Genomic DNA, 72089 nt, shown 5'->3' on the forward strand with positions numbered 1-72089 from the left:
AACTTCTCCCCGACTTCGATATACAAGTGGGCCAGGAAGTACGCGGCGTTTATATCTTTTCACCTTATTGAGACTCGATCAGCAAGCGGTAGCAAGTTGAATGCGTCTACTTGTTTTACAATAATTTACTGGTTGAAGGAGAGAAATAACTAACACAATCTTGCGCTTTTGACACTAAGCCAGCTCTGAATTGTTTATCTTCTGATAAGTATCACCGGCTTTGTGCTAGAAATGCAAATTATAAGGAAGTCGAGATACAAAATGTCCGAATGTGTGGAGGTGAAACCCAGTGAACGAATTGAGATGTCCGCCCGTCTATTTCTTTCACCATAATATGTACATGTATTGGCCCTCATAAAAGCCATTAACCCACTATTATAACCGACTACTGTGCGACTATTGATGACAAAAGTGGTTGGACAGGCACTCCAGAAATGATAACGAGAAGTTATCAGTACAGATCGGACTCGACCTCTAATCGGAATATTGCGTTTCCACGTGTCAGTCATGCCAAACGATACAATTAATCGAACCGTTGACTGCAATGTCGAGCCTTGAACTTGCAATAAAACATTGAATGGCCCGAACTCATGCTACATTTTACAGCATACTAAAAGTTACACCATTTGAAAACCGTCACAGCCAAAATATCTAATAAGTTATCTAGTTCTTTACTTGCTTCATTACCTTTATCAATATTCTGTTTATTGCCAATATTTGAACGAACACTGTTTTTGGTTGAAAGGGTAAAATTTTCACCGTGGCTGTAGATTTTACACTCAGGCTTATTGATTCAGATATCAATCCGCGGGACTTACTTTTATGAACAATGGTAACGCTATGACGATTATTTTTAATAAGACAGTACAGTGTCAGCACAGTACACGATACGTAAAGGTGACTTAGTAATATGAATGTTGGATTTATACCACAGAATAATGTAAGACTGACATGTTGTAGGACTCTCTCACGCCTTTGCTTAAAGAAATGACCACCTGTTGTCCAGATAATTACTTTGCCGTGCTGCAATCGTACGGAATCTTATTGTTAATTATACAGACATACGCATGTATAAAGCAATGCCATATCATTGCTCCAAAGTGGAAGGATATCTCAACATGAGAACAGGCTCAACACACAGAATGTTGAACGAAAGCTGGTGTCAGTGACAACTTTGAAATCAATCAGTCAATCAATCAAGACGTGTTCATGCAATATCTGAAACCGTATGAAAATGGTTCAGAAATGGCTGCCTGGTGGCCATATTGGATGGTGTCGGGAGACTAATTTCCGCTCGTGCGCACTAACATCGCGTATTAATCTTTAGCAAAATTTGAAAGGAAGGTGATTTGGCTATGTGTCACTGCTGTCTAAGGATGCAAATTCAGAAACACAAAACTTTAATTGTGAGTCTCCCCAATTTATCAACACCAAATGGTTTCAAATGATTAAGATGCACATCACATCTAAGAGGTAGATATAAAATTTCTGCAAAATATTACAACATTATGAGTTGATCGCCAGACGTGACTTGGTTGTTTTAAAAATATAGAAGATGAACCGATGGTGTAACATAGCTAATAAGAGTTTCGAAAAAATGTTTAAGACATCAAAGCTCGTTCTAGGAAGGATTTTTGAAGATTAGAATTGAACAAATTTAGACAAGAATAATATTTCGTAACCTGAAAATAGGTCTCGGTTGTATAGAATCTATTGGTCGGTAATAATATCCTAATTCATTTAAACCCCCTCTCTAGACTCCGATCAATCCAATGTGTAGATTGTGAGAGCTTGCTTGTTCTGAAATGGGAAATGTATCTGTACACCACAGATTTATCTTGATTTATTCCTTTGTGTGCAATTTTTCTTTGAAGTGCATTCATGCATCACACAAAAGACATTGTATTGTATGAATTTTTCTTTATGCATATTTTTAGATGTCAAAGGTCAGTGTACATGCAAATTAGTTACTATGTACATCATGATGGGAATGCTGACCAATGTCATAACGTTAAAGAAGTTGTGTGTATACATTTGATTTGATATTTAGATGTGACCAAGTTAGTATTAACTCCGTTCACTTGTTTCATAAATACTTTCCAATATATAAGGATGCTATTTGAAGGTTACAGCATTTCAACTTGTTGGTCCGTCGAGTACGCGCTGTATTCTTCTGGCTTTAAGACTTTAAATTTTGCAAAAAATTGCAATCTATAGACAGACTTCATTGCTATGTTGCACAGGACTTTTAAATTTGGACAGTGGAACAGGATTTTTCAAAAGACCTCGATTCAGTAAAATAAGAAGCCAAGCCGACATTGACGACGAGTAAAATTTGCTGCGAACAGAATAATCAATTTCAACTAGTTCTTTACGATGCGTAGTCGGAAATCTTTTGTAAAAACCGCTGGAAGATAGCAGGAAAGGATAAATATAGATAATGTACCGAATACAAAGATATAATCTTGTACTTATTTATTCCACGGAGATATTCCTGTTCAATTGCGGATGATATGACCAGAAATTGCCGAAAATAAATCACGTTGACAATGAACATGACGCACCAGAATGAATGTTAAAAGAATTTGCAGGTCGGCAAGTATTTTTGTGATTTTTTTTCTGTATTGTGCCGCGAGAATTACTGGCGAAATCGCTCTTGAAATAGGGCTAATGAGAGCCTCTAAGTAAGTGTTCCTGGTAAGTTTTCCATACTTGGAGATTTCTCGTGACTGTTTGACAATACACATTTTTTTTTAAAAATCAGAATATAAAACTTTCCCATAATGCCCCGCTGGAACTTTCCCGCCGGCGAAAGCTGCTCTTTGAAGAATTTCAAAGCGATTCTTGGAAAAAATACACACAAAACAGGCAACTTCCGCAGGAATTTTAGTGCCCGGGGATAGAGCATACAGCCAAAAAATATCCTTTGTTGTTTTTTAAAAGTCGCGAAGACTAAATAAAATGTATATTGTAAAAAATTTTAAAAAATGAAAGTGTTTCAAATTCCACATTTTCAAGCCTAGGGTGACTATCTATTCGATAGACCATACAAATATTAAGATTGAAGAACCACTTTGACTGTTTCGCAGTGAAGTTGCTAACTCTTTTTTTTAATATTTGCAGGAGCTGTGAGTGAGGCTTTGATGTGCAAGAGTTTGTACACCGGTATACAGAAGGCGGATGTTTCCGTTGGCGTGACTTGTTACAACGGGGCAGATCTGTTTATAAGATAATGTGTTCCTCCAGACCTTTAAATTTTGCAGGGATGGTCGAGAAAACACATAGTGTATAAGCTATATTCACTGACTACTTACCATTATCATTTTTGCCTCCCTCGTTTTCTGATCGCACTGTTCACCATGCGATATGTTAAAGATTTCTCTTTCTGCAGTCACGTCAATCCGTCCGTCTGTCAATCTTTTTCGGTAAGCCTGTTTGTTCTCTTTTTGTCCCGTTGTACAGGTCTATATTTCTTCCCAGGCTACCTTTCTCTGCCATCGGATTTGAGCAAAGCCCGTCGGGGAAAAGTGTCCCCGAGAGCTACTTTCTCAGCAAGCTATCCGATCTGTCAAGATACCCCTGACAAGCCTCCTTTCATGAAGTTGTCCATCCATCCTCAAATTCACAATCATCAATGCTTCCTTCACAAATCTGTTCATTTACTTATTTTTTTATCCATCAATCCATTCATCCATCCATCCATCCATCCATCCATCCATCCATCCATCCATCCATTCATTCATTCATTCATTCATTCATTCATTCATTCATTCATTCATTCATTCATTCATTCATTCATTCATTCATTCATTCATTCATTCATTCATACAAGAAATTATACCATAGATACATCTGGCCCAAAAATGGCTCAAATTTATCCCTAAAACCTGTTTCTTAAAGATGGCGATCTCTCTCAGTGCTAAACTATGGAATTCGGGACCAAGATACGATGATGACCTTACCAAGAAATCTTTTGATTGAATTCGTCGATAGGTAAAAGCAAAAAAAAGATAAAGTGCGGTCTAAAAGATAAATTGTAGGATGTATTATATACCGAACGAAAACGATAAGTTTACAGTTTGGTCCATCTACTGATTTCATAGAGTTTCTTACCTTTGTGCATATAATATTTGTTTATGAAGGTTGTCGTCAATAAAATGCCTCTTTCTTTAGACAAATTGATCGTTTTTACTTGAACCTTTTTGCATTTTTCTCGTTAAAATATGTGTGCCGCGTCATGGAAATTGTCTCTTGAAACAAACATTTACTTGAAGTTGCTGATTCGCATCGTTGACATAATTGTGATTATTGTTGAGGGTAGCACACTGTAGATCAACTTTTTTAGTATGACATAAGCTTTCGGAGACAACAGTCTCCTTCATCAGATGTACTTGCAGAATGGACAAAGAAGCAAATTTAGGCCAAATGCATCGTGGGTAATGGACAATGTCTAAAGCATTACCCACGATGCATTTGGCCTAAATTTGCTTCTTTGTCCATTCTGCAAGTACATCTGATGAAGGAGACTGTTGTCTCCGAAAGCTTATGTCATACTAAAAAAGTTGATCTACAGTGTGCTACCCTCAACAATATTCACAAGATTTAGTCAAGATCAACACGGCTCTATTGAAACTTTATCATAATTGTGATTGACTCCCAGGAAATATTGGCTTAATATAAGCGGTGATTGACAAGTAATTGATAAACTTAATTTTCTTCGCAAGAATGACTTAGTTTTACTCCTAATACTTTTAAATCCCCAAAGGTCGAATCTTTGATCTCTGAAAACGCATCTCTAACTAATGAGCATTGCAATAAGACAAACAGCAACTGTAAAAGGTTTGATGTCTTTCCGGGTGTCACGTGACTTCATATGCAAATGACATACGCCGCCAAATTTCTTTTAACTTTAAAAAAGCGGGACAAAAGGCTCAATCGGCAGAAAATCTTTACCTTTTTTATGAAAGTGTAAACCTGATTTTCGCTGACAAAATACTCATAGACGACCAACAATGCAGTGCTCATGTCAAAATCACACAAAATTTATTTTCAACGGAAAATCAAAACGTCAAGCCTCTGTAATAGAATTCAACTGAAATGCCCATTCCAAAATAGAAGCCTCTCACATAAACGGAACAAATCAAACATCAAGAAATTGTCGTAAAATCAGAAATATATACACCATGTAAAATTCTATCTGTAACCTTATTAGGCATGCGTTAAATCATAAAAATCAGCGGAAACTCCCCTCCAAGCACAAGTGCGCACGTGCAGACCTTCAGTCTCGCGTTTAGGGAGTTAACCGGTTCAGACATACAAATGTCCATTGTATTCCCCAAATAACTTTCGTGCTCAAAAAATCTAACTTTGGACCTACAATCGTCATTTGGAAAGGTGTACGTATTTCATTTCTAGGACGAAATCCGTTCTTCAAATATATTTGCAAAAACGTGATACCCTATCCACGAAAGCCATTGTGATATGAAAATAAAATTTGGGGATATTTGTGAAAGGCCTTTACGAATATTTCAATACGAAGTGCAGTACTTGGGATATGTGTTTATTTGTCATCTTCTCTTTTGCCAAGAACATCAAATCCACCAACACCGAAGTCGGGCTTGGCTTTTTTACCGAGTACGTCAAACCCTCCAACGCCGAAATCAGGCTTGGCCTTCTTACCCAGCACATCGAACCCTCCAACACCGAAATCTGGCTTGGCTTTCTTTCCCAGGACGTCAAATCCGCCGACACCAAAGTCAGGTTTTGCCTTCTTACCGAGAACGTCGAAACCTCCCACGCCAAAGTCTGGCTTGGCTTTCTTGCCTAGCACATCAAAACCGCCGACACCGAAATCTGGCTTGGCCTTTTTGCCGAGGACGTCGAAACCCCCGACGCCGAAGTCTGGCTTGGCTTTCTTTCCTAGGACGTCAAATCCGCCAACTCCGAAATCGGGCTTAGCCTTTTTGCCGAGAACGTCGAAACCACCGACTCCGAAATCTGGCTTGGCCTTTTTACCGAGGACGTCGAACCCTCCGACGCCGAAATCTGGCTTGGCTTTCTTTCCGAGCACATCGAAACCGCCGACTCCGAAATCGGGCTTAGCTTTTTTGCCGAGAACGTCGAAACCGCCGACGCCGAAATCTGGCTTGGCTTTCTTACCGAGCACATCGAAACCGCCGACTCCAAAGTCTGGCTTGGCCTTTTTACCGAGAACGTCGAACCCTCCGACGCCGAAATCTGGCTTGGCCTTCTTACCGAGCACATCGAAACCGCCAACTCCGAAATCGGGCTTAGCTTTTTTGCCTAGTACGTCGAAACCGCCGACTCCAAAGTCTGGCTTGGCCTTTTTGCCGAGAACGTCGAAACCGCCGACACCAAAGTCGGGCTTAGCCTTCTTACCGAGCACATCGAAACCGCCGACTCCAAAGTCGGGCTTCGACCTTTTGTCGTCGTCGTTGAATCCCTTTCTTTTGCCGGTTCCTCGACAGTAAAAGCCAATAGGATCAAGTTGAAAGTCAAAACATGGTTGTGATCGTCGTTTGCTTATTTGATGTGGTTCTGATTCGAGTCTGTTCACATGGGTTTTCAATGAATCTGTTAGACTTCTTTTCTGTTATGTAAAAGAAAGAGACACAAAATGTGTTATTAGAGCAATGACATTGATACTTGAAAGATGGACTTACAGAAACTATTACATAGAACAGCCAAGCGAACTGAAGAGGAAACGCCGACACCGATCATCAGCGATCGTTTATTGACGGGAGTTATCCAGGGGGTGGAATATCCATCGGTTTATTTCTCAACAGCACCTCACAGATGAACGTCACCGTTTAACATGGCGGCATTTATTTATATTCATATACACGCTTAACTGAAAAAATCAAAGTTAAGAAAAGTTCACCAGAGACATACGAGAATTAATGCAACTTGTACATACAACATTTTCAACAGAATTTGAACTGGAATTTTAATGCATAATGATAGGTTCTGTTGTTCTGGTGTTGAATCTATGTCCAAATTTATGACCTTTTAATTTTATCTCCTTGTTATGCACATTATATGGCCTGACTATGATGGTAACATTGGAATGTGTTAATAGCCCAATGAAAATATCTTTTTTCCGTCTTACTTAGGACGTGCAGGCATAGAACTCATTTACTTTTACAAAAGAACAAATTTCTTAAGTGGTAACGTGGCGTCATCCGTCGATGTAACGAGCATATATTTGAATTTTACTGAACAACAACGGCATCTCATTTGCACGAACGAATTTCTGAAGTGGCGTCATCGTGTCATCGTTCTGTTGCGACTGGAACAGCCCGCATGCGCATTGACGGAAGTATTTGTGATCTTCTTAGCGACCTAACATTCGATTAAGGAAACTGGTTTCCAGCCAATCTAATACAAGAGAGGAATCGTTGGTTTTCGACTTTGGAACACGCAAAAAACATTTACGCCGTCAACCACTGTCCGTCCACAAGCACGCTATCTGCGTGTCAGCCATGTTCAAAAAGTAAACATGGCTGACACATCTCTTTCACCACGTATTAATGTATGCAAATTAGCGATGGGTAACTTCAATCGACCAATTTTTTTACAAATTGATGTCCTGATATATCCGACTTATGTTCACTGGCATATTCTGTAAGTCTGATAGTATTTGCAGCGTGGTAAGTACGCTAGCAACCGTTTCAGACTCGGACTCCGGGTTCGCTATGGAAGGAAACATAAAGAATTGCCTTTTCGGATTAAGGTATTCTGCGGTCTTCAAGCTGTGTAAACAAAGTCGTGAACACACTTTCCCATTTATATGCTCTGAGATCACTAACGACTTGGGGACATAAATTAAGCTTGCGATCAGCGAGCGACCTATCCATTTACTGAAACCTCATACTGTTTGTGCTCGCTTTTGGATTAAGTCTGGCATGCTCTTTTATGTCGATGTAATAATAAGAGAAAATTGAAAATAGGCTTCTGACTTTTCTGAGCTTGACAACCCTTTCACACTCGAAAGTCGATGCAAAATAACGTTTGTAAGAAAATCCTCAACAAAGAGTTCATTCTTATATCGTGGGATGGCAATGTATAGATGTGCAAATTGGTCGCCTCCAGACTCTTACTCTCGGGCAATTTTTAAGCGCAACAAAATGTTATACGGTGTCGCAAAGTACTTGGTCGTTGCGGTTATAACTTCGTGTTAATAAAGTAACCAACATTCTCCCGGCGAACGGCATTTCCAGGAAAGAAAGGGTTTATTTCAACGGGAATACCATACAATAGTTTCCAATACTTCATGGTCGCCATTTGTTGATCACTGACATGTGACACGTCCGAACCAATCAGAGCAAATAACTGTAAATTGTTTTCATTTACTGCAGTTGTTAGTATACATGTACAGCGCAAAGAGGGAACTTGTCTCAAAAAGAAATTAAAGTCTTAATGTAAATTAAATCTGAAATGTGAAGCTTCTAGTCAAAGCGGCAGTCCCAGCCTTCGGTTTTCGCATTAGTGCTTGACTAACTTGACTGATATTAGTCCCTTGTCCTCATTTGAAAGTTATGTACAATTAATCAGTCAGTTTAGGAATATAGAATATAAAAAGCGTTTTCCTTTAAGTTTACAACATACAATCAAAGTTTACAGGGTATTGCCACTGCTTTTCAGATGCACTGACGAGAGGTGGACATGCACGATCGTTTAAAGTGAATTTCGCCTTCTCGAGAACTTTTAATTTGCTTATCTCTGAGTTTTTGCCATACGTCAAGGACAGAAAGACGTCGCACTTCTGTAATCGCGTCTCCGCTTTTCTCGGTATTCAGCCGGTATGTAGAAATTAGCATGGTAAAATCAAATTGGGTAGGAGTAAGGTTAGAGAAGGTAAGGTCGAGTGGTAAGAAGCTGAACTAAAGATGGCGCTAGAGGTTACCGACATTGCCTCTTTTCAGCTTTATGATCACATCACCTCCGAGTCGATTAACAGCTCGCATTCAATTAATCGAAGTCACCCAAAGTGACCGAAGCTTAACTGGGATTTGAAACACATGATGTAGATTATTCTGATATAAACGTGCAGTCAACGAGAATATTTAATAGCTGGTAGGACAAGATTGGTCATTTCGCAGAATGTGGCAAATCAAATGCACTACGCCGAGTCAGTTTACAAGTTAGACGTTTGTTACGATGCTGTTACGGTCTAATATGAAGAATGTACGTACATAGTTCTAATACCTTTCTGGGAAATCTATTTTAAAAATAACAGGTAATGCCATTTTGGCATTTGAACATAATTCGTAATCTGAAAGATACTTTGTGGAAAAATAATCAACGAAATTTTAGGATTCTTTCAGTCGTTTCTAGGTAGGACAGCGATCGCTATGATTGACATATATGAAACAATCTCTGATTTCTAATTGCCCTTTTGCGACGAAGTTAGATCGGATGAAAGCAGATGATGCGATTTCCGGTGGTTTTTGCCTTATCAGAATTTCGCAACACTCCGCGTCACGGTGACGCCCATGATATAGCAACAAAAAGGGTCGATCAAAAAAAGCGGTCACTGCCTGGGACGCAGACGTTTATATCACTCGGGATTTGTGAACGAAAATTGTCTTACTCTAAGCAGCTTTGTAACGACAGACCATCAGGATGACATAAAGCGTCTGACATGGCTAATATTTCAAGGAAGGTGTATCGCACCTGATGTCTATATTGATTCCGAGAGACAGATCAGAGAGTGTCTGGAGGCGTGGTCTTCTCAACGAAACTAAAGAAAAGGGTAAATGCGCGCCAAGTCCAGCAGCGAAAGTTTCAACATTTTCTACATTGTCGGTAACTAATTAAATTTACTGGTTGTCCGTGGGCGTATCTGCCACGTGTTCGGACGATCCAACTTTGTTTGCCAGCCCGGGGGTGACCAGAACAGTTCGCTCGTGACGATACACGCTCGCCTTTGCTGCAAGCGATATTGATGTTAACGGTTCACGTCATTGAATAAATACCATCTAGCTTTGCCAGCCACTTAATGGGAGTCCATCGAAGAACTTTCACTGAGTATGAAACATTCACCATGTCAGTTGCCAGTGGCATTTTGTCTTCTTTGAATAAAACCGAGCCAGTATTGTTCTCTTGAAATTATTTCATTGGTGCTGGTGAAAATGGCAATGTCGACTTCAAATTATCTTTTTGTCGTCGTACATTATCATAATAGGTGAAATAGTGATGTTCTCGGAGTTGGTCTGTGACGTGGCAGCCTTGTTACCCGCCCAGAGTCTTCAACACATCGAAATTGAACGAAGCGACAATTTTACAGAATCTTTGCAGGTATGACTTGACGGGAAATCAATGTTAAAATGCTAGCTTTGGGCTATGATTGTGTCGACAAACGACGTCCGTCTAAAAGCATACATCTTCGATAGAAATATTTTTACAATCATCACTATGTTGAAATAATACAGACCGTCGGTCTTTTAGGATTTCGCTCAAGGCTTGCCCTGCAAAGAGGCTTATATTAAACTTCTTCGCCATTTCGATAGACAAAGTCTTGTATAAGTAACTGGAACTCTTCGCGGTACGGACGCGTTTCAGTCAAGAAGTAGATGTTGTCCTCTTCAAAGCTTTATCTGCGTGAGATAAATGAAATACTGCACCCAAAGTGAGGGCTTCAAATAAGAAATTTTACAAACATGATTTACATCGACGTCACGGTAGTTCACTGCGCGTCGACCGAGACCATACTCCCGCGCTCTGACTGATAAATGTAGCTACAGTGACGCGCCAGGAAAGCTCGGTTCAGATTGTTTAGCAAATTCTGGCGAGTGCTTCTGGCTTAGTTTTGTAACATTATATTGTCTTGCAGCATCAAATATTATGCGGTCTTGTTTGATCACTCGCCCGAGACCGTGTTGACACTGCCAGACTTTCAAAACGCGTCCAATATTTGGCCTGGAATCTCTCAATACTGTCGTATTTGTCTTCGTGACCTGTTGGTTTCGTAAGATCACGGTCGACGATGTTGCACGGATAATTGAAATTTCCACTTCGATTACAGAGACCGTACGCATTATCGTCCACTGACTGTGAACATTATAACAATGAAGATCAAAAGCATCGAGTGTTCTCAAATTTATTTAACTTGGCTCATATTTTCTGTTCGATCCCATTTCAGAAATTTACACATTTATGTCAGGATATAGTGGTGAGAGCTTTTCACTTAAAACTTTATTCTAGTCGAGCGCGTAAATGAGTGTGTGTGTGTGTGTGTGTGTGTATGTATGTATGTATGTATGTACGTATACTGTAAGTATAAGTAATTTGTGATACATATATTATATATATATATATATATATATATATATATATTCACACAAAGTACTTATATAATTATATCTGTAACTTAATGTTTCATGCATCTAGCAATCTTCAGACTAAAATTTTCCTTGGTGCATGAAACAAAAGTAACAGATATAATTACCTTTTACTTGAAGTTATTTATGTTATGATGATTATTAATGCTGCTTTTAGCATTCTAAGCACTGTAATTTGCCATGAGGACATCTATCTATCTATCTATCTATCTATCTATCTATCTATCTATCTATCTATCTATCTATCTATCTATCTATCTATCTATCTATCTAATATATATATGTATATATATATATATATATATATATATATATATATATATATATATATATATATATATATATAATATGTGTCTTGCATGTATACAGGTGTGTTTGTGTATGTATACGAAATATCAGATAGCTACACAAATTATTGAAATAACTGTTGTCGACATTCCAGTCGTATCTTGCCATTTAGCCAGTGTCAGTAATGTACAGTAAATCCTTTTCAGATTTTAAGAGCGTTGCCACATTTCTGTAGAGATTGCCTTAAAGTTTGGTTTGCTGTAAGACAGAAAAGTATTGACGCAAGTAATGGACATATTATGTGGAATTCAATGTACAAAACTTTTGTGTCTGTAGAAATGAGTGATTTAAATATTTTTGCTTATGACTCTTTCAGTAACACCATCGGTATTTCAAAAAGTTCAACAAGAATGGTTTACAGAATATTAATTAAAGACTTTGTGATGAAGTCAAATGCGATGGAAAGTTGGAATAGAGAATGTAATTTTCAATTCAAGGAAAAGGAAGTGTGGTTACTCGAAAAAAACGTTACACAAGAGTCTAAGCTTCACAGTTTTCACTGGAAATTTACTATCCGTAGATTACGTGTTAAGCTTTTTCATTGGAAAAAAATTGATTCTCCTTTATGTAAACGTTGCCAAGTATACGACACTTACAAGCATAGATTTTGGGAATGTACTGTCGCAAAAGATATATGGAGCTTTACGGAGAAAGTAATAAGTAAGATGTTACAAATGCCAGTTGAGTTAAAATTTGTAGATGTGATCAGGGGATATTATTTCAAATCAAAGAAATTGGAAAACATTGTAAATCTTATAATTATCATAGCAAAATGGTCTATACATAAATACCATGTCTGTAATCTTGAAGAGTCATTTCCTTCTGTAATTGTTATGAGAAACGAGTTGTATCAAAGAGCTCAAGCTCAGAAAATTGAAACCTTGCTTAAAGTTATGTGATTTTTTTTGGTCACACTATTGTAGTTTTCAGACATGTATACCCTTTACGAGAAAGAAAATAAAAATCAAAATGTAAAAAAAAAGAGTAATGTACAGTAAATGTGTTTGCCGTCTCTGTGGCTGTCAAAATTATCTTAATATTTGTTCATTTTTTTCAATGCAAATCAATATCCGTATTTACTCATTTTATCAATTATGGGCCAGGGTACATTCAGATGTTGATCGATGCATTAGAATTGTGTGTTTTGCTTGTACCTGCTGACGATTTAAGCGGAACATACTCAACGCTACGAGACAACACAGAAATATAATAATTAGACAAATATGAGAACTATGAAAGAGGCGATCTTAATTTCTTTCCCAGAGAGACATCTTGGTTATTTTAGATTAGTAGATCTGACAATAAGAGGCGTCTAGCGTAGCTGTATTGTTAAGTTTTTTACATCCTTTGGTCAACCCGAACATTTTCCATAACTATAGTCTCCAAATGCGTGATTGGACTGCAGATAATAGTGTTTAGCCATCGCAATGCATGACGGTGTTCGCTGTTAGTGTTTTTCTGTCACTGAAAGAGAGACAGAGAGAGACCGAGATAGAGACAGACAGACAGACAGACAGACAGACAGACAGGCAGACAGACTGACAGAGAGGTGGAGGGAGGGGGGAGGGGAAAGCATCTATCCAAAATAATTTAAATGGAATACACTGATAATAGGTTTCGCATCGACGCTTGGATGATCGCGCTCCATCTCTGCACTGACGTATTGCGGAGCATAGATCAACGGATTATAAGTCGTGCAAGCTGCTTTACTTTTCATGCAGGAAAGGCGCGGGTCCAGGGGTCAGCGTTTTCTTGAAAGATCAAATCACTCGTGGGGCAAATTTATGTGTGTACCTCTCCGTCGCTTAGTTTGAACAAACCACGTGTGATATGATACAGCTGTTTTGTACTCTATAAATCGGTAGAAATTTGTGGACAATAGGAATTTCACTCTTCATGTAAATGTTGATGTTAATGGGGTTCGGTATGTCTATTAGCGGTGTCCTGTTAATTTATTAGTGTGTTCAACTTATTCTGTGAATGCATTTTCACAGTGCAGTATATGCCGATAGAAATGTGCAAATCAACATTTTAAAAAAATAATAGCGCATATCGTTTGATGACTTTTGTTGTTTTTGAACTTTTTGTCGTTAAGGCATTCTTGGTTTTTTCGGTCAACGAGAGTAAAGACCTTACTTACAGAATACAGAATAAATGGGAGAAATTTGTAGTGGATTTATCTGCGGTTAAAGTGATTTATGAGATGGTACTTTTAGGATAAAGTAAATAGTCACGGTTGAGGAGCTATGCAGTGGTCGGCGGCAGAATCTCAAAGGGGAAACCGAATGTATGCTTTTCCTGTTTGACATTCGAGCTGACCTCAACTGGGTTAATTTTTAAAAAAACAGAGAAAAACGGAAATTATCAACTTCCATAAACTGAAAGTAAGTAATTTACAGATTACGCAGTAAAGTCTGTGGACTTCAGTGTAACAGTCGACCACAGTTTCGCTAAATTAATATTGATAATATTTTACTATTCCACAATATGAATTTATCTTTTTTTATGTCCGGAGACTCGCTTCACTATTGCTGCACATGACATTACAAGCAACCCTTTCTTGATAACATTGAACATGCTCACAGCTCAACGTCCGCATCCACTGACGGGGTGCGCGACTATGTCCATGTGGGGATAGCGATGTGATCCGTCGGTGCAAATACAGTCAGCACTTGGATATTCGCAGCAGGGGTCCACACTCCTAACTACAAAATCTTTGAAAAACGACAGAACGGGGTACTACACTCAAGGCAAAGACGGTAAAAAAATGACAGATGGTCCGACTCTCAAACTTTTTCGATACTTTTCAGATTTACCACTCGTTCGGGCTCAATCTGAAGCTCTTGTAGTAAATAAACCTTTTTACCGTCGTTTTGTTTGTGAAAATTACGAATTTGCTATCCCGCCACAGAGTTAACACAGGGTTGGCAGCCATTTTGAAATTCAAATATTGATATATTTGAGGTAATTACTTTCCAGAGCACCGAAGGTTGTACGGTGACCCACAATTTTTATTCTTCATCATGAAAGAGAATGGTTCACAGTTTCTGTTAGGATAGTTGGAGTAAAAGTTGAAACACTATCAATTTGTGGCACATAAGCTTACCATCTTAACCATGGCGTAAAGAAAATCCAAACGAAATATTTGGCATTTGCCGGATGAAACATACCATAGATCATTTTAGCATCATTAAAGATACTACTCGTCGTCTCTGCTCAAATTTATCACTATCAAATACATGTTAATGCTTTAACGAGAGAGCAAAATAATTCAGATTACTTAATACTCCGTAGAATTGTCGGTCTTCAAATTCCACGTGTCATACCCGTGTCTCTAGCCAGGATACGCGTGTACGTTGTCAAGGAACGATGACAAACACTCCAGAAGAATGTTTCCGAGACATTACAACGGCAGCGCTAGCTAGCTGTTGCTATGATACGCACAGAATTGTTTACCCTAAACGCGTTGTTTACTTAATTTTTGCCTTTTGCGCATTGAGGTTGTTTTTGTGCAGTGTGAATATGTTAATTTCATCTTTTTTTAAACTGGGATTGTGATTGGCCTTCGCTGCTTTATTCGGTATAGCAATAACTTCCAAGTCAAGTAAAAAAATCTCAATAATAGAAACTGCCCAATGCAAGTCATTCTTGACACAGGCAAACTTCTTTCAGCATAGTATATTTTGGCTCTACAAAGAAACGTTCAATCTTAAATTTATCGTGGATAAATGAAAGTAGCTTTGTATCTAGACTCTGAAAAACTATGCCATCTGATAATCGAATTTGTTTTCATGAGATGGAAAACATTCTTTGTAGGATAGTACGTAAGGTCAGCAAAGGCTGATAAATTGTCTAACGCTACAAAGATCATTTAATTGAAACAGTCAAATATAAAGCCAATATTCGCACCTATACAATTAGCTTGCCGAGTAAAGGTACAATCAACTGTAAATGGAAAGTAAACCTTCTCCCTGTAACTTGGGGGCCCGGACAAGTTGGACAATGGAACGGAAGTGACGAGTTCCGTGGGAGGAGCGAGCGACGGGCATTGGTTTTGAAATTGGCTTGGAAATGGAGTATGAAAATTAATCCGTAATGACAAGTTTGAACATGACGGAAGATCACATGGTGAGAAAAATAGGTTGGCGCATAATTATCAGCTCATTTTCCCTAGGTTGATGTCGCACCGCACACTCCCACAAATTCTGGTCGAATACTGCTTTATATCGAAATTTACTAGCAATAGAGGGTTTTAAATCGTTGGTAAACGGGAGTTATACAGTGGATATATATTTTTTGGAACGGATATTAGTTCTTTGCATGTTTTGATGAAATTCGCGAGTTTTAGTCACGTATTGTAGGCGACAACAGTTACAAACAATCTTAATTTTGCCCGATTTGTCTTAAACTTGTCTTTAAAAACATCTCCAATTCAAAGTCTATTAGTATTCATAGATGACACTCGAGACTGAAGGTTAAGTGACGAAATATCACATAACATCACGTAATTTGAAAAACACACAGAATTTTTTTTCTCCGCAAAGATGACACTCTTCGGACACGACGTCGACGGAGGCAATATTCACCAAGGCTTTTGAGTTACACAAAGCTGATAATTGACAGCATTGTGAGCAGTACATGTCCCACCTAAGTATTCTATTCAAGCAACGGGGTTATTTATGACAAACATCTTAAAATTTTGTAGAACGGATTTGTTAAAAGGAAAGCACTATATTGTTTTTAAACACCAACGTTGACATTCTATTTGGTTTGGCACGCTCGAAATGAAAGGGGTTAAAATTTTATTAGAAGAATTAACAAACTGTTGCTGGGGGACTGAAAATTGCCCTTCCGTGATCAAGCTTTCTTCAAGGCGTAATTGCGAGTAATTGAAGGAGCAAAAAGTCTAATATTCTGCCATGACTTGCACATAAAAATCAAGAACGCGCTCTTTGCTAGCCATACACATCCACCTGACGCGTCTGTGGTTTCAATCGACGCGCAGAGTACAGAGCGCTCTCGAGGTCGTCGACACCGGCGCGCATTTCAGCCACTTATACTTTCACCCACTTGATGCTAACTGCTGTTAACTTACCGGCCCCCATCCTGCCTTCACCTGACTCAAACTACGCACCGTCACTCACCGCTCTCAAGCACATTATGCGTTGATAAATTGACGGCTATAAACGACAGTTGCCTGCACTTACCGTACTTTTCAAGTGTATTTGGTCTTCCGAGTAGAAAACATGTGTAAATCACGCGAATACAGTACGCGATATATTTTACTCAACTATTTAGCTGTCATACGCCCATCATCTTGCCTACCGCAGATTAAAATACATACCCTTTCTTATGGAACGATACAAAAGACTCTAAAAATTTCTAAGCATCTTGTCAATTTCATCCGGACTTTCGCGGCAAAAGGAAATGTGTTTTATTTATTTTTTTGAATTTGTGCTTTCACTGGGTCTTTGTCGTTTATTGAAAAGGCAGATTCAATTCCTGCTTATCCTTCAAATCTTTCATCTTTACTGCAGTACACAATATGATCTAGTTCACTTTTCAGAGCAGACGACCGCTGACGGCCCGCTCCTAAAAGCGCGGCAAGCTTGATAAAGTAACTTTTCACAGACGGGGTGGCTTTTCCTTCTACTTTAACGAGTATTTAAACGCTCTGCGTATGCTACACCCAATAAAGCATTTCACAAGGGGGACATTTTATTTATAAGATATCTCCGTCACTCGAACTTTTTGTCCCTCATGGACGAACGCCTACATTCTGCTTAAATCTGTGCAATGACATCAACCAAATCGCCACGACGAAACAGCCAATGCTATTGCTGCTCATACATCACGTGACGAGTTTTCCGTTATCTTCGGATGTCCTCGACATTGGCACCAACATCTGCGTCGGCCATCATTTTTTTTTCAAACGCATCCCGAACTCTAATACAGATGTTCCATCCGTCTGATTGCTCAGAAAAAGTAAGACGTGATGTAACATTTTTTGAGTGCCAACTTCGCAGTTATGATAAAAGGACTCGTACTCAGTACGGACCTTGGCATTTTTTACGCCAAATTTTTGCGGCAATTTACATACACCATCCGGGCCACGATCATTTGCTCTGATCTCGGAGATAAAGACAATGTATGAAAGATTTTAATCTCATCTAAAATTAATAAATCAATTAGTTCAAATATGCACAGAATGAGTTGTGAAGATCGTGATTTTTTAGAGAATTTGTAATCATGGTGTACAACCATTCTTGTCGTGCTATAAATGTATATCTTACACCGCGATTCTGTTACAGTGGATCCGTTGAATTGAAAAACGCCGTGACAAACACTGGAATGAAAAACATACTCTTTTGTACCAAAAATTTACACCACGTATAGGTAGAAGTATTTGAATCGTCTTATCCACTGAGATGAGTTACCGATGAATTGACGGACCAATAATCTGTTGTGACCAAGGATGTTTGCTTCCATAAAAGAGGGCTTTTCATCCTGCTACAGTGATGATACAGGAATTATTCACTGAATGGCGATTTCTATCGAATCTTTAATGCAAAGAAGGAAATGAACCGTGTCGATTCCCTGATAAAAATTGCATCAACGGCTTAACGATGTCTTTGTCTCAGCTCTGCTCGCATTATGGCGAGACTGACCTTTGAAAATACAATAACGAATTTCTCTAAGTCATTTCAGTCGGACCAGAGCACAGATGCCCTTGATTTACATTTCACTTCACGTTTTTACCTCCCGGTACGCAGTTTCTATGACGATATTTCTATGCTTATGTACCGTCCGGTTCCTCGGTTTTTACCCGTACGTTAATAGCCCATGTGACGTACACTGTCACTGAACATGGCGAGTACCTGGCGCCGTATCGGACATTCGTGTCCCGAATTCCAAGCCATGTACATCAAACCTAGACAGCGGTACGTTGCAATTGAAAAACAGAAGTAGACCAAGAAACATCAGACATACTTACCACTTTTTCTTCTTCTGCTTTGGTTACAAGGATCGCACAGGCTATGGAAAGCAGGAGTAAAATTTTCATGGTTGCCTCTCTCTAAGGGTAGACGTCGAAGGGACGTCGTCTAAGTACAGTAGTGTAGGGTCCACTGATGCGTGTGACTGGCCAAGTACGTCCGGTGCCCTTTAAACCCAACCGCCTGCAAATTACGAACAAACAAACCACGTGTGAATATTGGTCGAAGCCGTTCGAATAATCTGTTCGTGAGTCTTTAATTAAACGCGCTGTTTGCCTAAAGACTTTACACTCGGAGACTCGCGATTTGTCTTTACGTTATGAAATTAAATTTGCAAAATTTGTCCAGTCATCAGCGACAAGGACGAGGTGGGGGCGGAAACGAGAGTTGTTGACGTGACTGCCCAAATCAAGATTTTCAGATATCTGGAAGTGCGTCGTTTTCGCGCTCGAACGATAATTGATGGTCGCGACTCACTCCGAATCCGATGGTCTTGCTGCCGTCAACTGCGTATGACACAGAGAGTAAAAGAAATTTGAAGAAATTGAGCGGCGAATGAGAATGTCTTGAAGTAGGATAAAGAGAGTCGACTAATATTGGCTCTGCACTCACACACAGAGTGGTTACCAGGTACTGCGCACGCTCATTAATGACTCACAGGTTTATTCCGAATAAGGCACCATCAAGCAAAGTAAGGTCTCCATTACGACAGCAAATCGATTTTCCATCACTACACTGTCACTCGCGTCATTCAGAAATCAGTAATCATGGCAGGGCGTGGCGTCAAATAATCAACATATTACATTCAACTGCAGCGCAAGTTTGGCGCGCAAGGATTTGGGCGATACCATCTGTCACCCCGCTGATTAAGTCGCCTACCGAACGCCAGATCGTGAAAGGCTCTGGAGTTGTCTTCAATATTGATATCATCGGAACATTCAGAATCTACATCGTCAAAACTTACTTGACGGTAATCTGTGCGAAAAGCAAGCATATTCAGATTTCTTCGAAGTACGGCCCGACCGGAGCTGCTGGGCCGGCAGCTGAATTAACAGACACACGAAAATTATACTCCGCAAGTTTCCAATTTCGCGATTACGGTAAACCAAAGAAAAGCGGATTAGACTTTAGAAACCATTGAGAAATAAATCCTATTAGCAATGTCAATTAAATATTGGTCAGTTAATAAAACTTCGAGGGTTTTGTAGAATATTAACAGATCTTGTATTTTTTTCTGTTTTAATACAAACCTTCTATTTGTCAATTTCGAAAATTAATAATGTATCACTCCGCGAGGATAACAGTTCTATAAGCTTGTAATTAGATGCTCACTGATAGTGACGACTTTAAAAGAAATTCTCTTCAGTTTGAAGGAACTATTTTGTACATGAGACCTGTGGATGAACTATAGGATACTACCTTGACGTTATCTCTGTAGTTCATGTTCAAAGCTAATATGAAATAAGTATGGGTAGTTCAAATTCTAGCAAGGCTTAACCCCTATCCCACAACTGTCAAAATTTTCAACGAAGCATCTTCTTCACAACGAACATCAAAACCCTGATACTCCGACAGATATCATCGTCGCGAATTATTCGGGGAGGGATGGGGGTGTCAAGTCAGTTTTCGGCGAACTGCAATTTAGCAGAATCTCTTCTCACGTTGTCTTGGATTGATCAAAAGCCCAGTCGTCATTTTTTTCGGAAATAAGCTGAACTGTCAAGTTTAACTCACCTGTAGGCGTGACACTAGCTACAATTTCATCGGTATCCCAATAACAGCTTTGTTCGTTGAAGTGCACGTGTGATTAAAATACATAAAGCCACTTACAAAAAGTCGGCCCATAGTCGGAAATGATAAAAGGGAAAAAATAATTTACCGCCACGGAAAACAGGATTCTTAGCGGCTTCCGTTGAAGAAAACGATAGTCAAAAATGACATGACAGTGATCTCAGGAATTGGAAAAATAGCAGTTCTGTAAAAGACGTGAAAATCAGGAGAGGGTTCATTTGACTGACGAACACGTACGAATTATGAAAACATGCGAAGGGATTTCCTGACTTTTCCCTTTCCTTTGGAAAAAATAATTTATATTGTATAAGAAAGAAATGGAACGCATTTCAGGGTCTACTAACTTCCCTTGTGAATATCCACATAGACTCGGGATCACACGGGAAGTCTACCCGCACGATTTGCCTTACCGAAGCCAGCTCTTTGGTTTTGAAAAGGAAGAAAAACCACCGTATTACCAAGTTATGTTTATTTGAGAGCCCTGACTGTTGGACTGAACTACGGGTTACGATTTGCACTACTGTGTTTGCACCGAGTAACGGATCCGGGAGGACACAGTCATCCTTGTCACGCAAGATCTCGAAAGAGACGTCTTGAGAAGCCGTGCTCAGGGCATGCGCGCAATGTGTACGTCGTTTGAACACGTGATCAAAATGCCAATCAAAGTCAACTAAAAAGGGACTGAAAAGAATAATAGTAATACAAGCTATGTCCACCGCCCATAAACATATTAATTCTGCAGGTACATAGATTAAAAAAATCGATGTATCGTTCCGCGAAGAGGGCTGCTGTATGCATAACGGGTGGATCCTCATGATATGGTGACAAGCGCGGATGAATACAAAATACGAGGGTGGATCCCTCAGTCGAAAATTATGCCAAAATCGACTTATCGAGCAACGACGTTACATAGATACTTCAACTCTTGTCTCGAAAGTCATTAGCGTTAAAATAAAACAACTAGATGAGACAGATTTTCGAAGCCAGGTAGTTTTTTATGATCCTTTTTGTGTGTGTGATGCCATCAGCGCGATGGAAATCTCACGCCCACACGATGATGTACACTCATCATACTCTGGTATAGTAGTGCAACCCCTCTCACCTCGCGTTCGGTTTCTCAACCGAAATCATTATTACTATCAACCCGGAAATTACTCTTATTAAGTATTCCATACCGTTTTACAAATAACAACGCCCTTTCTGATATGCGGCTGGGGTGATCGCGTCTGCATGACTTCGATCAGTTTCGATAGTTTAATTTGAACCAATCACCTGGAAATACGAGTATAATGGCGCAAAGGAAGAAATTGATCTGCGGGGTTTGTTAATATTTGATTTGGCACACACTAAGGGCCTGATAATATCGGTGTCATATTCACAGAATTTACATTAGGACTATCATCTCTTGTTGTTATGGCGACAATTGTGTAACGACAATATTGTATTATTCAACGCACAGACAAGGAGAAAAAAACTGTTGTCTGTGTTCAACGTGAATAAAAAATATGCAAAAATATTCCATCGTAGGACATTTCTTTTTACGAGCCTGAACGAAGCTTGATTGAGGTAGTGTTGTTATTACATTTTTTACCGTCTTGCGACAACTTGGGGCCAAGATATGAATGATAAGGTTACCTACAATAAATGATGAATGATCACAGTCTTGCGTTCGATAATTTAACAAAGCCATGCCACTAATCAAACAAGCAATCAAGATGGTCATATGAATTGATGTTGTGTTATATGATATAATATCCTGTGACAGTTCTCCCTGCGTGCGAGTACCTGGAATATCACTGGGAACTTCTCTAACGCGAGTGCCCGACTCGCGCCGGAGCATCGACCCGCGCTTCCTTCAAACGCGCGAAATTTACTACCGTACGCAGAGAAACGCAGAGCCAGTGCGCGGTTTCAACGACTCGCGAACCCGTGCTATAGAGTGAACGCTGAAGGTAAACCAGTCCGTCAGTCATATGAAAGATTATAAACGCTGGAAATGTCCATCAGTCCCTGAGAGAGGTTGAAACACTCACATTTACCAACCTCTTCAACGTTATATTGTCCTAAAGAATCACCTATCCTAAAAATATTTCCGCAGTTGCTCTCCAAAGTACGGATATTTTTGGATATCAGGAAAAGCATTTTCAAGCTGAGGCTGTCGAGGGAAATGTACTCAGTTTTTACACGAAATGTATTACAAGAACTCGTCGCCTCGATTTTGAATGGGGAAATATATCTTCATGTTAGCAAACTCTAATCTGAGTAATTACTCTATGATAAATACAGAACCAGTAAAATGCTGACTCAAGTACAGACTGTATCAATACTTCCATTTTATTTTTTCTTCATCGGATGGTATGCTGTGCTTAGCGACGGTAAAGAGGCGTTGTGAAGAAGACTGTTGCTATGGAACAAGGCCTAGTTACATAATCTGCGAGGGGTACTTGCTACGGACGGTTGTACATACAAGTAAAGCTCTAAATTGCTAATAGGGACAGTTATGGGGGAAAAATCGAAAATGTACATTTAAATTTCCTTCAGTGTTTATATCATAGGTATTATCGTTTTTCTATATATGATTCTGTTCCGTGGCTTGGCGAGCAAGGCATTCGTAGGTTTTAAAACTATTCCTCCTAAGTTCCATCTTTCTGTGTCCCTGGTACCGTTCTCTCTCTCTCTCTCTCTCTCTCTCTCTCTCTCTCTCTCTCTCTCTCTCTCTCTCTCTCTCTCTCTCTCCTCTCTCTCTCTCTCTCTCTCTCTCTCTCTCTCTCTCTCTCTCTCTCTCTCTCTCTCTCTCTCTCTCTCTCTCTCTCTCTCTCATAAAGCTAATTTCAGGAAAGTAAATAAAACTGCGAATTAGTTCTACCCCTGATCGAAAAATGTCACTTGTATCATTTATCTATTTCCATCATTGTGTCCATCAGTCTATTTCTATCTGGCTCTTGGCTTGAACAGCCGTTCGAACACGCCATCTAACATCGTACCAAAGCTAGGACTGAAACTCTAACTCATGTTTGCCTTCTTACAACTCTGAAAGGAATCAAAGCTAGGAACTTTTCTTCCAATCAGTGAAGTCCTTTCCTTCTCTAACACTTCGTTAATCAGAAAAACATTGGCCGGACAAAGCTTGTACAGCCGTGCATTGAAAAAAGACAGTAGGCCTAGGCCTATGATGATAACAAAGGCGCGGGGAAGTTAAAAGCCATCATCAGCGACGAACACAAGTTGTAGGAGCGATTCGGCAGTACAGATGCCACTTTACTGTTTACCAAAAAGAAAGTCTCATTACTGAGGTACCTTCATGGTCAAACACAAAGGTTATTACTATCTAAAGCTCTGTGAAATATCAACGCCTGGAAATAGACACAGCGGTTTTGCGCATGCGCTACACCAATTTTAAATACGGGTCTAATCTGTAGATTTATTGATAAAATTCATTCCGAAGTGTAACGCAATAGCCCTCCAATGTTCACAATACAAACTCATTTTCCGTGAATGTGTATGAATATTAGAAATCTGACGGTAAATCAAAGTCTATTTAATCTTAGAATAGAGAAAGGGTGTTACTTAGTGTTTGGGTAAGCCTTTTATGTCGCGGTAACGTGCGGTATCCCACTATATCCGTGATTTTCAGAAGGTAAGGTCAATTTTCCATTAACCCTGCGTTTTCCCAGTGCGACGCCGGGACTCAGTACCGACAACAGTGCGTTTGCTCTCTCCAGCTTGAATGTGTGCGTTCTCTGGGGCTGTTCCATCCTGTTATCGCGAAAACTCAGTTGGTCTGGGAGCAACTCGTGAGTAACTACATGCAGTGATGTTGGGCGACAACTTTCGGTTAAGCCGCAGTTGGCCTCCTATATCCGGCCGTATGAAAAAAAATTTCACACTTGTTTGTCATTCACTTTTGTTAATTCTTCTGTTGATTGGATTTCACACTATCCGCGTAGAAACTGGAAATCATTAATGCTATGTTCATTAATTGTTCCTTCATTAGTGTGGAAATTTTAAGTTTACGAAACAAATTACGATATCTCCCATCATATAACAAATGATTAAGTACTCTGATGGGAAAATTACATCGTCGGAATGTTCATATTTTCATAAACAATTTGTGAATATGATATGAGCGGTCCATTCGAGATTAATTTATCACTGAAAGTGACACACCGTGAACACAGATTACGTCATGCTGAATCCAATTCACTCTATAGTTCTCCATAAAAAAACAACAAAAATTGAAATCATGTTGAAAGAAAAGAACCGTCTATGTTCCACTCAAAAGCGTTCTGAAACGTCATGACAAATTTCGCAGACTTTAATGACATGGACAGTAAAAAAGTATTGTCTGTATATATTAAATTCGGCGTGTTAGGAGGAAAATTGCCCTCTCGATGACATAAAGTCCGTCGGATTACAAGAAATGTTGACCTTATTATTCAACTTGCTCGACCGCCGTTGATGTATCTGTGTCAAACAACGAAAAGATGGTCACTGCCAATTTTTCATCATCCCTGCCTACTCTGAAATATCTCTTCGTCAACATTGATAAAGAGATGGATAGCATAGCTGTTGTGTGGTACCGCGGTTCTTAAAAATAGCGGTCGATCTCCCCAGAATATCGGTAATACTGTGTCTACATCGGGGTTACTTTGTTCGCAGACTTCGCTGTACCATAGATCCAGTCTTATGTTTAACATGACCATGATCAGCCTTGCAGGAAATAATACAAAAAAATTCTAAAAGCTTCGGATTTTTCTTAAAAATATTCTAGCCGGCATCGGCTTTCTTCATGCAAGACATCAAGGCGACACTGCCTGTATCAGTTGGTATGGCAACGCGATCCAGGATGCGGGGAACACACAGCGTGTATGTCCATTTCATACTAACTTATCAGATTTGCAATGATTTTGTAGTATTGTCCGCTTTTTTTTCTATGGCAAATAGGGAGAAATCTAGTGGATTATCTGCCTGTTGTTGGATAGCTACAGACTGACCGGGGAAACAAAATCAAATTCGAACTGGCATGGACTGTCTCCACAAATACATCACATTGTTAAAGTTGAGAGTTTCTTGTTCAAAAACGTTCGCTACGCTCTATCAGTTAGTCCCGTTCATGAAAAAGATATCATTCTCACTGATCTAAGTGTAAACAAAATAAAAAAAAACTACCTGCGTTTATTAGAGAGCTGAATATAATCAGCGGCTAAATTACTTTTCACTTTCGTTTATTGGTTCTTTAATCACCACTCATAAAACTTTAACTGCAATTTACTAACAGCAAGTTGGTATTATAATATTTAATAATTGATCGCTACTTTGCTGACCTGTATAAAAGTTTTACCTTTCAATTGAGAAACTTTTTATCTGGGGCGCGGTTTCTCTTTATTCGTACATGTAAGATATACACTGAGCTCATGGCAGGACTCGGTTGTGACGACATCAATGATAGCCAGCGGAAACTCGCCGTAGTCGTGTGTTATCTCCTACTGGACATGTCTGCGTAAAATATCAAGCACATTTCCTGTACACTTGAAGTGAATCGACATTTTCAATATTTTATGAATTATCATGACAATGAAATTATTCGGCACGCCATCACCGGGTTTCAACACAAAGCGTATGTATCATAAAACACAGGTGTGAACTTCTGTGAAACATGCTTACAGTTGAGGAATAGTGTTAATTTGGCCGATGGTTACGTCTTTGAGTGATAGATTCCATAGAAGTCACGTCTCCATGCTGGCGAACAAGTCTGACTACGGAATAGGTTTTACAAGAGACTAAAGTCCTGTATCATGGAAGCTCACAGTAATGCCAAGAGGAATTGAAAAGTTCGTTGCAAGCCTTCATAATCTCACATAAACGACAAGTTAATACAGCACAGCAAAAACAGAGAAAAAAGTCCTCGCTCGGTATTTTTATAATAGTTCCCTGTCAACTGTACATAGAAGAAATCTTCAAACCATATCAACCCGTAGCACAAATTGTATTGAAGCTTTACAAGCACAAAATGGCTATTTAGTCAACCGAGATCAACTTTCCTCGATCCTTATTTTACACCTGTGGTCCCCCCCCCCCCCCGCCCACGTCCGCCGTAAATATATGAATCAAGTACATTTTATTAATCAAGTTTTGCATTCGTTTCAAGAAGTTCAGAAGAAAAAACGTTAAGCATTTTATTTTCCTTGTCCTGGCTTCTGAAGGGTGCTCCTATGCGTCTGTGTCAAGATGCGAATGTCACCGAAATAGGAAATGCAAACTGCTGCTTAGCGGTAACACGCTACTTCAGCGGAGCATAAGTGCACATCTGCACAATCGAAGTGGTTGGGCGATTATTTCAATTGCTCGAGCATTATGGCATTATAGCGTGTAGTATTTTTGCTGCCCATATATATGCGAGGGCGGGCCAAAACGTTATAAAGCCTGACTATGCTACCACGTTTCAACGTAAAATTGTTGAGTATTAATAAAACGGGACAAGATGTTCGCTGAAATTAATACATGCTTAAGCCGAGAACTTGAAGATAGCATTCTGATACACGGTGGTGTCCTATGATGGGAAAGCGTGATGTAGTTTAGTAACAGCGATCAGAGACCCCTGTAATAACAAGGCTTTTTCAGCTATCGACGGCTCTGCCTTATGAACCCATTTATCCCATAATATCTGTAACAAATTGGTATCATATTTTTATAAGATAACCATCTTACGAGGGATGATGACATTTTCTCATTTCCACCAAAGAAATAACAAACAAAAGTAGGATTTATTGGCGTCTCTGCTATCTCACATAACGTTCAGTGATTTGTATCATATTTTGGTTGGGCACCCGTCCAACTTGAATGAAACCGTTCTCGTCCCGCGAAAGGGCTAGTGACGTAGTACCGGGCATGGCTAATGATTCGCTGGGGGAAATGCGCATAGAGTAACATTTTCGTCTCAGCAATTTTACATCCAAACCATCGGCAAATTACCCGTTGGGGAAAGCCCGCAGTCCACCTTTCCAGCGCCATTTCCGATGTCGCGGAATCAAATGACTTAATATTGGCAATTTTCTGCCTGTTTTCGGGTCATTCTACCTCTCAATGTAAGAAAGAACACAAAAACAGTGCGTCTCCCTTCATCTTGGGAGACAGCAAACATGATATCGTCTGCAAATACAAGAACGTTGACACCGAGGAACAGGTAGCTCAAAATTCGTCCACGCTACCGCAGACAAGTCTGCGAGGTCATTTAAATATCAAAGAGTTCCATGAGCTCCCTGTTTCTAATGGTACTCTGTTTTCAGTTGACAGAACACGGCTGATATAGGAAGCAACAGCTTTCGTGTTTCATGATGTCACTCGATAAGGTGGTGAGTGAATCTTTAAACAGAGTATGCAACCCTAGAACACGTATGAAGATCACTTAGTCATGTCTTCGGTGAAAGTTTTTGCTCAAGTGAAGTTTTCTGACGGTTGATTTTTCCAAGAGCGGAAACGCGTTTTTACTTGGTTTGCGCGATGTTATGTGTGCGTTAACGCGCTCTCCGAAAACCAGTTTCAGGATCATTCCAGACGTCTTCGCGCTTCTTAAACCATTGGTGCGCGTTAACGCGGAAGACATCGAAAAGTGTACGCGATTACATGCGTTTGTACGTATGTAGGTAACATCTTGTAATCAATTTGCGAGGCGCTTACACAAACAATTGAACTATTTCCTCGGGATATTTCCTCTTTTTGGGCAAATAATGATTTCTTTATGAATAGATATTACATAACGGACAAAAAAGGCTACTCCGTGCAACGATGTTCTCCGTTATCGCACCAAAAGGACTCAAATATTTATTTATCGTATGCGACGTACGATCACGCCAAAATTATAAGTTGGCTCCCTCCCTATAATAATCCTGAATATTTGTAGATACATGTATATCGAAATTGATGACGTAGCCGTTGGGCATGCAGTTGCGTTATCGGAAGCTGAACTTTGGCTGGCGAATTGGCCACAAAACGACTGAAATTACTGGTATACATTAATTGGAATTGCTGCCGTGTGTTTTAATGAAAGATTAATATGCCTCATGAAAATGCTTTTAGCTATTTCCGTGTTTTCTTGAAATCCACACTCACCTCTGTCGACAGTTATGAAAAATGGTCGTGATACGATATTTTATGCCAGCACCTATGCAACAGGAGTGCCTGATACGAATTTTAAACATTGCATGTCATTAATAGACGTTACTGTTCACAACATCAGGAAAGGACCGTGGAATAAAATGAAAATTACTGAAACAAGGCGTGTAACACTGAGGGCTGTTCTCCTATTTGATTTTAAGAAGTGGCGCCAAAGAAGGCGCGCGAAAAAGGTCAGAATGGATTTCACTGTAAACTCTTGGCCCGGGCTCCATTGAATATGTACGTTCGATTGGATTTTTCCCCTCGCCGAAAAACTACTAGAATTACATCCAGCGGCAAGATTTGGAGCTGTTACTATACGAGAGTCTTCGTTTGGCTAATCGTGACCGCCGAACGCTAGCCTGTATCAGTGTCAAAATACAGGATTATGAATTTTCATTGGCGGGCAGCGCACAATCAGAAGGCTGACGTGGTTGCCTACAGGAATATTATGCGGAGTGGGACGCATCCAATATTAATGCGGCTTTTACGGTGAACAGGGCAGAGACAATTCCCTGACATGTTTTTCTTTCAAGAACCCTGTGTATGTAAAACATTACTGACATAGCGCACGGGTGCCGCTGAACGAAAGACAAATATTTTGGGTTGTCTAGATGGTTTAAATTTGAATGGGATTCCGATTCTGTACAAGTTAGTCAAGCAAGGTAAATTAAAATTAGTTCTATTTTGCCAAATCTGCTCATTTTTATCCCAATTCTTCTCACACCAACAAAGACAGACACTGCCACACACAGAGACAGGTACAGACTATAAGATCCGTCGGTCGGAACGGTACACGGTTCGGATGTCGACCTCTGCAAAAGTGTATTTCACCGCAGCCCTAATTTGCGAATCTTGAGCAGACTTGTTGCTAAAATATTTCATGCTTTTTGATATAATTAGTTCGGCGCTTTTTCATGTCTAAGCTCAGGCTGTGAAACGTTGATGGAATGCATCTTGTTACAATTAATTTAAATTTTGATGGCAGCGTCACTTTCAGTTGCTTGTATTCACTTGCATATCACACGTGAAAAAAATCCCCAAAAATTATTTTCACGCGCGCGTTCAAGCAGCTGTTGAAGTAGTGATGAGTTAGCGTACAGTCAACTTATTTCTAAGACATATCCCGAGGTCATTCTCAGCTTTAGAATCGCGCTTTCTGACTTTCTAAGCAAATTTTCATGCCTCGAAAATTTTGAATCTGATAAGAAAAACTTCCAGCGGGTGCTTGCTGTAGAGTACCGATAATAGCCAGATTATCGAATAAGCCTTGATTGGGATCTTAAAGGCAAGGATACATTTTACGTCATGTTCCTAGGCCCATCTTCGGTTCCTCATCAGCCCAAATCAGTATTACCGCCGACGTCATCACTTTGAGAGCGTTACGTAAGCGTTTCTGAGTAACGAGGGATGGGTCTTTCCAATGCCAAGTATTTGAAGTATGTACGTGAAAGGGCAGCAGCAAGTTAACAGATGTCCTACGAATAAGATAGTCTCATTCTCATATTCTGTTTTCTCAACGAAAAATAACACTTCCCTATAAAAATGCCATTTTTCCGGACAGAATTTTCTTTTTTTTTAACTTTGAAATCATATCAAATTGTCCTGACTTCAACTATCCAATACAGCATATAAGCGTATGATGTCCAGTTGACGTAAGCTATTGTTCAAGCCTTGTCCATAGTTGCTCTTTCCTGTTCCCAGCGTCTGTAATATATTCGATCTTGAATTTGTTCAAAATTAATACACAGTTACGCTCTGAAGAAAGTGTCGTAACCATTTTTTGATGCGCTCCTCAAGACGCTCGTCATAATAGGAAAACCTTATATTGTGTTTTCGGTGGTTATTTGTGTGAAGTGAATGCGTTTCCGCTGACGTCATCAGTACCTCCCACTTACAAATGGATGGTGTGGGGCGACATTGTTGTTAACATCTTTCTTTTGTGTACTGCAAAGTTTTATTTGCTTGCTTTGCGTAAGAAGAAGTGAATAACTTTAAAGTCCTGTGTCAAGACAACGTGTATACCAAAGTAAGTTTTAACAAAACATTTTCACGTCAGTTCAGCTGCAAAAATATCTACCTTTGCACATGGCATTAATTCGCCTTTACAGTAAACATTTCATTTTTGTGACGAAAACGCCAAATACGTCACCATCCCTCTTCAAATAGCCGACATTATTTTTCTGTGGACGTCCGAAAGAAAGCAATTATGTATTAGAGTGACGTCATATGATAAATATTTGATAAGGAAATGCACGAACGGAAGTGAGGTATGACGGGACAGTGATGGCACGAAAAACGCTGGTGTGTTTCTCTGTCAAAGGGGTTCATCGCGTACTTTCTGCAGACCGCTCTAGTGCCACAGCGAAAACAAAAGAAATAACCAGTTTGACACATTCCAGCGGAAAATATAACCTCTCGTCTACAAAGCTATACGCTACCCTACATCCTTTCAGTGAACAATCGCAATACAAGAATCTGAGAGTAGAGGCAGCAGTCTTGTTTACTTGTGTGCTCTGAAGTGACCGTCCGCTTTGCAAAGACTCAGTGCAGGGTCGGTGACATTTCTTGCGCTAATGCGAACACATCTATTGGGCGGGCTTTCTAAAAAATTACATTTGCCCCAAGAGTTAGCCTATTTCTTCACTCCAGTCACCGGGGCTCGCTTATCTCTGTATTCGGTCTTTTTTGTAGAGAGAGGGAGAGAAGCGATATTAAAAACCCAAAGGGACGCATTATTTCGGCAGTACTTTGAACATGCTGCTCGGAGCTTTTTTCTGTCGATGAATACTTATTTTGCAGACGGCTACTTATATTCTAACCTATATTGTCGTTAATAAAGTGTAGTGTTTCATTGTAGGCGTTGACTCCATGCAATATCCCGAGAACACACCGGTACTTAGAAAAGAAAAACATTTTCGCTGAATATCGAATTAGCGGACGTCATATTTTTGGCGACATGACCATCAGAGAACCTTGATTAAATCAATCCACTCATTGGAAGCCCTCGGCTGTGTGAGTCGGTACTTTCCTCGACCCGAGTGTCGCGCCGACGAAACATTTTCGAAATAACACATATATTGAAGTTGGTATTTTTTGAAATTGAACTTTCAAATCTCTCGCTTTCGAATGGATGGTTGACTAAGCCCGTTATTGAAATTTTGATAGTGTGTATGGGATGTCAACTTCAATCGATCTGAAATACTGTAGCTGAGCTCATAATATTGAAGTTCCAATCAGAATGTGATATGTTTTGTTGGTGTCAAAAGTGACTTGAATATTACTTACTTCAACAGATTGTGCAAATACTTCATTGTCCACTTATTAGGATTTTGTGAATGTACGTTTCAGGCTGATTGGTTCATATCACTTGCCGCTGCCAAATTCTATTTATATTCAATACATGGGTTATCCATCCATTGAAAATGGCGCAACTTAGAGTTCTTAAATCTCGGGCACCAGAAACTGAAAAGAGAAATCTTTACCCTACGAAGAGCACGGATTTAGCATTACAAACGTTCCATGATAAGATCGTCATCATTCGACTGAATGTAACTCATAAGCTTGACTTAGGTATTCGAGTTCGATATGTTACTCAACCCCCGCTAGATGGAATCGTTGCGTAGAGTAGGTCCACTACAAAACTTGATAATTTCTTGTAAAGCATAACTGGATGTAAGTCTTAGGTAATTATTCATGCCCCACTGGGTTTGATATAAATATTCATAATCTCCAAATGTCGTGAACCACGGCACCCGGAAAAGTTCAACAAGTTGGAATTACTACCCGTCCTCTGAAGAAGTATCGAGTTCGCTCTTTGTAGCGGAGTTGATAAAAATTTCACCCGTTCCTAGAGGCAAAACACCGGGTGTTGTTCATCAAGTACACAAGTAACACACACCAAGTCAATGCATGTACATTAATTCACGTCTAGCCCTAGTACTCCTTGGCTGACTGCGAAACTCATTCGACTGACGGATTGGAAGTCTTCGGGGGACGGCGAGCCGGCACCAACGGTCGAGCAAATTGCGACACGACGTGTTTCCTAATCTGCGCCGATGTGACGGTGCACATATTTCATCCCGAGACGTAGGAAGAGAATGATTGATAGTAAATGTTTTCTAATGTAGAGAGTTTTACACCTGGGATTTATGAAAATTTCAAAAACATCGTTATAGACAAGTAAATTTTTGCGCGTGAGTCTGCATTGCGATTGAAAGCGCGGCGTGACCCAAACACCAGTGTCATCGGTCGTCTGCTCAGTTTTACGGTGGCGGTGTGCTGCAATTCTCTGGAAACAATACCATGTAGTGGTGAGTGGTCGGGAAAATGCAATGACAAATACCTCCTTTAGCCTTTTCCTTCGAAACAAGAAACACTCTTCTCTGAATTACAGCGAAGATATTGTCATATTGATTAGCGTGTTGGCTACAACTAAACAATCGTTGCCCTTTTGAATTGCTTCATCATATGGGTAAAAATGCGACAGGAAGGTAAAAGTACGACAGGAAAACTTCTTTGTCAAAAATTTTTAAAACCGGTGACGAAATTACAAGTAAGTGGTGATTAAGTACTGCCTGGATGCTGGCTGCATGGGAAGATAAGAAATTTCTTTATCGGGAGCGCCCTTCTGATTCAAAGTTGACCTTTGAGCAAACAGATGAGATATGCTCTATGAAAAGCAAAGTATGGTATATCTAACTATTCATATTATCGGCTAAAGTGCGTTAACGATCTCTGACAGCGAGATCTATTCACTGTGATCTGCGTCACGTCCCATTGACGGGGGAAGTTGTAGGATGATGGATGGCTAAAATGGCGCGAAACGTCGTTGAAAAATTCCAGGGAAGGAGCATTGTGTGCTATCGCTTGTAACGTACATTTCACGATATCCAAATGAAATTCCGTAGAACGCTGTACTCGACGTACGGAAACGTCTAGTTAGAACGAGAAAGAAGAACCAAGATAAAATTAAAATTGTGGTGAAGAAAATTCGAAATACTGTCCATTTATTACCGGTATTAATAAATCCCGGTGATGTTTTAAATTTGACGTTACATGTAGAAGCATTACTAGAAACGTTTTGTTGAAAGCATGACCCATGCGCACCACCAGAACTTGTTGAGAGCCTTTGTCGCAACTTTTTATTTCGTGTCTGTGATGGTTTTTTTTTCAGAGAAAAAAGTTGTATTCACAAACTGAGTCAGCCGTAAAGCTGGGGAAGATACAGGCAAAACGACACGACGAAACATTTTGTAAACAACATTCTGACAAATCCTCGCATTAACAATATCAAACGGCTTAATCTGCGATACAAATTCAAAACTGATAAATCTTGTTGACAAGCGAAAACTTCTGACGCCAGTTACTGCGGCCTTCTTTGGGCTAACTAATCATAACGTGTGACGGACTCGTTGAGTGCCTTTATTTATGAATGCTTTTATTTCACCAGATCCCAATAAATGAGGGTTGAAAGTATTTACTATGCATAAAAATCACAAGATACGTTAATTACTGTCGAGATGATAAAGTAAGATAACACTTTATCTGATGGTGGATCATGACGGTGGGCGAAAAGGACTGTTTACAGCTAGCAACCGCTCTTTGATATCAAATCGTAGAAATCTTTATTGTAGTTATGCGCCTCGAGAGTGAAAGACTTTAACTTTTGCTCAAACTTTCCTCAAGGAATCTTTTCTTTCAAAATCATGAATAAAAATCAGGGGTAACCTTGCAAATTTTGGTACTAGAGCAACAAATAACCCAATATTTACCGATATTTCAAATTAAAAATGGCCGCCATCCCTGTGTTAACTGTATAGATAAGAATAAAATTGTCGATTTCCGAAAACCTTGGCAGGTGAAAACTTTTCTTACACCAAGAGCTTTAAAATGAACCCCCACAAGTGGTAGATCTGGAAAAATTGTAAAATTTCGAAAGTCCGAATATCTGTCCTCGAGGCGCGTTCTACCTTAAGATTCTTCAGCGCATTTGCATATCATGATAAACGGATTCATCATCAGAGACAAGACTACGTCAACGTCAAGAATAGTTGAAGTCAAGACTAACTATTCATTGAAGTTGTCACCGGTACAGTCAAAGTGTATTCATTATTTCTAAAATGGATTTTTCCCTCTTTTTTCAATTTCTTGTCGGCCCGGGGAGTAATATCCTTGATCGATCCGGGCGACATGCTCGTGTCAGTCCTGTCGAGCTCGCTTATGAATAATCAACGACAATGCCGTTGGTGGTGCGGTATAAGGTGACACGTCTGCAGGGACTGGTGTAGTAACAGCAATGGTGTTACTGTGTGGATTTGAACTTTCAATTCCGGCTTTTCGTTTCCCGACTTAGTGACATATTTACATCAGGTAATAGACTTGGGCTTACAAACTGGGATTTGACACCTTGTTTAGAGTAATGTCTTTGCACAGAAAACGGGAAATAGGAATCAAAATACTCAATATTCATGATGCAATGTCTTAAACAAAACCATGTATCAAAACAAGATTGTTTAAACAACATGCATAAAATTCCATTCCTTTCAAGCGTCACGTCAAAAAATACTGTTTGTTATTATCAACCGAGGACAAAGTAAGTGAGAAAGGTTAGACACTAGATGGACTAAATGAGCTGTTAGATTTTAAATGTTATAGTCGCCTATCCGTTGATGCTCGAGTTCTAATATAGAGTGGGAATACATTAGCATGTACTGAAGAAGTGGAGGTATGTACGTGAAGTGCATAGTTAGGGGTATGACGCTACTCATCTATAACCATGTTGACTTCATCCTTGATTTCAGACGATGTCCGCTAACATTTTTTCGTTGTTTGCTAATCAACTTGGTTTAGTTGGCATTGATGCAGTAAATGGTCTAAAAGCTCAAGTTTGCACTTACTACAAGCGCACTTGTGGTTTGTGCTATTTTTATCCGAGTGCTGTGGCAAAACAGAGAATCGAAATTAGGGAAATCAAAAAAAATTTGAAAGGTTAGATCAATAGATTTCTTAACGGTACCCCCATTTATCAAATCTCCAGAAAGCGAAAACTGTGTTTAAAACCCTGATCTGTCATGATCACTAAGTCCATAAATAATGAACGTACCCACCTGCAACTCGATAGCAAGGAACTGAACATCTAGGCTTTGCTGAAACGAGTACTTATGTCGAGCGATTTCCATATATTTACATAAACGATTCCAAGACCTGACTTCACTTAGATAGTACGTTGGCTCTCGTTTTAAAGAAAATTACAAAATGGCAGAGAGTCTAAATTTTATTTTCCTCCAGTTGTGATAAATGTGAAAATTAAAATGTTACAAAATATGGGCTTCTACGGAGACAAGCAAGACAGCCGAAAACATCAAAGGTGCATCATCTATGTATGATGGGGGCCAGCCTTGTCCGTTTTAAGCACTGTTTATATGGAAAACCTGTCAACTTGCAAGCTTTCCTTTGCCTTGAGTCCGCAATGGTCATGAAATCATCACTACCAGCGCTCGGAGTTTCCCCTTACTAAATTATAAACAAGAAATGTCCTCTTATCTTGACGAGGGCAGTATCTCTACCACAAAACGTTGCCGGGTTCAATGATTTAGTAATAGGTATGTGGATTATCGCCAGTACTTTGCTCAGGTACTTAAGAACTGTATAATACTAATGAACGATTGAATACGGTGTAAACGATTCTTGATAACACTTCTTTCTGCTCAGTAGTGTACTTCCACACGATTAGAAATTTTACGAATCCGCGAGTTATTCTACTCTTGCTGCTGTATCACCCTTAATGATCCGTGTTTGTCTGTCTGTCTGTCAGTCTGTCTGTCTGTCTGTCTCTCTGTCTGTCTCGGCCTCTGTCTGTCTATCGGTCTCTGTCTCTGTCTCTCTGTCTGTCTGTCACACTGCCTGCCTCTCTCTCTCTCTCTCTCTCTCTCTCTCTCTCTCTCTCTCTCTCTCTCTCTCTCTCTCTCTCTCTCTCTCTCTCTCCTCTCTCTCTCTCTCTCTCTCTCTCTCTCTCTCTCTCTCTCTCTCTCGTGTGCTAGGTTGTCTCCTCATGCTAAGAATCACTTTTGTCAGATCGCATATGAAGTATACGAGGATTGCATGATTATGGGGTTGAAAAAGTAATTCTGCCCAATAACAAGATATTCACTTCAAACGAATAACCAGTGATCGATATCAAAGGCCAGCCAGGTTTTCAATTTGGTAAACTTTACAAGCAGTTGCCCTCAGTACTTAATATGAAACGAGTGCCCGACAAGAAACAGTTTTCCCTGACAATTGTCAACAGAAAATCGATAAGTTTCTGTGATAGAATATTTGATGCTTGTTTGACGCAGAAACTATGGATAGATTCAATTCTGATTGGTGGATTATTTTGTCAAATTATGAAATTCGTACCATGCAGCATCTCTTTCTGTCGGTAATTTGCCCGAGTCAGCTGGAGACGTTCGATGTTGGGAATAATTCCACGCAGAAAATTGTTACTGAAATGTTTGTCTCAAGCAACGCTGGAGATACGATCACTGTGCGTAGCAAACGATCATTATCCCAATATTGCCGAAGAGCGACAAGAATTAGTTGTTTCCGCCGGCAGTGAGTCGTGGATACCGAATTAGCCAACCATTTTTTGTCGCTATACCCGAATTTCTTCGAAAAGTGCAGGAAAGTGGATCTCATTGTCAAAGTATTGTTAAATACCTTCTTTATCAAATCATCGCCTTCCTACACGGACCCGTAATTGGGAGAAAAGCCGACTGGCCTGTAGTTTCACGTTTATCAATTTGAATTCGTTGATTTAGAGTAAGCTACCAGAGCCAAAGCGGTCATTGCCTTGATTCAACAACATAGGTTGAAAAAACGTACAATTTTAATCGTGACACCCTCATTATGAGCGTGGAACTAATTGATGACTTCCACCGCAGCGTTGAGAATGGTGCGCAACGGTTTTACCCTGTGGGTGCGATTCACCGTACACGCTGGTTCATTCACAGAACCAGTATTTGCCTAACGCAATCATGACAATGGTATATATTCAACTCATAGTTTGCATGTTTGCGTTCGCAGAGCCCGATTCGTAAGTAAACCTCCAATAATTGGCCACCTTGCACGATCTTTATCGCGTCAAAAGCTGGCTTCTAAAACGTTTTTAAACTTTAAAATCGGCAGCTGCGTACTCCGAGATTCAATGTGTACTTCTGGAAATTCAAAAGAACGTTGGCATTCGACTTTGTCGGGGGAGGGGGTGCTGAATTGAGACGGTGTCCGAGTGACTATGACATGACGCAAATTCCACGGCCAAACAGTCTAATTATGACGTTCAAGAAACGGATTGTGTCACCTAGATTGCTGACGCAAGCGCGTTGGCGCTACGACATTCCGCAAAGTTCTATTTTCGGCGACCATCGAAAGATTGAACGCGAGAATTGTTCTTGCAGCGAGATGTTTTTCTGCTGATTGGCACTGTAAATTAAACCTGCCTTGTATAATTACGTATGAGTCCGGATGTCCAGTAATTAGTTAACACTGCCCGTTATGTAACCGGTGTTAACATTTAATGAATCACTATCCAATGTCAATAAAGATGATAATTTTTTTTCGGAAATAATGTGTTTGACACCTCAAATGGGAGTGTCACGTCTGTTGAAGCAAACTGATTCAGAGAACGGGAAGACGACAGCCTGACGCTATGCTATCCCGCCATGCAATAGCCTGTTCGCGATACAAGCAGCGCTTTAGCCTACTCAAACTGTGTTTTTTTAAAGAAACTACTTGCTAAAAGATATACCATATCTAAGACAAAATCGCAAGCAATATCTCAAGTTTAATAACCGAGAACTGACATGTAACAAATATCTTGCAGTTGCCTTACCAATAACTGTGAATCGAAAAGAATAGCCGTTGTCTTCTCATGATATTCATACACCTGGACAAAACCACACCTAATAACCGTGACGAAGATCACCTTAAAAAGATTTGCCTATATTTGGAACTTTGGTCACGCATCACGTGCTCGCTCTCTGCCAATACTAGTACTAAATTTGTATTTTTTTTTCGATTCTGTATGCTTCTATTCGAAGACAAGAGCACTAACGTATAACGCAATCTCATGATTTGCTGGTTCAAGTTTCATCCTGGTGTGTCACCATGACGACAGAGTTCACATTGACAACGAGATAGCAAGATTTTGTGGCACGCGAAAACGGCGCGCAAGTTCCTATTTGAAGAAGTACGCCACTCCGTACAACAGGATTGTTCATTCTCACGGTAACAAAGTTTCTGTTACCGATGGTTTGGGAATTGTTGCAGTCACACTAATAATTGATGGGTCACCCGTAACTGTTCCACAACCATAAAATTAGAGCTCTCTCGTTTGTTGTAGCTTCAAGACACCCGTTCGTAAAATTGCATCACATTTTTTTTACCTTTTACTTTCAACTCCAAAACTTAGTAGCACTGAAATATTGGAGTCTCGGAATAGAGCCGCCCCTCCCTCTACCCCTCCCCACCGTTAGAATCGCCACACTACGTCATTAGTTCAGGGTGTTTCGTCAAGTTAAACTGGAGGAAAGAAACGATGCACGAGTCTGAAAAATAGTCCGGCTTTTATTTTTGTCAAATACAAGCGCATCGATGAGATACAGCGTGATTCAAGAAATACACGCGTATAATCTGATATCTGTTTTCATGAAATCAGCTCTCAAGGCGAATGAGTGCGCAAAGCGAATAACTCGCCGCACTCAATATTTACGAATCTACTGATTGATTGTACAGATATTTTTAAGTCGGTGAAAATTGATATCTAGGGCTCTGAATATATAATATTTCAATTTGTTTAATAAAATGGCTTCGAGCGAAAATCCCCCCGCGCGGACCTCGCACTACTGATGCGATTTATTGTTGTTACATTCTATCATTGGAATTTGGGAGATTTTCTTCAGATGGGTCATGTTACGGTTCTTGGAATTCGATAGCGTGCAGCCAGACAATAAGCGTATGCAGAACACAAAAGGTGAATTTAAAACATGTTCTCGCGCTCTGATCTGCCCCGCGAGATTGGAGGTATCGTGTGACGTAGATGTGACGTGACGTGGCATACCGAGGCATATACCAGACGAGCCAAAACAACGGAAGTTGAAGTAAGAGGAGTCTGTCAGGCACAAACTCAAGTCGAGTTGTGTCGTCACATTCAAGTGGCGCCAAAAGTGAATAGTTTAACGGTTACAAATCACGTAGACAAGTTCTTTGACTTCATCAAAACTATCAATTTAGTTATCCAAATAAAATCACTCTGAACGCCAACGTGCAAACATTGCAACTGCTCTTCTAGGTTTCAAAGAAATCGGCTGCCCGCGTCATCACATCTCCCATGAAAGCTATGGGGGACCGAGAATCAGCGTGTGCTTTTACCCAAACAGCGAGAAGCTATATTTTGAGTTTAATGTCGCCGTATTTAACATTTAATAAAAGTGAATTATTGACGACTCCTGTAAGACTGAATTTTCAGTTATCTTTCCCCGTTTCTTGTCTCTGATTTCGACACAAATGTTTTGTTTTCTCACGTTTAAAAGGTTACAGCAGCTGTAACTAAACACTTTGATTTGATCAAAGACAGTTAACGAGTCTGAAACAATCAAAGCTAATCTAGCGTTAAAGCTCCTCGCTGCATGACGACTTCTTTGGATTTTACTTCTGCCATACCACCACAAGTCACCTCCTGGGCTAAAAAGAACGATTTTCTCTACCTACTGCTTGTTATCTCTCCTTCTTAAGGTCTCAAAGCTCGAATTCTTATCCTCTTAGGAAGCTACAAAGCCAAGCACTGTCGCCTAATGTCTATGTTCGTGTGGTGGACGTCTGATTGCATGGCAAAAAAGTATCTCGTGAGGGCGCAAATCTCAGCCTGGCCTTGAGGCGAATCACATCCTTCAGCGATTTTCAGTAAATACAGAGATAATATTTGTGAATGCGATAACAATAACACCGGGACAGAACTAGACTTTAGGCAGGGCTTAAATACGGAGCAATCCGGCTTTTCAAAATCACCATAGCTCTCGAAGCCGGACCTGTCCGATTAAAGACTCCGTTAACGCCGCGAGCTATGCACAGCAGACAGAAAATGGATGCCAGTTACCGTCTGATCGCTTTTTCCTCGAGTGTCATGCGTCAGCTTGAGCCATTGCCTGAACCTCAATAGATATACCAGACCGACATTCCACATCTGGCAAGTATTGAGCGTTTGAATGACACACCAACTTTTTTTCGACCGAATACGAAATGAATTTCATAATTTATTAAATTTCAAAGAACAGTGACAATGGAAACTTGCTGCATTTTCAACATTCGTTGGAAAGCCGTGGTTTTGCGAGTCTTTCACTCTACACGGTCACCAACTTCTCGAAAATGCTAGTGCTCTAGTTGCACACACAAAGAGATGTCGTCTTTTGAATACGTGCACAAAACCTTGCTGTAATTTTGAAATATTTCACAATGAGGTTTTCTCAAAGCCCAGTCAGCAATACTTGGAACACTGCGAGAAAAGGACAAAACTAAGGTGTCGACCTTGATCGCAAATCACACCACCATAATTTCAAGCCCTAGGGAACAGACATAATAGAAAGCATTTCCTTGTGATTTACCTACATGCGTGACACATCGTAAAATTATAGCGCGGTCCACTCTCTTCAACCCGGGCCCGTCTGTTTGATAATCTTATGAGATTTATCAATTCATTAATACGGTGATTTCATGACTGGAGCAAAATTTGACTCGACAACAATGAGTGTGCAAATTTTTACACATAATTATACCGTCGTTGACAAGTTTAATATCGTTGGGCCTTGTACGGAGTTGAACGAGAAAGTGAAGCTGCCAAATTTGAACAAAACGACTGAAAGATACATGTAATGTTACAGTTACAGTTCCTTTAGATCGCTAACATCTTTGCAAGCGTTCTTTCTTTACGTAGGGCAAGTATAATAGTTGTAGCTATAGATTTTCCCTTCCGTTTTGCAAATCAAACATGTGACCTCAAGGATTTTCAAGTTGTAATTGAAGGAAAAATGTGTAGCGTACATGAATCGACAGTGCAACATTATCGGAGATCACTACTTTTGGAGAAATACAAAGATTAGCGATATTGCATTGAGCTTCAACTATGATCGCTGTGACCCGTGAGTGGCAGCTCCGCGGAGTGTTCGCGCGCCGTCATCGGAGACAGCTGGGTCCGTAACGACGAGAAAAGAATTAACGGATAAACATCTGTAGGAAGAAAAAGACGTCGTTACTTCGGAATGAGTTATCCAACTTTTGGGTTTTTAAAAATTATTCGTATAATGTTACTTATACATTTGATAGGACCAACACCGCAATTCTTTTTAAACTCATGTGTCAGTCTGCGCAATGCGTTTTAAAATGTATAATCAACTATGAATTGCTCAGACAGACACGGTGAGCAAGAAAAGTTGATTTTTCGGTCGAAAAATGATTTTGTTTACAAGATGGATTTGGCATTAGTTTATTTTCCACTCTCGTAATAACATTTGATTAGTGCTGACATGAGGAATCGAAAAGTTCCGAAAGGTAACGACAGCTGACGAAAGATGCTAGGATGGAATGTCGAGCTCACCATCAGTTCACTGATTTGAATAAGTGTAAGGTACCTTTAAACGTCATATATTTTGCTGACTTTTACTCGAGGCTCGCCGTTCTGCAAATGACAATGGTAAACAGGAGCTCAGAGGAGAAATAACCGAGAAAAGTCATAAAGTAGCCCATTTCTGCAAATGTACATCAAAACTTAGACGACAGACGACATTATCCATTGATGGAAAAAATTAAATCCCCAACGCTCGTTCTGTTTTCCTCGGGGGCAAGCCATAGTATGCTGTTGGACGTCACTACACGCACGTCAATGTGACCACAAAATGCCGATTGACGTTGAGAATTGGCTAAAATCGACGTTTTTATGCCGCTTCGAAAACAGCACCTATAATTTAAGCAATTTTGTAAACGATGTGTATGTTTTACTGTCTCGTGCGTACTTTTGGGAGCCATTGCTGGCGGTGTTCGGTTTGAGAGCCGCGGGACTGGCGTGATAATTCGGCAATTTATTGGTAACTTTAACCCGACAACACCGAAAACGTAATTTACGCTTTACGTGAAATACCCTAGGGCAACACGCGATATATAGTCGTCCGTGTGGATTTATCGAGATTATGTTTGACTTGCAATATTCCATAACTTACATTGGCGGTTATTCATACGTAAAGTGTAATAAGAATCCGTCAAATATTCGTATTGAAAAATGTATGAGGTCCACTTAGCAAATCAGGGCTCCTAAATCCACTGGTGAAAAGTGTCCTTAGTGCTAATGTTTGAAATCCCGGGTGACTAAACCATACGTGTGCCTTAATAGGCGGCAATATAAGAGCGGACAAATTGGTTGAATTTCACATCTGTATGCGCACGTGTCGAATAATATGATCCCCTGAAGGAAACGGGTACAAAGAATTGTTGAGTGGCTGTGACCGTTTTGTGTAATGTACGATAAAATAATTACATGCGCGCTCTCTAACGAGTAACTCTTCGAGACAGTGTGTCGCGGAGCATGATGGGAACGTCAAAATTTTGTCGTCAAGTCGAAAATGCCCGAAGCGTTATTAATTAAATTTTCTTTCACGTCATTGAACTACGCCTGTGTGGTCTAATAATGCACTTGATTATTTCTTGTTCATGTAATTAAGGCGGGATACCAACATCGGCACTTGAACTCTGACCTATGGAATTGCTGGACGCGAGTTTTCATTTGCGTCTCCTTCTCTTAACCAGATTGATAATCGCACATGTTTTGAAAACTTCGGTTTTCATTTCAAGAAAGAAAAGCCACTTGAAGTCGTTTCAATGTATGAAACCCCGAAATTATATAAGTTCTAATGCTTTTGTTTCTATTAAATGCACGAGGTGTGCATATTTTTCACACAGTCAAGTCTGTTTATCTTCATAACATCCGAGTAGTTTTTTCAAAAGTATCTGTGCAGGACCGACTACTCTTTTTAAGTTCGAATAAATTCTATGGGTTTTGAAAGCTCACAATATTCTTCAGTCAGTAGAATACAGAGGAGAATCTTCACAAAATGTTTGTTAAGTCACAGCATCGGCAGACGTATTCAAAATTAATGTTTGTCGGCGAAAGTATATTGAGCCATGATACTTTATTAAACACCGATCCCTTATTTAGAGCAAAGGCGATGATATGTCGGTTGGCACTTAGTCAAAGGCGGAAGTCGGAAGAGACATATGCATTATATTTAACACGTCTCACGACATCCGTTAACTTGATCACTTCTTACCGTACTTAACGGAAACTTATTCACTGTGAAAACACATAATCTAGTCATATCGTCATTTCGTTTTGAAATACGAGTAATGGCATTCCAAACTGCCTTGTTTTCTGTTCACGCAGATAGTGAGATCTCGTTGAACATGTAAAACAATCTACAGCACGATTAATTCAACACATTCCGTAAATAGCTTTCAGACTCCTCCTGCACCCCTATACAAACTCAAAATATGTCAGATTATCTCAGAAACAAAGACAACGCGCGCTCATATGAATTTTACGTTACTTTTTATGGTGTATTCGAGATTGCATCATTAATTCTCTTCGCGAATGCACGCTTTCATATGCAAAACCGCCGCCATCAGTAATTTCATCCAATCCGTCGAACACAAAGCCCTGCGCTCGTTCATTCTCGTCTTCCGTGAATCTACTTTCGCTGGTTTTACTCTTGATGCAAAACTAGTTTCTGCAGACAATGCGTCCTTCCTACTTACTTTTAATCCTGAATTCATATGAATCAAAAATTGGAAACATTATCCCAGTTTAGAGCTGGTAGTTTCGACACTTTCAATGGACTCTCCTATTTACTCATGTAATACACGAAGACCCATTGATTTACGCCTTGTATTCATGTACAAAGCAAAGCAAAATCAAAGCAATGTCGGTTCAACTTGATCTATTTCATAGCATCAACTTCGAGTCTTTAAATTTCCATGCTTAGAAGTGACCAGTCCGCAAATATTGTAGGTAATCCCGACCCATAAGGTCGTCCATCTGAATCAAACCGCACGTCAAAGCCGAATGTCCTTAAACCAATGTTCATGCCATCTGTTTGCCTGTCTCAATTGTTATGGTAGCCTGTACTCGTTAACTTTTCAGTCACTAACTTCCTTATGGCTGCCGGGCAAGTTAGTCACTGGATATGTACATTAACTCAATTATCAATCATTAACAATTCTACCATGCCGTAACCCGAACCATGACCCATCTTTATCCCAAGGCAGGGACCTATCCATTTGCCGTCGACGACTCCATTTATCAACTATCAAATTCAATGATGAAATATTGCATACTTCTTTATTGATTTGTCCCCCTACCAAACCATAATTGGAACCAATCAATTATCCTACACCCTAACACTCTCCTATACCAACTTGAGATACCCGTTTTCACCCACCCTATCAATATCCAGTCGAGTCAAGATGTCGAGCTAATGTTATAAACACTACATCATTAGTAATCTATCTGCCTACCTACCTAATTACCTATGTACCAACCTACTTACCTACCTGCCTACATGCCTACATACATACATGCCTACATACATACCAGACAGATAATACCTTTTTCAATCCCGTAACTTGCCGTCCAATGAACCGATATGCCATCTTCCGATCCAGTTAGATGCCATTCAGGCAGGCCATCTGTCCATCTTCCAACCCAATCACATGCCATCCGCAAAACCCACCAGCCAATTTTTAAAACTTTTCACACGCCTGTCAAACAACCCATCTGAATTCCCTCAAACCCGATCCCATAACAAAGTGACCCACGTTTCCACCTTTCAACTCTATCTTTCACGTATCAAGGCGCCTATCATTCAAACAATCAACCCTGTGGCTTGCCCATCAAGAAATCCTGTTCACCGGTCTTTTCCAGTCCTATCATATGAGTTTCTACACCTATCTACCAAGCTTTACACCAAACCAAGCACCATTCGGTCACCTACAGTCACCCAAAAACTTTTCTACAGCATCCATTATACATTGAACAGCCTGTAAAGCTACAGTTGTATGCATCATTCTACTAGTATCCAGTCAAACATTCTTGGGCCATACTTTTAGCCTAGCCACTAAATCCCTGCTACTGAATACAAACCTTTCAAACTCGCAATGTACTGCGCTGTGGGTCTTAGCAGTATATATCTTTCATTAATATCACGTAATAATTTATCGAATATTGATTTCAAGAACGCGTTTCCATTCATGCTATGCTTTCTCATATTCACTACCCACTCGGCAAGGCACTCCTACTATTAATATCAACCCACTGTCCGGTTCACCTACCCTTTGCCCGAACATTTACTCATGTACTCGCTGAAGTTCTCCGCCTCATTTGGAAAACATGAACTGTCTCATCTCCACTGTGACTGCAAGTCAAAGTACCGTTACATATGTATATATACCGACGATTTACCGATGGCTTTCAGGTGAAACATCAACCATACTCTCCCGAGTACAGATCCCTTCTCTTCACTGAGTGCCTATGCCTTGTCACATGTGAGTTTTATACCTTCTTTTACCTGCGAGCAATTCCTCTTATTAGGGAGAAGGGGCTTTAGTCACACAAACATCAGTGCAGCCTAACAAGACCTTAATAGCCACAAGCTGCTTGATGATCACGATCAGCCAGCGACGTTAAAAACCTCCCCTGCTTCTAGCATTTCAATATTTTATCGCAAACATTGAAAGGAAGTGTGCAAACATAGCTGTGATCTACCTTTTTAGTGTCGAATTTAGTAATTAGTTGTATATCAGATGAGCTTGGAAAGTGTACGCGTGATGAACACTTCGGCGAGCTTCCATTTTCGTTTGTCACGTACTGATACAAGCCGTACTTCTCTCTCTCTCTCTCTCTCTCTCTCTCTCTCTCTCTCTCTCTCTCTCTCTCTCTCTCTCTCTCTCTCTCTCTCTCTCTCTCTCTCTCTCTCTCTCTCTCTCTCTCTCTCTCTCTCTCTCTCTGAGCGAATGTAAATTCCGAGTTTCTCAAAGCTTTGTTTCGGGAATTCATCGCAAGAACTTTTGATTACCTACTCGGAATGTCTGGCCTCGTTCTGGAGTTGAATCACACTCCTTTCCCGCCTGCGACCAATCTTATGACGTACAACACAGATGTTGACCAATCTTATGACGTACTACACAGATTTTGTCATTCGTAATGCTCAAAGCTGTACCGCGTCTTCCATGACATAATGGTACATTTTGTAACTTTCAGACAAGGCACACGGGGTTTCGAAAAATACAATAGTTAAACCAAAGCGCTCTGTGTCAGTATTCGGGTCTCTCTTCAGCAGCAATTTCTAGCGTTTTCATTTCATCGAACCAGACTCAAATGTTATTAGAGAACATAGCTGCTTTGACAGTTCGGGCTTTCATGCCCAGCATCATTGCCTTTACAATCGATGACAAAAACATTCGCTTTCAGCTGTACCATAACAAAAAACTTTTCGGTTATAACCGTCGTTTTTTCTTAATAGAAAACGACATTCTTTGAGAAATAGTGCGTGTTTGTCAGCATTGATTTTAGTTAAAGATGTGAGCAGAACTCATAAAGCCCAGCGCATCTCCTTTCATATACCTATAACTGCGATAATATATTGATTAAAAATCTATGTAATGCTTCTTGAAAGACACCTCTTGGTTATTTTCCAGAGGGAGCTAATATACCACTCATTCTTTCAAAAAAGCTCATATCTGAGTCCCATGAAAGTTAAATATTGACGTTCGCGACCGGTAATTACTCTTAAATGAGATGGATTAGCTGGGTCTGTCCCAACTCTGCTGTCGTGACACGGGTGTATTTAGTATCAGACACAAAGAAGGAATATTTCAAAGGATTTAATATTGCGCTGACTATAGACAAGGCAACGTATTCTAATTATTTTACATCCATGTAGTGATTAAACATTGGACAGGGTGACCTAAAAAGCTGACAAGAAGCCGCGACTTGAGCGGTTGGGAGGGTTAAATGGGATCCGTCGCTAATGAAGGTTTTAAGGGGTCGGTCAGTGCATGTGCACGTCACAGAAGGTAAAATTGAAAGAGTATGGCCGGTGTACACTTCCTTAAAGTGAAATATCAAACTACAGTCTCTCCATTACCGACGGGCGATTGTGTGTAGGGGGACTGTGATCGAACTGTATTCATTGATTTTGGCGACTCCTAAAACGGTGCGTTTAATTTCTCGTATAGGTCAGTTTTACATGCTACCTTCGTGGCCGCGCACGTTGTCTTTTGTGTGCGCGTACACGTGACATCTTCAGGACGTGCGCGGTCGTGTCTATGGTATCACTCCGCCACTTTAAGGTGTAGGAGCGAAATTGACACATGCAAAAGCAATCCCTAAGTCCTCGAACTCTGGACAGGATACGGTTGAAAAGATCTGATAAAATCCATCAAATGAATAACACGGGAATATGAAAATTCACTTAGCTATTTACAACTTGATATAATGCACGTTACCATAATTATTTTTTGGTCTGATTACTTGATAAAGTACTTCAAGTAACAAGCTTAATGTCATTTGCTTTTTCTCAAAATCAGTTCGAATCTATATAATGTCATAAAATATATTTAATGCATATCACCATAATGTTAAGTTGAATGATTTTCTCATTAGCTTGTTGGTTCAAATAAGTCGATCGCAGAACATAAAACGAAATCCTACTGAAGTAACGAAATCCTACTGAAGTGTCTTCTTGGGCTGCTCTATTCATAACTTGCTTTGTTTGAATGGAAATACCAGACATGCAAAGTGCTGAGATTTTCTCAATAAACTAGAGCAATATACGCTCGTATACGGCCCGAAAGTTGAATTGTACTCGGTCAGGGTAAAATAACTGTTCTGGGAAGATAATCTTTCCGGTGGCTGTTATGAATACCAGTAGTATGCGTTCAGTGATCTGCCACTTATTTTTCTATTTTCTGAGGCAAGTTTATCCGATTTACCATACGATTTAATCACGTGGAAGACAAGCAGATCTTGCTTATTACGCCCAGGGAATAGCAAGAGAATATCGGTTTCCGGAATTCACTGTGAGAGAAAACCGTTATAATTGGCCCAACGGATCATTAATTTATCAGAGGTGCCCGATTGAACCGTTATAAAATGACGGACGATTTCTTCGCGGACCTTTTTAACAACCGTCTCTCTGCGTGATTTTGGATGTTTGCGACTCCAAGCGATTGTCACAAAGTGCCGGTATCGCTGATATGTCGACGAAACCGGTAACTGAATACCTGATCGTTTGAGAGCGTCGATAACTCAATTTTCAGTGTCAGTGACTAAATAAAGTCTGATAAATAAAATTAAATTACCTGAACCGTGTGACGTGCGGTTTTTGTTCTTCCGCGCGAAATTGGTTTGTGAATTTCACGCGCTTTATCGACCAGTCACTGTATCGAATCCGCGGGGGTGTTTGCTATACAAACGAACTAGTACGCAAGCTGGAGAGTGCGCTGCACGAAATTGATGGCGGGAACTTTCAACGTCGATTTTTGAAAAGGTTTGCAATCATCGTATTGACATGGGAAAAATTGCTATTGACGCGGAAGTATTTTAACGTGAATTGGCTTCGGGAATTTGCGCGAAATGCAATTTTCTTTTTTAATAATCTTTTCTTTAGTTGCAGGGCATAAAATTGTAGTACATTTAGTCAGTGGGGTCGGTATATCAAGTTTGCGAGGTCGCGCAAACGTCATGAAATCTGAAGGGTCCCTGACAGTGAGCGAATGTTTCGCGCCTTTTGTCATCGCTCTCGTGATGCTAATGCGCGCTTTGACAGCCGGACAACAATACCCTTGGATATGCGCGCCTCATGATCACAGAAATCAAAGACTCGAGGTAAAATGGCGCGATAATTGCAATCTGCGTTCAGAAGACGTCTCTATTGAAAACGAGAGCCGAGCCAGACACAAGACGCGCAGATTCATTGCGACTAACACAGGCGGCTAAGTTGCATTAGCAAATTACAAACCTCTCGGACATCGCATCCACGGACTCCGAAAAAAAGCCCAAGAAATCTCATAACTTTGTGAAAAGCTGCGCTGTACGTTGTCCCTAGAACTCTGCGTGAAACTGCAATGTCGCAGTCATTATTCCAAGCTTTGTATGAACACAAAAGATATTAAAACCACTCCTCTTCCAGTATCGTGTACATTTATCATACACAGCCGGTTAAGACTAGACTCCGATAGCCTAATTGGCTAGGCCATTCAGCCTTCCCTCGCGAGGAATTTTCCTTGATTATTTTTTCGGAAACAGCAGAAAGAAGATAAAAGAAAGAAATTCTCCATCATCTTTTTACCATCCCTCCACAATGAATACTCTTTTGTGAAAGACATTTTAATGTCGACACTCCACAAGGCAGTAATTTGCTTGAATTTAATACTTATCTTTCAGAGCAGAAAAATAGGAGTCCGCAGAAAGGTATCAGCAAAATTGAATTGGTTTTTATCCTCTTCTATTCTGTTCGCGATTACAGTATCTCGCCAAAGAAATGCTTGCCTCGCCAGTTATTCTCATTTTCTGCGGGATTATGCTGATAGCAACTCGCATCCAAATATTGATAATCGACTGGGTTCTAGTTTCAAAGCATTGCTTTTCGGGGTTTTTTTCACTGCCTCGGCTTGCATATCAAAGATTTTCGACCCTATTCATTCACAGCAATTGAACTGACTCGCATTCTTAAACTCGTATATGTGCCTCAGTGAAAATATTTTGATAGGCCAACCAGGGGGAGGGCGGATGGGCAAGCTCAGAACAGAAAAGCGCGGGTTCTTGCGTAATTGGCGCGCGTGTGTATTGCGATGAAAGCTTTGCACACAGTAAATGTAGTTTGCGTTGAGCTAATCACTCGCACTCCACTGTAATATGGGAAGATAGTGTGAACACGACCCTGGTTATCGTCTCAATTACTTTGGATCACTGCAAAAGGCACATACGTGACAGAGCGTGGCAGGAAATACTGACGATATTTTGATAGAACATATCAATTGAATATAGGTTCAATACCTGTTATAGTTCCATGAAAGCGCGAACACAAACATTCACACACATCGGGGAGTCAATGAACTATATGTGAGAGAATAGATGAACACGACCGTGTTCTAATTCTAGACAACGTACCTGTCAGAGTGGAGCGGTCGTCGTGCGCAATGCCCTCTTATCGCTTTGGTTTCCGTCGGAACTGTGTAAAACTCCAAAAATTCAAAGCCTTCGCAAGAAAATGAAAAGAAAGTTCCGGTTGGTCTACTCTGCTGTCTTGCAATGGGCGAAAAGAGAGAGATCAGTGTCTTATATATTCCTCAGAACGGACAGCGCAGCAGATCTAGCCTCCGAAGAAAATTCAAATATTCAAATAGCGACGAGGGAACAGCCAATCAGGGCTTCGATCCTCCCCCTCACAACCAATCAGAGACGCTGGAAACTTTTTAAGTTCTCTATGGCTGTATACACACATTCTTTTCTCGACTATCGTGCGGCTCCCCCAAGGCGTTGGCCGCCCCTCTGACGTATTCAAAGTCTTTACGAATGCCACTGCAAGTGAGGGAGGTATAAAAACACCATTTCCGCTGTAATAATTGCCGGCGTTTAGCTGATTTGAAGGTTTATCACCAATTGAGTACGCAAGTCTTTAAAACCCTGAAATACTATACGAGCAACGATTCTGCATAAAATACATAATTCGCCCCAACAAATAAAACCGTTAGCGCTAGATGCGAGACCGGTTTCATTTCTGTTTGCCTTTCTTCTAATATTTCAGGGATCGTGACTTCTGGAAGAGGGGAGAATACGAAATCTTCCAGTCGATTCTGAGCATGAATGTGACTCCGTCTCTGACTATTGGTACACTTGCGAGGGATGTCTGTTCAGATATTGGGACGGTTCAAACCACGTGCCAGTTGTGTTTATTAAAATAGCCAGGAGACCTACTTTGAGACATTCTTAAAAAGAAGATGGAACATTATTTCCCGCCAATGTGGAGGTAGTCTCTGGCGCTGTAAAGACCCTTGAAAACAATCCTAACTGAAATCCATGGTGCAATATTTTCGAAGTATCCTTTATTTTGAGGGTTTTTTATGATAACAAAAGAGGGAATACCCGCCGAGCAGAGTCGAAAGACTCAGCAAGCTTGTATGGTTATTTACGAGAGTCTATTCAAAATTCCAAGAGTATGCGGGCTGGTGTCGTCTACACTGGCAGTTCCTCGAATACGACTACGCCAGCCTTCGTGTTGCCAAGGAGACGGCAAGGCCGTGAGTCCGCAAGAAGACTCCCCTAATAGAGATCAAGGAATGCTTTATTTCAAATGGAAAAATACGCCGCTCCCGTGTACATCAGCATGCCCGAGGTATCCTTACTCACGTCACGAGACTGTAAACCGATCACAATATCTTCATGGAGACCAAAGCTTAAAGTATGAAAGATATCGCTCCGCCCATCACCATAAGATAACCTTATCTGTCCATATAACGAATTTCAAAACCCTTATTCAAAGAAATGGAACCCGAGAAAGCCATTTGGATAGGCAACGTACAATTTTATCGCCCGAAATATAACTGTGATCAATCGTCCGAATCAATCCGATCTCAACATTCGGGAAGGTTCGGCACTCCCCTCGTTCGCAAACTTTGCGAGTGCGGTTTTTTAGTTTTGTTTTTTTTTATCATTTTTCAAATTAATTTGTGAAAGTGATGTTTACTGTTAAATAAGGGTAGCACCATTTGTATGTAATTGCCATTTGAGCGAAATTGTCACACCAGAACTCTTTTTATTGCTCAGATAATGTATGTTTCTTGACCTCAACGTACAAAAGAGGCAGATAAAGACAAATGACATAAAACCAGCCTATATATATATATATATATATATATATATATATATATATATATATATATATATATATATATATATATATATATATATATATATATATATAATATATATATAACGCTCTGCTTTTTGCATTGAGCACTGTAATTCCCTCGAGGACATCTGTATACTTCGATATATATATATATATATATATATATATATATATATTATATATATATATATATATATATATATATATATATATATATATAATGTGCAAGAGTATGGCACTCACGTGTGTATGGTAGTAAAACTGTACTGTTACGTTTAGTTTTTCAAGATTGTGTCTGTGCGTAAGATAGTTTATGAATTAAAGATATCTAGTCAGAAAATACTCTGACCCTCATGGTAAAATATGAAATGAAGGTTTCCAGAATCAACGTTTTTTTGACATTTTGGGTGGTTCAATCTGTTGTCGTGACCGAACATTGCCAAGGGAGACCTCTGCCATGTTCTATAGATCTAATTATAGAACGAAGTTCTGGCGAATTCGGAGTATAGCTGGAGCAGGCAAAGCCATACCTAGGATATCCATCAAATGGCAAACCGACCTAAGCGACAAAACTTGAGGACGTTTCCATAATCGCGACGCATTTTAATGTCGCTTTTCTTAAATATAGCGAGATCTTGATATAAGTCGCTGTTTTTTCGGCTCATTGACGCACGGAGCAGGCCTCCAAGTGTCTGTAAAAAATGCCGAGGGAGTAATTTTTCGTTTTATCGATTAGGGGTAATTTTTCATTTTTGCTGATGACGTCACGTGTCGGAAAAAGCGACCTGACGACCCAAACTCGGCGACAGCTGTTCAAAGGGCGTTCATGTATGTTCACACTTCAAGCACGCAACATAAAAAAGTACTTCTTAGCAATTTCATTTACTGGCAATTAGATCGAGCATTAAGCAGTTGTTCTGTGTTCGTATGTCGCACAGCATTTATGATTTATGTTATCTTAAAGCCCCCTCACACGGTGAGAAAATGCACCAGCTACTTCTGTTGACATCAGACACTCTGTTTCTCTGTAAATCTGCGGCTCTTTTTTGCGGTGTCTCTCGGATTAAATTCTATTACGCATGCTCGTCCTACGCGGGTCGAGCTCATGATAGAAACGCCTTGAATAAGAATACGGCTAGGGTCGTTTTCCAATCCCTATAATTATTAACCCGCTGAACTGCCATGACGTCTTCCACGAATATAATCTCTGAAGAAGAATTGCCTCTCTGTGAAATACTCTTTGAAACCACGTGCCTACCATAACAGTAACATAGCTTCGAACCTACATTATTGTAGTGTATGCATGAATTTTGAAAAATGAAAACAAAATCGCCATTTTTAATATAATGTTCGATAAAATGTGGATTCGTAAGATTGTTACAATGAATGCAATATTGAGCTTTAGAAGAAGTGTTTTTGTCAACAATCGTAATAAAGCAACGGATTCTATCGTCAATATAGGCATTGCTCATTTCCTTCCATCCATAATGTTACTGTGTGTCTGAATATCATACCTATTATAACGCTTTGAGTAGTAATAATTGTCTTGGATAAGATTAGATATAATATCATATCATATCATATCATATCATATCATATCATATCATATCATATCATATCATATCATATCATATCATATCATATATCGAAGTATGCAGATGTCCTCGTGGAAAATTACAGTGCCCAATGCTAAAAGTAGAGCGTCATTTATAATAACACAAATTACTTTACGTACAAAAATAATAATATCTATCAATTAAGTTTCACGCATCCTGCAATCTTCAGACAGAAGTGAAAGGGTTTTTTTAGCTCTACACTCTCATTTATATGGTTGGGACGTGCCATTCTGTTTCTAGGTGGTACAAATACAGGAATAGCACCGGGCTGTCAAAGTTTAATCGGAATTCTAGAGACAAGAACCACGTCTTTGAGGTCTCGTGGTCAATTATTGACAAGGCGTCGAGTTACTCTAACATAAGCAGGCGAATCTTTGTATATCAGAAATACTGCACATTATCAATGCTGACAAATCTACGCTGTTAAACAAACGCTCTGAGTTGGTTTCAAAATGTCGCCACCAAAACAACTATTTTATCAAATTTTAGCACCACCTGGAAACAGAACGGTACGTGCCAAACATATAAATGAGAGTGTAGAGCTACAAACCCTTTCACTTCTGTCTGAAGATTGCAGGATGCATGAAACGTAAGTAACAGATATTATTAGTTAATTGTACTTAAAGTAATTTGTGTTATATGCATATGCATATATATATATATATATATATATATATATATATATATATATATATATATTATATATATATACATACATAGATTGATAGATAGGTATAGATATTATATCCCATAAAGTTTAGAAATCTTCACGGTGTAAAACAGTGCTCAATAACTGTATGGCAGAGCGATTTACTGTACACTATATAAATGAGGGTGTATCGCTACAAACCCTTTCACTTCTATGGAAAGAGTATGGGCCACATCAAACGATACCGTCAAACATTATTTTACGAACGAAAATGCAAACTTCGGTGTGAGAAAGCCGAGGCTACTGTAACAATGTGTCTGAGGATGTGCTGAAATTTGCAAAGTGGTGCATAATTATCGAAAGTGAACTATTTCCAACTTGCAACCATTTTGTTTTGTTTTGTTTCGTTTTGAGTGGCAGTCAGAACAGAGAAGTTTTGTTTTCCATTGAATCACTTTGTACTCTCGGGGAAAATACTCCGTTTTGAGTTTATTTCATGTAAAACGCGTGTGTGCGTTGGCGTGTTGTTGTTCACGTCAATTGCCATGTTCTTTCAAACAAAAAAGGTAGGTGGTATCATTTGTGCACGTGACATTTCCATCACTGTGTTTGCAGTTGGTTGTATCAAGCCGTTTATAGTCTTGACGGTTGACTAAATACCACTCCTGTGTCCACGGCAGCACGTTAGCACCAGAACTGTGCTCTTCTTTCACTGCGTGTACGAGACTTTCGAGATTTGGTTTTCTCGTCCCAGATTCGCGACTTCAGCGAACGAAAAAATAGCTTGACGGCACCGGTGTCGTGAGGGCTATAGCCAGTAAACAAATATAGTTAATGTTAACCGTGATATGAATTTAAAGGACTTTAACTACAAATGGAAGAAGAGCTCTGAAAACGATTGACATACCACAGAAAGGATGTAATGTCACAAAATATATCCAGATTGCCAACGTTTCAAAGTTGAGATGATGTATTATTGACAAAACGATATAAACTTCAAAATGTAGATTAATTTCAAATCTAAAAACTCACAACATATTTTTTAAGGCATAGAACCCGTAGAATGTACTCTTAAGTTGGCATGTCACGTTCGATGATATACTGTCCGCCCCAAGTGGTGTCTAACGAGATCGGAAGTGTACCCAAATTTCGACCGAAACTCGACTGATGAATAATGGGTATTTGTTCAGAAAAGTTCAGCGATTGTGATGTCATCACGGTGTACGGTTAGCGTTATTTTAGTAAAACCCTTACTCCTTGAGCTTCAAATGTGAAAATTTCAAATCCAGTCTCGCAAACCAATTGGCCGACAAATTAAAAGAGTGTCGTGCAAGGACAAGTCAAATGGAATCCCATCAAGTCCATGTACCGATGAATCATTGTTTTTTTTTTTTTTTTTGTTTTTTGTTTTTTTTTTTTTTTTGAGAGAGAGAGAGAGAGAGAGAGAGAGAGAGAGAGAGAGGAGGCATGGAGGGAGGGAGGGGAGGCAGGGAGACAGACAGACATACAGACACAGAGAGAGATAGAGACAGAGACGAAACAGACAGACAGACAGACAGACAGACAGACAGACAGACAGACAGACAGACAGACAGACAGAGATAGAGACAGAGACAAACAGAGATAGACAGACAGATAAACAGAAAAGAGAAAGAGAAAAACACCGAAACAGCGACGAATAGAGTCCTTCACCAGAATGTTCTTTAGAGTATTTATCAAATACACATAACATCTTGAGCATGAAAACAAAGCCATTTTCCAGACAGGCCTGTAGGGTATAAATACATTACAATCAATTAAAAGTCTCAACATGGACATTAATGACAGCAAAGAAGAGAAAAGACGGTGAATATATCAGCATCGCTATCAAGAATTGAATGTTTGGTACGGTTTTCGAAGTTTCAACATCAAGAATTTGATACTACGGAACGGAGCTAAACGAAAAGTTTCTCACAGGAAATGACGTCATGTCCATTCTGCGAGCACGTTCTGCTGTGATTCAACCGACGTTAATTCATTTGCATTTTTAACGTTTAACGGGATAAACCTTGAAGAGTTGTGACGTCAAAACAAACACAAAATGTGCCTTCGTGTATTGATTCGTGTGTTTTCCAATAACGTGCAATAACGTTCGCTTTCTGTGCGTTCATTGAATCTAACGGCTTGTAATTCAGGCCGGAAGTCGTAGTGCATTGATATGTGTCTGGGTGAAAAGTATAGGTGAATATTGTAATAGCATATGTAACGTTGATGTGAAAATATAAAGTACACGTATTCCGTTTTGAGCGTCAGCTTTCAGGGAGTTCTAAGGTCTGTGTATAAAGTTCATAGAATACAGACGGATTCACGCTCGGCATAAGACGAGCCTTCGTAAATATTGTAGGAGGTAGACCCATACAAGATGCAGCTGAAGTACATAATGGATGTAAGATTTGATCGTGATTAACTTGCCCCCGCTAGATTTTGACTGTAATTTTCGTGCGTACTTTGCAGGATCATGTACTAAGGTACGAGATATACCAAATAAAGGGTAGGTTCTATGGTCCGGTATGTGTGAAATGCGGGGGAAGGTGACAACTAACTTTTACGTTTCGGGCAAGTGTTTGTCAACGTCTCTGTAAGGCAAGCATAAGACAGTAAGAGGGGTATTTAGCTGATGATTAAGTGTAATAGCGTACTAGGTGTGTCACACCTATTTATTGCACCCCCTCCTTTTTCGTCCTTTTGATATTTCTTTTTCAAATGAGTAGTGTCATAATCATCAGTGTCTTGGTAAACAGGTGGTTGTTTCATCCATGTGCCAATTATTCAATCTTAGATCTGTTCGGTAATTTGCCACGGCAAGCATGGATAATATTTAACACAATTGGCATTGGGACAGGATGTTTGTGTCAGCATCTGTTGATATGGTATGACATAATATCTATCACTGGGTCTCCTATTGAGAATAGCAAACTGTGAGCTTGTACTCATATGTCTCCCGATGAACAGATACTAGCACTTCGTGTTAAGGATGAATGTGTGTACGATTTTCCGAATGATTTCATAGGACCGATAAGATATTTGAATTGCATTACAATTTATGGCGCAGACATTGAGCTTACTCGCCATCTTTACAGAGCTTGGGTGTTAGATATTAGATCTACCCTGTCTACACGCACCTTGTATCACAGTATCGAAAACAGTTAAGGAAGTATGCGCCTCGAAAGTGAAAGAATAATACACTTTAACTTTTAGCTAAAACTTCCTCTTGAAAATTTAAGCTATTCTCCCGCCATAAAAATCTGAGGTCACTGTTCAATGGTACTAGAGAAACAAATCGCCTAATATTTACCGACATTTGAAATTCAAAATGGCCGCCATCCTCGTGTTAGCTCTATGGGGGGAAGGGGAAATGCAATTTCGATTTTCGGTAAAACTAAGCGATGAATTGTTTCTTACGCCAAGAGTTTTAAAATAAGCTCCCACAAGTGGGCAGTCCAGAAAAGTACTGAAAAATATTGAGAACCCGAATATCTGTCCCCGAAGCGCATTCTACCAAAGTCATCGGCGCGGCAAAAAAGGATTGGCGTATCGCAACTCGATGATCTTGCCTTTGCTTCAAGATTATGTTTTCTTTAGCCTATACTGAGCCAATGACGTCATGAGAAAGAGTACCCTACTCACAATGTTCAGAATAAAGTATACGCGCATTTGTCTGGCGATTTTCGTTTCTTTCAGCGCAGATATTACATAACAGTGTCTACCCGCCAGTTTAAAGCCTGGATGTTGAAAAAAATTACCAACAAGCGGACATGACTTTCCTTGTAACGCATAACACCCTTTTTAAAAGTAACACATGAAAACCAAACTAGTGAAATTTCAACTTGGCTTAATTGCTCTTTCACTGTGACTGTAAAATGTTGATGAAAGTAGTGTGTCGTTTTGACCCGTATTGCCTTTAACCATTGCCATCCCATCCAAGACAATTTTCACCTCCGCACTAACTCACTTTATCAGATATATATATATATATATATATATATATATATATATATATATATATATATATATATATATATATATATATATATATATATAAAGGCCAAAAACTATGTATATGGGCCTTCACGGATTCTTTTTTTCAATTTTATCGTAATGGGGTTCAATCAATCAAAAACAGCAAACTATGGCAAAATCATGCGTTCTTTAAAAGCGTGCGAAAAACAGGGTTGTAAGGTTTTTAATAGGATGGGTCAGATTAATAGGAGCACACGTTTACATTTCATCATTTTCATTGTCGACAGATTTCCAGCAAATAAGAGCATACAGTGTCATACATTGATTCTATGAAATTGAAAAGAAGATACCGTGGAAAATTCAGTACTGTTCTAACAATCACGCTTTATTTAATATAATCTGTGAAACTTGACCGTGAGTAATGTAGTCAATTGTTGAAATAGTCATCAATTATCATCGGGGTGCATTATAGGTATTGTTCATAGTCTATGCTGTCATTGAAGGTCAAAAAGAGAAATTTGTTGCGCAAGATATGAAAGCCCAAAGAAACGTCTGGAATACATGGCGTTTAAATTAGCACTCTACTGCAGGTAAGTCGCGACCTGTATCGCTAAAATGACAGGTATTACGGGTAATGACTTTATTCGGGGTCATACGATTGTGAGAACATTCTACCAGATTCCGATGAACGGCAATAAAGTGACCGTTCCGAAACACATGCAGCCTAGTCAATGGTGCTGCTGAATGGCGGCAGACCAAAACTGCAACAGGGTCTACAATTTGACGACCCGGATGTGTATGTATGGTCGACATGGTTGAACTGTTATAGTAAAGCTGCGATTGATAAAGGCCTATAGACAATTTTGGAATACGTGATGGGGAAATTTCATGCACGGACTCGGAACGCACATGCGCATATGGTCGACGGTGAATTCAACAAATTACAATGTATATCCGAGATATTTATTTCGATACTTCTTATCGTCTATCAGTACGGTTGTAATCTCCTCGACGATCATGCATTCGTTATTACGCCGAAACACATGCTTCCAGCGATAAAACTTTCATCGCAATTCTCCGACTGGTTGAGAACTCGCTTTCGGGGGAAGCACAAATCAACGGCGGCACGGACTTTGTACCCGATCTGATGACACGGTTCTTTCGTCGTATCCAAAAGATCAAATCTAGAATGATATATCCGTAATGCACCCGCGGTCCGATTTGAAGTTTCCTGAAAGCAATGTTGGCTACGGGTCAGTCAACAGATCAGAAGCATTAGACTTTGGAAAGTCGACAGAAATCGAGGGGGAATCAATCCCACTCTTTCCTTTCACAATCTACATAACCTGGTAGTTGAACCCTGCCAAGAACAGGAACAGCAACAACTTGGGTGGTGAAAATTGACCGTGGCTATGACAGGACCGGCGAAAATAGTCGGTATGAGTAAAAAAGGTAGCGGCACGACAGACGGGCGGAAGAGCGGACGGACGAGCAGACAAAGAAACGAAGCGAATAACATACAGAGAGTATAAATGAGGGTCGTACGCTGCTCTTGTCTTGGTTTTACGTGTCACTCTGAGTTTGTGTCTGTTGTTATGTTTTTATTTCATGGTTGCCACACTGATACAAAGTTATATTCATTGTCTGCCAGAAGAGTACTGCCATGACTACGACAAATTTCAATCAAATTGCAGCGATTTGAGTGGGAAGTATTTCTCTCCATAAATATTTCAGTGCAATAAAGGATCCGTGTATTTTCAGTAGTTTGCATCGTCTATCGAAATTTGTACACAAACACCTCTCTCGGTTGTTTCGCGGAGAATTCTTCACTCGATTAAGACGTTATCCCTGTGAAATTGAATGGTTTTAACAATTACTTTGAAATTCCAAATCAAGATGAAAAGCCTTGAACCATCAGCCGTGCATCTTTCTAGCAGCAGCGGTATTGTGGGAAAAATCTATTAAACTGATATAAGAATAGAAAGAGGCGCTCTGTTCGTGTGATTCAAAACCAGCGCCGATTTGTTGTGAATTTCTGCCGGGGTCGTTTAATTTTCAGGTTTCTGGGCAACTTGAAAGGCACGGAGTAAATACAAGATTTGTATTATCTGAGTTGGTTATTCGCTATTCCTCGCTGCCACTTTATGGCGAAATCGCGAGTCAACTGGACGGGCGCTCCATAGTGCTCGGCGAAAGTTCACCGCGTGTATAGGTCTGTGAAAACGCAGTATCGGACATTTGTCGTGATTCGCTTTAATCTCGGTCTTTTCAAAGGAAGCGATGTGCACAAGGTCGGGAAGACAGATAACAGAGGCTTCATATCCCTCGCCACACATCTTGAAACAATTTATGGGTCAAGAATTCTGTCTTTTGAAATCTGTCTTTTTCCGCTAGCACCTTAATTACAGCAGAATGCGCACCGGAACTAGCCTTGAATCCGCCAACATCCTTTACTATACGTTGATTGGGATACATTTTATGTATACTCGAAATATGTTTTACCTATGATTTTAACTAATACAACAGCAGCCATTTTGAATTTCAAAATTTAGGTAAATGTGAGGCAATTTGCTGCTCTACTAACCTGTAAAATCACCCTTAATTCCTCTTGTTGATTATGAACGAGAACAAGAAAGGTTTTTCGATAAAACAAAGAAAAATAGTTGAGTTTTGTTCTCCTATTTTCGAGATACATATTTCCTTAATGCAATACCGACAAACAATCTATACTTTTTTTTGCAAATGTGGATTCTTCATCGATGATTGGTGTCAGCTCATTTGCATACTCAAACACTACTTTCGAACACGCTTCCGACATATTTATTCTCCAGCAATCCAGCATACGATGTAAACACACATCATTGTCTTTGACTGAACCATATCCGTGCAACATATTTGTCAAATTCTAATCAGTAAACCGTTGACAAGACGAATTAGGAGGGAGGGCTACTGTTAATTGTCAAGGGATATTAATTGAACGGATATCGAACTTTGATTTCCGCTTGCAATAAAGACCCAATAAATATGTAGGTTATGAAATTCCCGCTGCACGATTACAGTATTGTATAAACAGAAATGTACGAATACATCTTCATTATGAAAGCGATTATTTTCACTTCAAGAGTTGTCTAGCTGCTATTATTTTTACCATCACAAATATTCAAAGATCAATACACTGACAATTAAATGCTACATTGGTTTTTAGATAGTGACAAATTGAGTATTTATGATTCGCCCCCGAAATGATATTACGTATCTCAAACATTTAAGCATCGATTAACTGTCTATTGATTGTCTAGGCTGGATATCTCGGGATCTAGAATTATAATTTGTGATCTTTCTTCTAGGATATGTAACTTTTAAGCAGAATTGCAAAGGTTTTCTCTTTTACGAGAATATTGACTCGAAGAGGCTTCATATATTTATTGTTTCTTGGAGAGACGATTCAAGTTCATGAGTCACATACGACCGATGCTCTAATGCAAACAGGAAAAGAATAGGGAGAAAGATGGATGGATGGATGGATGGATAGATGGATGGCTGGATGGATGGATGGATAGATGGATGGATGGATGGATGGATGGATGGATGGATGGACGGATGGATGGATGGATGGATGGATGGATGGATGGATGGATGGATGGATGGATGGATGTGTGTATGGACGGACTGACGGATAGATAGCTCGGTAAGGGGGCAGTCAGTATATTGCATGAGTAGATAATGATAATGATAATGATTTATTTCACCAGAAAAAAAAAGTGTCAACATTACTGGTGGGGACCAGGGAAGTAGTTCTAGTGGAACTAATCAAATCCCTGGCCCTGAATTCATACAAATTATGATATCAAAGTAATAAAGTTTGCCAACCCTTTCAAGAAGTACATATTACATTTAAACAGCGAGGTGACATTACATAAAAAACCAAAAAATACAGAGATTCACTGTTCTGAGTTCAAAAGAAAAATTTTTTTAAGTGAGGTTTTAAATAAATTTCTTGATTGTACAGATTTTATCGTCATTGGAATTTCGTTCCAATGCTTAGCAATGGAATAATATATATTATTTTGAGTTAATCTTAAATTTACCTTTGGAATAACAAAATTGTCGCCAGTAGCTAAGGTTGAAGGATAGATAGGCTCACATGTAGACAGACATAAAGGGAGACAGGCGGACAGACATGTCGGCAGGCCGGTAAATGCGTTTGTTGGTTGTAGAGTTGGTAAACAGATAAACCGGCGTATAGAGATAGGATTGCCGGATGGGGAGAGAGAGAGAGAGAGAGAGAGAGAGAGAGAGAGAGGGGGGGGTGTACATGTACAAACTCGACCCAGCTAAATTCAAGTCCAGACCGTCTCTTGACCCCTATTCAATAAAATAAATTATTCTATTTGGAGAAATTTCACTACAAATCCTGTGTAAAATAAGATTAGTATCGATTTCATGGCTGCTTACAAGATCTGTGATAGCCATATCAAAACTTAAAATACTGATTCAGCGCATTTATACAGCGTATTTTCCTTTCGGAGGGTTTGTGACAAATACTTCATAAACGAGGGGAGCAATTACAGCTGCCGTCGTTATAATATGCCAAAAGTGCACCAAATTGCTTGGAAATGGAATATTCTATTGGGAATAACCGCGTTTAGAAATTCAACCATTTGTTAACACTATCGCTATAAATTTTCCTGTCCCGCACTGACCATTAAAAAACGGCAATTATGCCACTTGGCGATTAGACGGTCGTGGTTTAAGCTTACGGTGACTACATTAGATCGTTAGACCAAACGCCCGTAGGGTGAAGTGTTTAGCGTATAATGTCTGAATATAGCTGTTCTCTTTCCCCAGGGGGCAAAGGTCTCTCTGATCGTAATCGGTGTTATCATTAGTACAAGCAATAAAACTCACGTCTCATTTGTCGTCTATAATGTATACGCACGCAAATAGAGGCTGAATATTCACCTTCGAAGAACAGAGAGAGCGTCTGAACTGGGCATATTTTACTATTAACATTGGACCCTGAAGGACACCCTGTGTCTTTCCGCCCGGGCATGCGCACTCAAAAAAGTAGAGAAAGATTAATGCAAGCTGTGAATTGTTGAAATTTAATTAGGTTTGAAGAATGGGCAATGCGTATGAGTTTAAAGTACAATTTAAAATTTGCCTTTGAGTTAATTATTGAAAGTACAAACAAAAAAGTGTTTGCCAGTCGGCTGGCTGTTGGTTTTTACTCTAAGAGATCGTTCTAATTTGGTTCACCAAACTGCAGCCAATAGCCCTTCAAAACAGACGACAATTTTCGCTCATTCAAATTTCTGACTTTTCTGTGTGGGTTGAAATGAATCACTCGCCCAAATGAAAGAATTCGGTTCCTACACTATTTCAACAAACAGTTACGCGTGCTTTAGGTTGGAGATTATTTATTGATAATCACCAAATAATTTGAAGACAAACCGTAAGAGTAAAAGACAGTTATGGTGTAAAGGTGGGAAGACAATATTTTGAACAGTTCTAAGAATTTCGTTGCTACGAAATATCGGATTTTCATAACTAAATGGCGAGTACGGGAAAAGAAACAAATAGTTCGATGGCTTGGATAATATTCCGAATCCTTGACATTTTCCCCGCGCTTCTATGGTGCAGCAGACTATAATGCTCCCCTCCCCCTAAAAAAGGAGAAAATTGAATATTGAAACCTGGAAAGCATTACCACATTATTTGCGCTGCAATTACAGTACGCCAAAACCCATTAAAGGGAATAGACCGGGCACAATAAATAATGGAGGACATACTCCTTGTGATAAAAAGACTCCAATAAGACTAAGTGCACATTGCTGGTTATCATGGACAATGACATTTGCATGGTGAGCAAAATGAATACGATGCGCCTGAATAGTCTGACAGTGAGGCATTCTGGGAATGATTCACATTCTCTGATTGTTTGCCTCTCAAGAGTTCCTCCAAGGAATGCTGCCCGTGTTTTAATTTTTCTTTTCTGTCAAATTAAAACGTATTGCGCCACTTCGGTGTCACGGTAAAATGTTTTCTCTTTTGTTTGATTTTGTTCATATTCGACATGAAATCGAACTTCCCGCCCTTGTTGACTGCATCTTCTTGTTTACACCCACTTCCGGCCAACAGTTTTTTGTTATAATGACGTCACTAGGTAAATGTTGACTTCCATTCTATTTGGCGAAGTGCGGTCTTTTAGTGGCACTGTCGATGAATTTGCGAGAGTGTTCTCAATATAATCTTCCATGAAGCAGTCAAATGGTCTGTCTGAACTCTATACAGTCATTTCAAAAATATGCTGGCATCCGCGATGAGCATTCGCAGACAGAATGTGGCCTCGTGTGCAGAACACTTCTATATCCATTCACCGTACATACACCCTTCCATCCCCGAACACCTACATTCCCTCCATCCACCGATCCACCAAGACACAAGGAAATGTGTACGTATGCATACATAAATCCCTCCCTCCCTCCCTCCATCCATCCATCCATCCATCCATCCATCCGTACATACATACATACATACGTACATACATACATACATACATACATACATACATACATACATACATACATACATACATACATACATACATACATACATACATACATACATACATACATACATACATACATACTTACAGACAGACAGACAGACAGACATAATACATACATTAGGATAGAAAGAGACACACAGACAGACACACACACAGACACACAGACACACACACACACAGACAGAGATAAACAGAAACAGAAACTACAGCTTAAAAAGTATGGCAAATTAATTTGCAGTTACTGTAGGGTGAGACTACAAAGTTAAAGGTATACAGTCACCTGTAATCTAAATATGCGCATATAAGGTCAAAGGGGCGTTCCTTGGTATTCAAAATGCTCATACAAGGGCGCTGTTTTTAAAAAGCGGCCACCCGCTTAAAATCTGTGATTGGTTAGATTTTCTCTTTTCATGGTAACTGTGGCAAAATTGGAACACGTAACAGTATACCTTTAATATTCAAGTATATTACAAGTACCATAAATGAAACTGAACTCTTATTTCAAATGAGTAACAATAAACTGTTGATCTAGAAAGTGGGCGTATTATGACTGTTGTAAAATATTATTTAAGACACAACAAAATCAATATTCAGGAAAATTTTATTGGCCTTGCTCAGATGATGAACAGATTACTGATTCTAGTTCCCTAGCATCAGTATGCTTCAGATGCTCACAAAAAGTCGACACCATCGGCTGATATTAAAAAGATAATTCAAAACGGTACCCCAAATCGCCTGAGCGAGCACATAGCAACCGACAGAGTTGCTTATGCAATCATGTAAATTACTTGCTTTTATCTCTAAAATCGTTGATGAACTTTACGGTACTGCAGGCAGACTCGAGTGAATGGATATCGCTGAAGGATTGCTCATTAACTTTACAAAAACTCTTGGCTTCTGAGCTGTTTGAGCGCGAATCACAGGGTGCGTCGTGACGTCATCATGTCGTCATCGTGACGTCGAAGTGACCCTGCCGTGACACTCGAAACATGCCACCCATTCAGTGTAGAAATGCCTTTCGAAGAAATCCTTGTTACTCCGGGATGTCTTTAAGAATGCATACGGCATTCTATTCTTTGAGAAGCACAAAGTACATGATGAAAGTTCGATTGCTAATACTTTCTTTATCCCTATTGTTCCTCCCTTTAACATAAATTCTACATTCAATGGAATGTTGGGACGTATTCTGTAACTATGAGAACCCAATTAACAGCGGAAGCACCACGGAGACTGCTCTAAACAAAATATACTTCCTTTTTTCAACCCCCATAAGAATTGAAATACCTAAGTAAACCAAAATGAATTACAGATGGGAGACACTATCATATCAAGATAAGTTTCGTATATGTAAAATGGTCACATATCTGTTATTTGTGATTGCTTGATTTTCAAAAAAAAAACTTGCTGAAATTGATGAGATTATTCGCGGGAAATTGCACTCTATTGTGATTGTTGTAAGGTAATTGTTAATAATTTCACTATTGACGATGTACACAAACAAATTACGTCTCCGATTCAGATCGGATTGGCTAGTTTACGATTCGAAGAATTCTCATCGTTCGACTTTGAGTATCAACGTAATACTTAAGTTGCATCCGGGTAACTTGAGATTAATGCACCAGTCAATGCCCAAAACGAATACAATTTACTCGTTTTACAACAGGCGTAATGAAAATTTGTGATCAAGATGCGCATTAATGTGTTGTTTCCAGTAACTCTGCAGTGGAAAGTGATACTTTTCTTCAAATGAAATGGGGCAACTTCAAAAACTAAAGCACAACATTATAAACCGGAGTTTTTCATATTTCTCCGCACTTGAACTTTCAACAACAATCTACAACACTACACTCTATGCCTCCAAGGTGACTGTTTTATAATCCGTCACTTCAGTCAACAATACAAAGCATGGATAGCTATATTATTATTATCATTATTATTAAATTGCATTCTAAGGAACCGGGATAGGATCTGTTAAAATATTGAAAAAAATCTGTAAAATTTACAGCCAGACAGACACACATGTTGAGTAACACTTGGCAAAAATCCCACGCGCACACTCACACATATATTTACGTGCACAGACAATTGTCACACAGGAATTCATAAAGACAAAGACATGCATAGATCCTTAACTTACTATCGACATCCGGGTGCAAACATGAGACTTGTTCGATCATGGTTAACTTTCGAATTATTTGTAGTATTCGCGCACTCTTGTTACGCCAACTACCACTGGGTACGACATTTATAACATTGAAATGAATCATGTTAATTTAGTGACGTCACGTTACATCGTATCACATCACACAGCACCGCCCTGCATCACAGCTCAGCAAATCACACAGCATAACACGTGTAACATTACCATGTAACATTATCATATGGTATGTAATATTTCCTTAAAGAATGTTTAGTTTAGCATGAATCGAGTTACAAAATTCAGAACCGTTACGTCAAGTAACAGCGAAAAATAAACCTCGCGCATTTCGATTTTTGATCAGATTCATGTCCATGGAAAAGTTTCCCATTCTTGACAAGCATTTTTCTATTTCAAAACTTTTCTGTTTGACGAGGCGAGATAAACCAAATTTTCGGACATTCATTACGTCAGCACCTGTGATGATGTCCTTCTCTTTCTAGTGTTGAATACGTTTTTTATTTCTCAAAATATTCGGACAAATTCCTCTCAAGCTTGTCCACACATGTTAATAGACCGTAAAAACATACATATCAGCAGTGATCAAAACAGCTGTGCAATTTCATTGCATTTTATGAAGGAGTTTATTTTCGTATTTTCAAATCCTTGAATGGGCATTTTCCTTTAGAGGAACGAAATGATATTTTGTCATTCATAGCAGGTATAATTCTCCAATTTTATGATTTAAATAAACAAGATCTTATTCAACACGTCAATACTTCTACAAATATTGCATGGCATTGTGGGTCATTTAGCTGTGAGACAGATGCTTTTTTTAAAATTTCTAAATATGCAAATTAACGATGCTATGTGCTAAACAAGTTTAGGCCCCTCTCTTTTCCAATGTATTTAAATTTTACAGTTATATTAAAGTTATTATGCAAAGCTACTGCGACTGCTCATTCGCTTAATTACTCACATTACATCGAGTGTATTCGTGTAGATTTGGGCAACAACAAACGTGACTCCTTACAAAACTTTACTTGAAATTCCTCAGGTATTTATTCAGATATCGTCGACAGCCAATGAGAAGTAGTTAAAACGTTAACCATGGTTTTTCTCTTTTCGAGTTCAAAATATATGAAAAAGCTGAATCAAAGTCAGAAACGTTTTCTGTGTCAGTTCCTAATCTTGACTCAGGAAGATAAGGTTAGCTTAACTTTGCTTTATGCAGTATAATAAAACATACTGCAGGGTGTATTGATCGTGTTCAGAGTTCCACGAGATAGCAAAATCACCAAACCACGATTCTGATGTGTATATCACGGTACTTGTACTCAGTATAAACTCTGGTGATTCCGTAAACTAATGAAATACTCACCAAAGTAAATTTCCCCTCGGTTGTCTTTTGTTCTCACTTCTCAACAAACTGCTTACATAGTCCATCTTCCCGTTCTTTAATGAAAGTATACTTTTCACTCCAAAATGTGAGTGTGTGTGTATATATTATATATATATATATATATATATATATATATATATATATATATATATATATATATATATATATATATACACACAAACGACATACGAATGAGACGCCATATATATGTTGGCGTGAGTATTCTGTTAGGATATAGTGCTAGATACAGTGTTATCATGGAGCAGAATATAAAAAACAATACAAGATTTCTAGTACGCAAGATTCATTTTCAGGTGGATTCACAGGACTTGGTGAAACTCATCAATCCATCCATCCATCCATCCATACATGCATACACATATGTATACATATTTGTATACACCCTTACATACATACATACATACATACATACATACATACATACATACATACATACATACATACATACATACATACATACATACATACATACATACATACATACATACATACACATACATACATACATACATACATACATACATACATACATACATACATACATCCAACCACCCACGCATCTATTCAGAGGAAATCCTTGAGAATTTCTTTGTTTACATGAGGAAATCTAAAGAGAAGCCCCTGCCGAGACTGTAGTTTGATATATGGTTTATTTCAATCTTTTACTAGAAAAATGAAGGCCATCTTGTAAAAGAGAAAATTACAGTTCTCTACCAGAGCCGAATGTAGAGATTATAGCGCATGCGTTTTGTTCTTTTGGCTTTAATAATAATGCATCTAACATTTGATAAATCCAATGATAAAGTTCATTTGTCCTCAAAAAGGGTAATTTTCGGAAATACAATATTTTATATTTTATCCGCCGGGTTTTCAAGCACTAAAATATCGACACGCGCCATGAAAAAGGTGTGTTTATGGCAAGATTGCATATTACGACTAATGAGAACATGGGATCAGTAGGTGGTTTTTAATAGAGTAACACCTCCAGACGAAACGATCACATCCAAAACGTGTCGCTCGCCGAGAGGCGTTTGCATGAACGTATGATCTTACGAAAGCACTGAGCGAATCTCCTTCTAGCGTAATTAGGATACATGAATCGGAAAACTTACATAAAGCCTAGTATCAGAGAATACAGTCTCCGTGAAATTAATAACCACACTTTTGGTCTTTCACGAATCCTTGAATTACATTTTTCTCGGTTTTAATTACCGCCAAAAACTGTTGTCTTCTGCGACGGACCCTCTACGGCGTGCAATTGTATTCTGATGATGCAGGTACGACTTCGTGCCGGGAATTCATACCGCTGATGGTGGTCTCTGACTGGAATTCACCGGCGGCGCCCTTTCTGAGATGATGGCAGCAGTGTGGAATTGAGCTTACCTAATTTAAAGGGTAAATAATCAGCACTTGCGTGAACACATGGTCAATTTAAACTAGCAGGATGACGTGAACGCATGATGAATTACGAACAACGAACAAAAGATAAATATGTTGCAGTTTGCATCAAATATGATGTGCAGCAATTATTTTTCTGTCCATGAACTACCGTACAAAAATCAAGATACTGTGTCTTTTGCCAAAGTCTTAGGGTCTCTGTTTCTGAACACATCTCTCTCAGTGCCATCCTGTCTCGCATTCCTTTCGTGTCTCTGTGTTTATCTATCCGTTTGTCCCCGGGTCTGCCTCTCAACTGCCCCTCCGAGGGAGGAGGGACTGTGACCTGTCTATATCAATTGCTCTCTCTCTCTCTCTCTCTCTCTCTCTCTCTCTCTCTCTCTCTCTCTCTCTCTCTCTCTCTCTCCTCATCTCTCCCTCTCTCTCTCTCTCTCCTCTCTCTCTCTCCTCTCTCCTCGCTCTCTCTCTCTCTCCTCTCTCCTCTCTCTCTCTCTCTCTCTCTCTCTCTCTCTCTCTCTCTCTCTCTCTCTCTGATTGTTAATACAATTTGTCAGAGTTGCTTTCATTTGCATCATAACGAGTGTGACTGACTGTTAGGAACAACGAACTTCAAAATAGCAACATCCAGACGGAATACATATTCGGTATCTGGGTATATGTCTGAACTAGCTCTTTGTATAGGATAAAGCCCGAGTACAAGGGCTCTTCAGGTATATAAAGTCCAACCCAACGATAAAATGTCGAAGCCGCAGGCCGAGACATTTTATCGTAGGGTTGGACTTTGTATACCAGAAGAGCCCGAGTACGAGGGTATTATCCGACTTAAAAACTATCGCCCCTAAGTGATATATTTTCGTTTTCAATGTGTTTACGTCAACCGTCCCCTTTGTCAAAGTAACATGTTTAGGATATGAATTAAAACTTTTATTTGTGAAATAGCCTTTCAATGTAATGGAACATCCTATAAATGCCCTAGGGCACATTAGTTAAATGCCCTAGGGCACATTAGCTTACATTTGTACCACAGCAGATTTGTGTTGCAGCTGGTTTCCGCTGTGTTACCAAATTTGAATATTAAAAAGTACCAGATGTCTACAGATATGACATGTTCACTTTTGATTGGACCGTACTTTACTACGGCGCTGTCATTCGTTTCTGGAATTTGGTGACCAAGGCTTTACGAGTAGATAAAACACCCTGAATTGAGCACTCTGATTGGTCAATCAACAGTAGATAGTTTTTATCATCAGTTATTGCGATTATTTACAAATAACACATTGTTGGCACGTGGAGAGATGTCGCATCTGAAAACATAAATAGACGATCTGTTCTACTTCCAATATATACACACGGCGGGAAATACATGTAACATGCCGTCCCAGTCAATTACGTGAGAGGAAAGACAATATTGCCAGCAAAAAAGTTCAATCTGAACATGGGAACATTGCTTTCGAAAATTACTGCTGATAATGTAAACCACATCTATCGGTTTATCAACGAGATCACCCCGACACATCACCAATCACTATTTATTAATTTATGTATTCGTTTTTCTTTTTTGTTTGTTTTTGTTTGTTTATTTGTTTATTTATTTATTTATTCACTGGTGGATATATGTTAAGATATTTATTTTATACTCAATGTTTATTGGTTGCCTT

General features: G+C 39.5%; 1 protein-coding gene across 4 annotated transcripts; it reads right to left on the reverse strand.

Annotated features, from left to right (window-relative positions):
• Positions 1-5013: 5013 nt before the first annotated feature.
• LOC139136693 (uncharacterized) lies at positions 5014-51122 on the reverse strand. 4 transcript variants are annotated; one of them, XM_070704481.1, is made up of 3 exons: positions 50898-51122; positions 18706-18889; positions 5014-6610 (listed from the first exon to the last, which is right to left on the reverse strand). In XM_070704481.1, exons 2-3 carry the CDS (start codon positions 18772-18774, stop codon positions 5561-5563), a joined length of 1119 nt encoding a protein of 372 aa, XP_070560582.1. In that variant the 5' UTR covers positions 18775-18889; positions 50898-51122; the 3' UTR covers positions 5014-5560. The 4 variants fall into 4 exon arrangements, with proteins under 4 accessions (XP_070560582.1, XP_070560585.1, XP_070560583.1 ...); XM_070704484.1 differs by lacking the exon at positions 50898-51122 and adding an exon at positions 19365-19490; XM_070704482.1 differs by lacking the exon at positions 50898-51122 and adding an exon at positions 19184-19379.
• Between the last annotated feature and the right edge of the window lie 20967 nt (positions 51123-72089).

Source organism: Ptychodera flava, chromosome 7 (assembly GCF_041260155.1).
Source record: "Ptychodera flava strain L36383 chromosome 7, AS_Pfla_20210202, whole genome shotgun sequence".
NCBI lineage: Eukaryota > Metazoa > Hemichordata > Enteropneusta > Ptychoderidae > Ptychodera > Ptychodera flava.

Coding starts and splice junctions, on each gene's coding strand:
- LOC139136693 (XM_070704481.1), bottom strand. CDS start 18,774: ATGAAAATTTTACTCCTGCTTTCCATAGCCTGTGCGATCCTTGTAACC. Junction 6,611..18,705: donor AAGCAGAAGAAGAAAAAGTG/GTAAGTATGTCT, acceptor TTTACATAACAG/AAAAGAAGTCTAACAGATTC.